The sequence below is a fragment of the Leucopleurus acutus genome, assembly GCF_964270905.1.
Source record: "Leucopleurus acutus genome assembly, chromosome: 16".
Lineage (NCBI taxonomy): Eukaryota > Metazoa > Chordata > Mammalia > Artiodactyla > Delphinidae > Leucopleurus > Leucopleurus acutus.
Window position 1 is genome coordinate 15001053 of NC_139158.1, and position 62409 is coordinate 15063461.

At 42.8% G+C, this 62409-nt stretch overlaps 2 protein-coding genes across 5 annotated transcripts; one reads left to right on the forward strand and one right to left on the reverse strand.

Annotated features, from left to right (window-relative positions):
* The first annotated feature begins 203 nt into the window (after positions 1 to 203).
* On the forward strand, positions 204 to 25535 carry PSPH (phosphoserine phosphatase). Of its 3 annotated transcripts, XM_082857222.1 has the most exons (7): positions 204 to 402; positions 5275 to 5329; positions 19656 to 19814; positions 20692 to 20826; positions 21288 to 21433; positions 22443 to 22591; positions 24728 to 25535. In XM_082857222.1, exons 3-7 carry the CDS (start codon positions 19675 to 19677, stop codon positions 24833 to 24835), a joined length of 678 nt encoding a protein of 225 aa, XP_082713348.1. In that variant the 5' UTR covers positions 204 to 402; positions 5275 to 5329; positions 19656 to 19674; the 3' UTR covers positions 24836 to 25535. The 3 variants fall into 3 exon arrangements, with proteins under 3 accessions (XP_082713348.1, XP_082713347.1, XP_082713349.1); XM_082857221.1 differs by lacking the exons at positions 204 to 402; positions 5275 to 5329 and having other exon boundaries at positions 19324 to 19814; XM_082857223.1 differs by lacking the exons at positions 204 to 402; positions 5275 to 5329; positions 22443 to 22591 and having other exon boundaries at positions 19324 to 19814; positions 24728 to 24827.
* A 6964-nt stretch (positions 25536 to 32499) lies between these two features.
* NIPSNAP2 (nipsnap homolog 2) lies at positions 32500 to 59453 on the reverse strand. 2 transcript variants are annotated; one of them, XM_082856511.1, is made up of 10 exons: positions 59319 to 59453; positions 49340 to 49479; positions 49212 to 49257; positions 46280 to 46374; positions 45874 to 45944; positions 44814 to 44954; positions 43923 to 43954; positions 39029 to 39123; positions 34768 to 34851; positions 32500 to 33649 (listed from the first exon to the last, which is right to left on the reverse strand). In XM_082856511.1, exons 1-10 carry the CDS (start codon positions 59408 to 59410, stop codon positions 33585 to 33587), a joined length of 861 nt encoding a protein of 286 aa, XP_082712637.1. In that variant the 5' UTR covers positions 59411 to 59453; the 3' UTR covers positions 32500 to 33584. The 2 variants fall into 2 exon arrangements, with proteins under 2 accessions (XP_082712637.1, XP_082712638.1); XM_082856512.1 differs by lacking the exons at positions 45874 to 45944; positions 49212 to 49257.
* Between the last annotated feature and the right edge of the window lie 2956 nt (positions 59454 to 62409).

Sequence of the window (62409 nt, forward strand, 5' to 3'; positions counted from 1 at the left end):
CTCCGCAAAGTAGAGGTGGTGTGGCCCGAGGCTTTGCGGGATAGCGTCCCCCGCGGAGTTCAAGTCTAGATCCGCCAGCGCTGAGCCCCCGGAGGGAGGAGGGGGCGGGCTCAGGGAGTCCCTCCTTCGGGGGCGGGGCCAAGGGCTGCCCGGCCCTGCAGAGCGGAGGTCTACGGGCTCCAGTTTAGTAAAGCGCATGCAAACCCGGCCAGAAGCCACCGCACTTATCAGCAGATCTCATGATTGTTTGGTAAAGGCTCTGCGGGTCTACACAGGTCACCTCCCTCGGAACTCCGCGACTCCACGTCGGAGCCAGCCCTCGGTCCCCCGCAGTCGGACGGTTACAGCCGCGGGAGACCTGGAGGCGGTAGCAGCGGCCCAGGAACTAGCAGCAGCGCCCGGGTAAGTCTGGGCATGTGTTTATCTCTCCGTGTGCCCAACTTTCTGATTACCGGTCTGCCTGTCCTACACCCAGGGCCTCTGTGATTCTACATTTATTTTCCTTAATCGGGATAGACAAAATATTTCATGGGATTCCAAGGCTTTTTTTTATCCGTTTACTTTTGAATGGTTTTCACTTGTTTTATCCCACTGCTACCTGTTACCAAACAGCATGAATGAATGATGCAATCCTACATAGGGGAGTCATCAGTACAAGAGTAGGAAAATCTCCAGAATTTAGAGTTGCAGTGTCTGACTTCATCAACTTCTTTACCATTAGAATTAGAATTTTAAATATGTACTTACCAGATACATTGTTGTAAAGGTAGAGCTTCAAGCTGGGAATTAAATAACTAATTCTTCTATTCATTAAACTTATGTACTATGTTTTCTTTATATGTGACTTGCACGTTGTGTTTACTCTTTAAATATTTGACTGACTGGTATTTGAATGAGGATCAGGGAAGAAAAATTAAATCCAGGATTTCTATATGTTATTACAACTGCCTGGTGTGTTTTCAATATAATGATCATAGTCCTGTCACTTTCATGTTGGGAAACAAAGTAGTCAGGACGTTTTAAGTTTTCAGTTTATTTGATACATGCCTAATACCTTTTTAAGGTAACGTTTTATTGATGTATAATTTAATGCAATAATATGTACCCATTTTAGGTGTACATTTTGATGAATTTTGACAATGTTGTACACACTTATAATCACCACCACAATAAAACACTTCCATCACCCTTAAGTTTCCTAGGGCCTCTTTGCAGTCAGACACCCCCACTCCTAGCCCTACTGGCCTGATTTTTGTCATAATAGCATTTGTTTGTATTTTCTAGGGTTTCATATAAACAGAATCATATTGTACGTACTCTTTTGTGTCTGGCTTCTTCTGGTCAATATAATGTTTTCTATATTTATTCATGTTACAGCATCATTAGTAATTCGTATCTTTTTATTGCTGAGTAGTGTTCTATTCTAGGGATGTAACACATTGTGTTTATCCATTTATCTGTTGGTGGTCATTCTAGTTTTGGGCTATCATGAATAAAGCTGCTTTGAATATGTTTTTTGTTTTTTTACATACATCTATTTATTTATTTATTGGCCACACCACATGGCACGTGGTATCTTAGTTCCCCAAACATGGATCACACCCATTCCCCCTGCATTGGAAGTGTGGAATCTTCACCACTGGACCACCAAGGAAGTCCCATCCCTTAGCTGCTTCTTTTTTTAAAATATATATTTTTAATTAATTAATTAATTTTTGCCTATGTTGGGTCTTCCTTGCTGCTCGCGGACTTTCCCTAGTTGCAGCGAGTGGGGGCTACTCTTTGTTGCAGTGTGCAGGCTTCTCATTGAGGTGGCTTCTCTTGTTGAGGAGCACAGGGCTCTAGGCACTCGGGCTTCGGTAGTTGTGGTTCACGGACTTAGTTGCTCCCCGGCATGTGGGATCTTCCCAGACCAGGGCTCGAATCCATGTCCCCTGCATTGGCAGGCGGATTCTTAACCACTGCGCCACCAGGGAAGTCCCTGAATATGTTTTCATTTCACTTGAATAAATCTCCAGGAGTGGGATTGCTGACTCTTACGGTAGGTAAATGTTTAATTTCGTAAGGAACTGCCAAACTGTTTTCCATAGTGGTTGTACCATTTTACATCCCCACCAGCAACGTATAAGAGTTCCAGTTGTTCCATATCCTCACCAATACATGGTATTGTCAGTCTTTTTTATTTTTGTTATTCTTTTGAGTTTATTTGCACATCTTTTTTGAAATATCTATTGTTTATATTTTAATGGGTTGTTTGTTTTATTGAGTTGTAAGTGTTCTTTATTCTAGATACAAGTCCTCTATCAAATATATGTATTGTGAATACTTTCTCCCATTCTGCGACTTGCCTTTTTTTCTCTTTCTCCCCCCCCCCGCCGCCATAATGGTGTCTTTTGAAAAGCAGAAGTTTTTAATTTTGATGAAGGCCAATCTATCACTTTTTTCCTTTTATTATTCATGCTATTTGGGTTTTATTTGAGAAAATTTTGCCTACCTTAAGGTTGTTCTATTAGTATCTATTGCTGCATAATAAATTATCCCAAAACTCAGCAGCTTAAAATGACAAACGTTTATTTTCTCACTTTCTGTGGGTCAGAAATCTGGGAGCAGCTTAGCTGAGTGGTTCTGGTTTAGGGTCTCTTAAGAGGTTGCAGTTGGCCAAGGTCAACCTATCTGAACACTTTATTGGGGGAGGATCTGATTCCTAGAGCACTCACCTGGTTATTGGCAGGATTCAGTTCCCTGAGGGTTGTTAGACTGAGGTCCTTAGTTCCTCACTGGCTGTTTGCTGGACGTCCCCTCAGTTCTGCCACATGGGCCTCTCATTGGGCAGCTACCAACATGGTAGCTGCCTTACCCCAGAGCAAGGAGTGGGGGTGCTGGGGCAAGATGGAAGCCACATTCCTTTTTTTTTCCTTTTTTGAGATTAACTCACTTTTTTATTATTTTATTTTAGTTTTTGGCCTCACTGTGTGGCATGTAGGATCTTAGTTCCCCGACCAGGGATTGAACCCAGGCCCCAGCAGTGAAAGTGCCGAGTCCTAACCACTGGACTGCCAGGGAATTCCCTGAGATTAACTCACTATAAAAAAAACCACTTTTATAATATTTTTAAATTAGAAATAATTATGGATTCACAGAAGGCTGCAAAGAAATATACAGGGAAATCTCGTGCATTCCTCCTTCCTCCATGTGCCTTCCCCCGAAGACAACATCTCAAGGAACTGACATTGGCACAATCCATAGAGCTCGTTCAGACCTCACAGTTATACACACACTCATTTGTGTCAGTCTGATTTTGCAAGTGATATCCTATCACCTCTGCCTCACTGTATTCACTGGAAGAGAGTCACTATACCCAGCTCACTCTCAAGGGTAGGGGGTTACAGATGGGTTGGGATAGCAGGAAGTCGGTTCACTAGGTTTTTTGGAATTTTTGTTTTTTGGTCTCACTGTGTGGCTTGTGGGATCTTAGTTCCCTGACCAGAAATGGAACCCAGGCCCCCCTGCAGTGGAAGCACAGAGTCCTAAACACTGGACCTCCAGGGAATTCCCACTAGGGGCCATTTTAGAGGCTGCCTACCACAGGTGTGCAATTTTCCTCCTGTGTTTTAGAAGTCTTATAGTTTTAGCTTTTGTGTTTAGGTCTTGATTCATTTGGAGTTAATTTTTGGCATTGGACTACAAGTTAGGGAAGAATATACATTAGATTTCTATATTTTATTAAAACTACCAGGTAGGATTCCAATATAATAACGATCAGAGTCTTGTCATTTTCATGCTGGTGAAACAAGGGATGTCTTAAATTTTCACATGATCTAATACATGCCCAATTTAAAAAAAAAAAAAAGGCCAGTAGCAAAGTATGAATTCTAAATTAGAGAAATAGAGCGGGCCTTTATAATTAAACCAATGGATCAAGAATAAACTCTATTAAAGAAGCAAATTGGAAATATTCCTTTTCTTGTCATGCCATTCCGGGCAGTGGGTTCTCCTTAAGAGAGCAGCTTCTGGGGAGGTTTGCTAGGGTGCAGCTCTCGCTGGCCTGCAGGGGAGTGGGATTCAGAACACCTGCAGAAGCCAGTCGTGCTCAGCAGAGTGGGAAAGAAACGCTAGACGTGCATGCTCAGGTACGAGGCTTTGAGTACACTTTGTAACCTTCCTCCTTCACAGGAGTATTATCCTGTGTGACTCCGCTGAGAGAAGGGTACACCGAACCCTTTCTGAGTTCAGTGAGGACCGTATTCGAACCTTCCAAATGATTTATTTCCATTCTGGCTTCCTTCCTTTGTCAACCTCTACTTTGCTTTTTCTTGCCGCTTGTTCTTAACTATTTCTTTTTATCTCTTTTTTTCTTCTGAGATTTAGCACCTTTATCCACTTTTTTTTTTTTTTTTTGCTGCTTTGGGTTTTCGTTGCTGCGTGCAGGCTTTCTCTAGTTGTGGCAAATGGGGGCTGCTCTTCGTTGCGGTGCTCGGGCTTCTCATTGCGGTGGCTTGTTGTGGAGCATGGGCTCTAGGCATGTATGCTTCAGTAGTTGCGGCACCTGGGCTCTAGAGTGCAGGCTCAGTAGTAGTGGCGCATGGCCTTAGTTGCTCTGCGGCATGTGAGGTCTTCCCGGACCAGGGCTCGAACCCATGTCCCCTGCATTGGCAGGTGGATTCTTAACCACTGCGCCACCAGGGAAGTCCCTGTCCACTTCTATTTACAGTTTAAATGATGAGGATTATAATTTGAAGTTGTTGGCTTCGTTCCCTCGTTATTGGGCAGCAGGATTCCCCTCTGACTATTCTTGGAATGTTGTTGACTTTCCTCATTTTGAAGACAGCAGGGACCGTTTTGTAGAGCCTGTAATGGACCTGTGTTGGCTTCTCTGTATTTGTATTATGTTTTCCCAGTAGATCCTCTTTCCCTTTCTCTCTCCTTACCTTGCCTTTGAGCCTTGCTAATCAGGTGTAGGTGATTTCCTATCAGACTCGAAGCTTTTGCAGAATTAAAGCCACAGAAGAGTGTTTCCTCCTCTGCGTGCTTCAAGGAGACAGAAGTGAAGGGCTTCCCAGGGGAAGCAGTCTTAGGAGACTTTGCAGCTGACCCTCCTTTGTACCGGTCCTGCTAGGAGGGACAGTGAAGCTAGACAGTCTCCTCTTTCTTCTCCTGTGTCTGGACCTTGATGTTCATGTCCCTGTTTTTTTCTAGGCTCTTGCTCTTGCAGAACTCACAAGATCTCTCTTAAAGAAATTTGTAGTCAGAACTTCATGCTGTGTTTTTATTCAGGAAAGAAGCAGAAAGAGAAGAGTATTGTCTCCTAGGAATCCAGCCCTGGAGAAACGTGAGTCCAATTTGTCTTCTGTTTTCATTGTCATTGTTGTATATTTATCAGTTAACAGTTTAATATTCACTGAATAAAAAAAATTTTTCTGCTGTAACCTATGTGGCATGCTTAAAAATCTCAGGTTCCCCGAGGAATAGCTGTTCTTTTTTATCATAAAATATACTATAATGCATTGACCAGAAACCATAGTCCTAGTTACAGGAATGCTCTTTGACTCTCCTCTGATTCAGAAACTCTCAGACTCCATTGGGCATTGTTTCACTGCTTGGAGGGCCCCAAACAGACTCACCCCTAAGACCAAAGCCACCCCAGGTGACGCCCATCTAAGCCCAGGAAGCTTTGCTCTGTCGGCTTCCTCAACCTCTGTACCAGCTTATATTTGTTCTTACACAGGTGAAGGTAAGAGGTCAATCCTAGCAAAAGGGGAAGTTGGTGAAGGTGATCTTAGATGCCTCTTGCAAGATACTTAGATGGAGAAGTTGGAAGAGAGTTTGGATGAGCAAGTTTTTCTCCTTTTATCTAAAACCAGACCTCCTAAGTTTGGCCATGAAGGAAAACTTGTTTTTATACTTTTGGAGCTGGGGGTGAGAAGGGGTTGTCAGCTGTGGCTTCTTTACCAGTTGGCCCTCTGCTTCCCCAAGATGGACCTGCTTGAGGTCGGGTGGGCAGGAGTCCTGTCCTGAGACACAGAAGGCAGTGGTCCAGTGGTCGGGACCAGCCCTGGGAGCTGCCATGTCTAAGCACAGACCTTTCCACCAGGATTTCTTCCACCCCCGTCCTGTCCCCCTTCCTTGCAAGGGCCAGATGTGAGGGATCCAGAGTCCATTCTCCAGCAATGATTTTTCTAATGTACACAATTCACTTTGAAGCAACTGAACTTTCAGCAGATTTCCCCTCTGTCCCCTGGAGCTATGAGAATTTTGACTTTGTATGAATCATGAGTCACTCCTGGTGGCGACAATGAAAAAAAGAGGGAACCAAAAGTGAATAAGGAGGCAGAGCATTTTACAGTGCGGGTTGGGAAGCGCTAAAGGAAGCTGAATTTGTTCTGCAGTCTAAGCAGGGGATTGAAACCCATGTAAGCTGAGGGGTGGAGGGCATATCCCCTGGCACGAGCATTTAGTGGGCAAAGTTAAGGTCATATAATCCAGCTCCATCTGCTAGGGAGGGCATGAAGAAAGAATCAGTCTTCCATGTAACTGCAATGTAATGTTTGTGTATGGCTGTTAGCATAACTGGCACCATTATGGACCCTTACAGTTTCTCCTGTCCTTCTGTTGACCCTACCCAGGACTGTACTGTGCAGTGACTCACTTCTCTGTCATCAAGGGCTTTGTAGTTAATAGACATTGTTTAATAATCATTAGGACCAGGTAGCCTCTATGCTCTGTTAGTCCCCAAACAATGATGAAAACCCTCCCCTGCTGTATTCCCGGCACCCACGAGACTACTTACCCATTCATAAATCTTGGCTTGGGAGTGCACGCCCTCTTTCCAAGCACCTACTCCCAAGCACTATAAAATTGTCCCAATGGCCCCTTGGTGGTGGGAAGTGCAGCTGCGAATGCTTCTGGATTGTTATCCACCCAATCCAGATCCCACCCTCTGAGTAAGTTACCTATGATAAACTGATCCATTGATTATGCAGAGCTGCCTGCCTCATTTTTTGGTCTCAAGATGCCTTCTCAGTTTGGTGGGCACTTTTTATTCCCTCTGTCCTCCAATAGTTTGTCTCAAAAATCCTGTCTTTGGAACCAAAATCTGTCTTTGGAACCACAGTGCAACCCAGGATGCAGGTGTCAGCAATTCTGAGTCGTAAATCAGGACTAATGTTCATCTGGGTCTGTGAAAATCAGTCCTCACTTTATTTGAGGAAATGTACATTTCCTTTCATATTTGAGGCTCATGGTCTGGTTGAAGCTATTGCTGATATCAGTGGTTGGAAAGAGGCTAAAGGTGCTGGCTTTTCAAATGTGAGCAATAATGATTTGTCTGATCATCCCAACAAGACTGGGAACCTCTTGAAGATGGTGCGCATTCTGCATAGCCCAGGACTTGTGCTAGGCACAGAGAGGCACTGTAGATTGGCTTCATCTTCTTACATCTTTGAGGCTTCGGGAGCCTGTCAGTCATTCTCAGGAGTCTTGCCCATTCTCTGTTATTTGTGTTGCCTCCTGTACATTCTTTTTTTTTAAATTTTTTAATTTAATTTAATTTATTTTTTTATACAGCAGGTTCTTATTAGTCATCACTTTTTTTTTTTTCTTTTTTTTTTTGCGGTACGCAGGCCTCTCACTGCTGTGGCCTCTCCCGTTGCGGAGCACAGGTTCCGGACACGCAGGCCCAGCGGCCATGGCTCAAGGGCCCAGCCGCTCCGCGGCATGTGGGATCCTCCCAGACCGGGACACGAACCCGTGTCCCCTGCATCGGCAGGCGGACTCTCAACCACTGCACCACCAGGGAAGCCCCAGTCATCAATGTTATACACATCACTGTATACATGTCAATCCCAATCACCCAGTTCATCACACCACCATCCCCATCCTCCCACGCTTTCCCCTCTTGGTGTCCATACGTTTGTTCTCTACATCTGTGTCTCAATTTCTGCCCTGCAAACTGGTTCATCTGTACCATTTTTCTAGGTTCCACATACATGCTTTAATATACGATATTTGTTTTTCTCTTTCTGACTTACTTCACTCTGTATGACAGTCTCTAGATCCATCCACATCTCAACAAATGACCCAATTTCATTCCTTTTTATGGCTGAGTAATATTCCATTGTATATACGTACCACAACTTCTTTATCCATTCATCTGTCGATGGGCATTTAGGTTACTTCCATGACCTGGCTATTGTAAATAGTGCTGCAGTGAATATTGGGGTGCATGTGTCTTTTTGAATTCTGGTTTTCTCTGGGTATATGCCCAGTAGTAGGATTGCTGGATCATATGGTAGTTCTATTTTTAGTTTTTTAAGGAACCTCCATACTGTTCTCCGTAGTGGCTGTATCAATTTACATTCCCACCAACAGTGCAAGAGGGTTCCCTTTTCTCCACACAGTCTCCAGCATTTGTTTTTTGTAGATTTTCTGATGATGCCCATTCTAACTGGTGTGAGGTGATACCACATTGTAGTTTTGATTTACATTTCTCTAATAATTAGTGCTGTTGAGCAGCTTTTCATGTGCTTTTTGGCCATCTGTATGTTTTCTTTGGAGAAATGTCTGTTTAGGTCTTCTGCCCATATTTGGATTGGGTTGTTTGTTTCTTTAATATTGAGCTGCATGAGGTGTTTATATATTTTGGAGATTAATCCTTTGTCCATTGATTTGTTTGCAAATATTTTCTCCCATTCTGAGGGTTGTCTTTTCGTCTTGTTTATGGTTTCCTTTGCTATGCAAAAGCTTTTAAGTTTCATTAGGTCCCATTTGTTTATTTTTGTTTTTATTTCCATTACTCTAAGAGGTGGATCACAAAAGATCTTGCTGTGATTTATGTCAAAGAGTGTCTTTCCTATGTTTTCCTCTAAGAGTTTTATAGTGTCTCGTCTTACATTTAGGTCTCTAATCCATTTTGAGTTTATTTTTGTGTATGGTGTTAGGGAGTGTTCTAATTTCCTTCTTTTACATGTAGCTGTCCAGTTTTCCCAGCACCACTTATTGAAGAGACTGTCTTTTCTCCATTGTATATCCTTGCCTCCTTTGTCATAGATTAGTTGACCATAGGTGTGTGGGTTTATCTCTGGGCTTTCTATCTTGTTCCATTGATCTATGTTTCTGTTTTTATGCCAGTACCATATTGTCTTGATTACTGTAGCTTTGTAGTATAGTCTGAAGTCAGGGAGTCTGATTCCTCCAGCTCCGTTTTTTTCCCTCAAGACTGCTTTGGCTATTTGGGGTCTTTTGTGTTTCCATACAAATTTTAAGATTTTTTGTTCTAGTTCTGTAAAAAATGTCATTGGTAATTTGATAGGGATTGCATTGAATCTGTAGATTGCTTTGGGTAGTATAGTCATTTTCACAATATTGATTCTTCCAATCCAAGAACATGGTATATCTCTCCATCTGTTGGTACCATCTTTAATTTCTTTCATCAGCGTCTTATAGTTTTCTGCATACAGGTCTTTTGTCTTCCTAGGTAGGTTTATTCCTAGGTATTTTATTCTTTTTGTTGCAATGGTAAATGGGAGTATTTCCTTAATTTCTCTTTCAGATTTTTCATCATTAGTGTATAGGAATGCAAGAGATTTCTTGCATTAATTTTGTATCCTGCAACTTTACCAAATTCATTGATTAGCTCTAGTAGTTTTCTGGTGGCATTTTTAGGATTCTCTATGTATAGTATCATGTCATCTGCAAACAGTGACAGTTTTACTTCTTCTTTTCCAATTTGTATTTCTTTTATTTCTTTTTCTTCTCTGATTGCCGTGACTAGGACTTCCAAAACTATGTTGAATAATAGTGGCGAGAGTGGAAATCCTTGACTCGTTCCTGATCTTAGAGGAAATTCTTTCAGTTTTTCACCATTGAGAATGGTGTTTCCTGTCGGTTTGTCGTATATGACCTTTATTATGTTGAGGTAGGTTCCCTCTATGCCCACTTTCTGGAGAGTTTTTATCATAAATGGATGTTGAATTTTGTCAAAGGTTTTTTCTGCATCTATTGAGTTGATCATATGGTTTTTATTCTTCAATTTGTTAATATTGTGTATCACATTGATTGATTTGCGTATATTGAAGAATCCTTGCATTCCTGGGATAAATCCCACTTGATCATGGTGTATGATCTGTTTAACGTGTTGTTGGATTCAGTTTGCTAGTATTTTGTTGAGGATTTTTGCATCTATATTCATCAGTGATACTGGTCTGTAATTTTCTTTCTTTTTTTTTTTTTTCTTTTTGCGGTATGCGGGCCTCTCACTGTTGTGGCCTCTCCCGTTCCGGAGCACAGGCTCCGGACGCGCAGGCTCAGTGGCCATGGCTCACGGGCTCAGCCGCTCTGCGGCATGTGGGATCCTCCCGGACTGGGGCACGAACCCACGTCCCCTGCATCAGCAGGTGAACTCTCAACCACTGTGCCACCAGGGAAGCCCTAATTTTCTTTTTTTGTAGTATCTTTGTCTTGTTTTGGTATCAGGGTGATGGTGGCCTCATAAAATGAGTTTGGGAGTGTTCCTTCCTCTGCAATTTTTTGGAAGAGTTTGAGAAGGATGGGTGTTATGTCTTCTCTAAATGTTTGATAGAATTCACCTGTGAAGCCATCTGGTCCTGCACTTTTGTTTGTTGAAAGATTTTTAATCACAGTTTAGTTTCATTACTTGTGATTGGTCTGTTCATATTTTCTATTTCTTCCTGGTTCAGTCTTGGAAGGTTATACCTTTCTAAGAATTCGTCCATTTCTTCCAGGTTGTCCATTTTAGTGGCATAGAGTTGCTTGTAGTAGTCTCTTAGGATGCTTTGTATTTCTGCAGTGTCTGTTGTAACTTCTCCTTTTTCATTTGTAATTTTATTGATTTGAGTCCTCTCCCTCTTTTTCTTGATGAGTCTGGCTAATGATTTATCAATCTTGTTTATCTTCTCAAAGAACCAGCTTTTAGTTTTATTGATCTTTGCTATTGTTTTCTTTGTTTCTATTTCATTTATTTCTGCTCTGATATTTATGATTTCTTTCGTTCTGCTCACTTTGCATTTTGTTTGTTCTTCTTTCTCTAGTTCCTTTAGGTGTAAGGTTAGATTGTTTATTTGAGATTTTTCTTGTTTCTGGAGGAAGGCTTGTATAGCTATTAACTTCCCTCTTAGAACTGCTTTTGCCACATCCCATATGTTTTGGATCATCATTTTTTCATTGTCATTTGTCTCTAGGTATTTTTTGATTTCCTCTTTGATTTCTTCAGTGATCTCTTGGTTATTTAGTAACGTATTGTTTAGCCTCCATGTGTTTGTGTTTTTTACGTTTTTTTCCCTGTAACTCATTTCTAATCTCATAGCGTTGTGGTCAGAAAAGATGCTTGATATGATTTCAATTTTCTTAAATTTTCTGAGGCTTAATTTTTGACCCAAGATGTGATCTATCCTGGAGAATGTTCCATGTACACTTGAGAAGAAAGTGTAATCTGCTGTTTTTGGATGGAATGTCCTATAAATATCAATTAAATCTATCTGGTCTGTTGTGTCATTTAAAGCTTCTGTTTCCTTATTTATTTTCATTTTGGATGATCTGTCCATTGGTGTAAGTGAGGTGTTAAATTCCCCCACTATTATTGTGTTACTGTTGATTTCCTCTTTTATAGCTGTTAGCAGTTGCCTTATGGATTGAGGTGCTCCTATGTTGGGTGCATATGTATTTATAATTGTTATATCTTCTTCTTGGATTGATCCCTTGATCATTATGTAGTGTCCTTCATTGTCTCTTGTAACATTCTTTATTTTAAAGTCTGTTTTATCTGATATGAGTATTGCTACTCCAGCTTTCTTTTGATTTCCATTTGCATGGAATATCTTTTTCCATCTCCTCAGTTTCAGTCTGTATGTGTCCCTAGGTCTGAAGCGGGTCTCTTGTAGACAGCATATATATGGATCTTGTTTTTGTATCCATTCAGCAAGCCTGTGTCTTTTGGTTGGAACATTTAATCCATTCACGTCTAAGGTAATTATTGATATGTATGTTCCTATGACCATTTTCTTAATTGTTTTGTTTTTGTAGGTCCTTTTCTTCTTTTGTGTTTCCCACTTAGAGAAGTTCCTTTAGCATTTGTTGTAGAGCTGGTTTGGTGGTGCTGAATTCTCTTAGCTTTTGCTTGTCTGTAAAGCTTTTGATTTCTCCATCGAATCCGAATGAGATCCTTGCCAGGTAGAGTGATCTTGGTTGTAGGTTCTTCCCTTTCATCACTTTAAGTGTATCATGCCACTCCCTTCTGGCTTGTAGAGTTTCTGGGGAGAAATCAGCTGTTAACCTTATGGGAGTTCCCTTGTATGTTATTTGTTGTTTTTCCCTTGCTGCTTTCAATAATTTTCCTTTGTCTTTAATTTTTGCCAATTTGATTACTATGTGTCTTGGCGTATTTCTCCTTCAGTTTATACTGTATGGAACTTTCTGCACTTCCTGGACTTGGGTGGCTATTTCCTTTCCCATGTTAGGGAAGTTTTTGACTATAATCTCTTCAATTATTTTCTTGGGTCCTTTCTCTTCTCCTTCTGGGACCCCTATAATGTGAATGTTGTTGTGTTTAATGTTGTCCCAGAGGTCTCTTAGGCTGTCTTCATTTCTTTTCATTCTTTTTTCTTTATTCTGTTCCACAGCAGTGAATTCCACCATTCTGTCTTCCAGGTCACTTATCCGTTCTTCTGCCTCAGTTATTCTGCTATTGATTCCTTCTAGTGTAGTTTTCATTTTACTTATTGTTCATCTCTGTTTGTCTGTTCTTTAATTCTTCTAGGTCTTTGTTAAACATTTCTTGCATCTTCTCGATCTTTGCCTCCATTCTTTTTCCAAGGTCCTGGATCATCTTCACTATCATTATTCTGAATTCTTTTTCTGGAAGGTTTTCTATCTCCACTTCATTTAGTTGTTTTTCTGGGGTTTTATCTTGATCCTTCATCTGGTACATAGCCCTTTGCCTTTTCATCTTGTCTCTCTGTGAATGTCGCCTCCTGTACATTCTTATAAGGTTCTTTAGCCTATTCCATTTGTCTCATTTTAGGTCTTCTAACATCATTTGTTTGTCTTTTGCTGGCTTTCTCTCCATTTACAAATGGTTCATTCTGCATGCTCAGTGGAACTGCGCTGCATTAAGCACTGCTTCTCTGCTGATAGACTTCTGTCTTCTAGGCTTTTATAGTGAGCCTGCTTAGCCATGTAATATTAGGTTAATTCCCTCTGGACCAGAGCCAGATGGGTATTTCTGAGGCACAGAGAGTGGGATATGGAGCTCCTTGGAGTTCACTGGCTTGGTGGGAATTTGACAATTTATGAAACCTGTTTCTATCTGCTGGTCTTCCAAAGAATGGGCAGACTTTCTTCTTTCACTATTTCTCTAATAATTAGTGATGTTGAGAATCTTTTCACATGCCTGTTGGCCATATGTATGTCTTCTTGGGGGACAGTCTGAATTCTTGCTGAAAGTCTTTGACATTTCCTGGGTCCATGTTACTTCCTTCCTTCCTTCCTTCCTTCCTTCCTTCCTTCCTTCCTTCCTTCCTCCCTCCCTCCCTCCCTCCCTCCCTCCCTTTCTTTCACTGTGTTGGGTTTTCATTGATGCGCACGGGGTTTCTCTAGTTGTATAATTGCAGTGTGTGGGCTTCTCATTGTGGTGGCTTCTCTTGTTGTGGAGCATGGGTTCTAGGCACGTGGGCTCAGTAGTTGTGGCACACAGGCTTAGTTGCTTCCGTGGCATGTGGCATCTTCCCGGACCGGGGGTCAAACCCGTGTCCCCTGCATTGGCAGCCAGATTCTTAACCACTGCGCCACCAGGGGAGTCCCCACGTTACGTTCTTAACAATGTCTAACCTTATTTAATTCTGCTTAATTTATCCACCTCTTTTATATTGTCTGTGTGCATTTGAGACCCAAGTTTCAGTTCTTTGGCCATCATTTAGGAGCTGTATGACCTTGGGTAAAGCATTTAACTTCCTTATACCTCTGTTAGTTAATCTGTGAAATGGATGTATTAATATTGTTCCTGCAGAAAGGCATGGGACTAGCCCCAGATAATGGCTTTGAGTTTCCTTCCAACTTCAGAATATATGATATTGATTCTGTTTCTCTGTTATAGTCATCATTGCTTGTTAAGGATTTTAATTTTAGGGTAATAGCACACTAAATTGGAATTGTTTTATTGAGAATAGTAATCTACTCGATTCTCTGTTCTCAGGAACTGCTTAGATTCAACTCTAATTCATGAAACATTTAATTTTAGCACCCACTGTGCTGGAAACAGAAAAATAATTCAGTCGAGGTCCGTACCCTGAAGGAACTCACATTCTAGGAAGGGAATGGGAGTGATTAATTAATTCTCTGAGGGGGTTATGAAGGAGCTAGTACAGGGAAAATAATTTAATCTGAACCTTAAAGAATAAATAGGGATTTTCCCATTAGACATGAGTAATTAGGTGATTTCAGGCGGAGGGAACAGCATCTGCAAAGGTACAGAGAACTAAAAAATCATGACATGTTTAAGGAACAAGAAGTCCTCTGTATTCCTTGAGCATAAGGTGTGGGTGTGTGTATGTGAGTGTATGTGGGGGGAGAAGAGCAATGGGGAATAGATTGGTGAAATAGGATTCAAATCATGAAGGGCATAAATGAATAACAGAGACATTTTGTTAATTTATATGCTAATGATGAGGAATGGATGAACAAGGGCATCAGGAGGTCTGATGTGATTAACCTGATTTGATTCTTCAGTCCTCAGCAGCCAAACCTGAACACAGGCAGGCATAGCAGTATAGTTAAAATTTAAGGGCAAATGACTATGTTAAAAAAGAAGTCTTTACCTTTAAAAAAATACATACTGAAATATTTTTACATACTGAAATGATGTGATTTGCTTTGAGATAAATCAGATTTATCTTGGAAGTGTGTGGGTGTGAGATTGCGATTTGTAATAAACATATATTTGGTCCTGTCCCATTTCTGGCACAGAGCTCCTAAAACCCTTGGAATTTCCTGTGATGAGAGGGATAAAGATGTCTCTTATGTTAATGAGGTGACTTTTGGACCCACCTAAGGATGGGGGCTGTTTGCCATGAGAGCCAACCATGTGATTTGAGGGTTGGAACTTTTGGTCCCACTGCCCTGACCTCTGGGGAGGGAAGAGAGGCTGGAGGCTGAGCTTTGTCACCAATGACCAATGATTTAATCAATTATGCCCTTGTAATGAGTCCTCCATAAAAACCAAAAAGGACGGGGTTCGAAGAACTTCTGGGTTGGTGAACACATGGAAATTTGGGGAGAACAGCATGCCTGGAGAGGGCGTGGAAGCTCCATGCCCCTTTCCACATACCTTGCCCTGTACATTTCTTTCATCTGCTGTTCCTGAGTTATATCCTTTTAGAATAAATCTAGTAAAGTTCTGTGAGTCACTCTAACAAATTAATCAAACCCAAGGAGGGGGTTGTTGGAACCTCCAGTCTATAGCCGGTCAGTCAGAAGCACAGGTGATAATCTGGACTTGTGACTGGCATCTGAAATTGTGTGTGTGTGTGTGTGTGTGTGTGCACGTGTGTGTGTATGTGTGTTGGGGGTGGAGTGGGGTCAGTCTTGTGGGACTGAACCCTTAACCTGTGGAATCTGATGCTTTTCCTATGGGTAGATAGTGTCGGAATTGAGTTGAAATGTAGGATACCCTGCTGGTGTCCGAGAATTGCTTGGTAGTGTGGGAGCCCTACCCCCTCAATGTTGGAATTGGGGTGCAGAACCTTTTATAGTGGGGTGGATGAAGCAAGATTTGCTATGATTGTTGAAGCAGGATGATAAATACATGGAGTTCATGTATTTGTACTTTCTGTTTTTGTATGCATTTGAAATTTGCCACAATAAAAAGTTAAAAAAATGGTTAGTTGTGGGTATGTAATTCAAAATGTTATCATTTATTCATTCATTCAACCTTCAGAATTAATTGAGCATCTACTCAAAAGAGGTTCAAAACAATAGGTGTTTTGGAAAATTTTGGATCTTAGTATAAAGAGCTTGCAATCCAAGAGTGGAGGTGCTATGCACATAACTCAATTTAAGGTAAGTTGGAATATTATGAATTCCATATCTTAAAAAAACAGATCTACATGAAGTACTGTGGAAGTTCTGGGGAGAGATTTTTTTCCAGCTCAGGGGAATCAGGGAAGACTTGATAGTGAAGATGGCATTTGAGCTTTATTCATTCACTTAATTCAACAGATATTACTGAGTCCTACTGTATGCCGAATACTGTTCTCAGTCTTAAGGATCCAGCAGTGAACAAAGCTGATAAAGATCCTACTCTTGTGAAATTTACATCCTAATGGGAACAGATAGACAACACGTAACAAACATAAGTTTTATCGTGTGTTAGAAGATGAGAGATGTTACAGAAAAAAGAAGTAGGGCATCGTGAGGGAGGTTAGTAATGTTGGGGGTAAGGTTAGGGAGGGGGGTTTACAATGGTAAACAGGGTGGTCAGGTTGACATTTGGGCAAACTCTTGCCAAGGGAATTGGCCACGTGGATATTCGTGTGAAGAGCCTTCCCTCCGAGGGCACAGCTGGAGCAAAGGCCCTAAGTGGGGAGTCTGCCTGGTGTATTTGCAGAGCAGCAAGAGGACCAGCGAGGCTGCAGCAGAGTGAACGAGGGGGAGAGGAGTTGAAAATGAGGTCAGAGAAGTAATGGGGAGGGCATGGTGGTGGTGGTACCAGAGTTGGGGGGCAGACCTTCTAGGTAATCATAAGAACTTTGGTTTTTACTTTTAGTAAAATGAGGAGCCAGTGAAGGATTTTGAGCCAGAAGTGTAGCATGATTTGCTTATAGCTTACAGTGATTCTCTGGCTGTTATGTCGAGAGCAAATACTGGAGTGGGGACCTTTTAGGAGGCTTTTGGTATAATCTTGCCAAGAAACATTGGTGACTCAAGCTAGAACGATAGCAGTGGATGTGGTGAGAAGTGGTCATATTTTAGTTAGAGCTTAAAGGCAGAACCAACAGCATTACCTGAAAGATTGGATGTGGGATTTGAGAGAAAGAGAAATGTCAAGGGTGACTAAAGAATGGAGTTGCCCTCAAGGGAGAGAAGGAAGGCTGCAAGAATGACAGTTTTCTGGGGTGAGGGAAGAGCGGCAGTTCAGTTTTGGACGTGTTAAGTTTGGGATGTTTACCAAACATCTGAGTGGAAGTCAAGTAGGTAGTTGGAGTTTAGAGTTTGGGAGAGAAAACTGAGCTGCAGGTGTACATTTGGGAGTTACTGTCATAGAGACAGCATTTAAAGCCATGAGCCTGGATGAATTAATTCATCTAGGGAGTGAGTAGAGGTAGAGAAGACCAGGGACGGACCATGGGCCATTTCAACATTAAGAGAACGGAAGAGAACCAACCAGCAAAGGAGCTTTTAGCCTCAAAGAGCCGATGATCTGTGAACCTGGGAAGTCAGTCCTCTAAGTTGAGGGATGAGCTTGAACAAGAGCGTGATGCTGGGGGAAAAAACAGATTGTTGATAACCAGGAGCAGATGTGTTTAGTATTCATGTTTTTTAAGAATAGTTTTCTGTTGAATGGAGGCTTATTCACATTTAGGTTGATAATGTTAGTGCAGAGTTTAAGATTCCATTATCTAACTGGATTCATTAATTTACCCTCCCTTGCCTATTTTTATTGGGTCTCTAATGAAACTCACATTTCCTGTTTGGAGTACTCTCTTGTAAGGGGTCAAACAAGGATCAACAATTTTTTTTGGTAAAGGGCCAGATAGTAAATATCTCAGGCTTTGCAGGCTGTACAGTCTCTGATGCAGCTACTCAACTTGTCTGTTGTAGTGGGGAAGCTGCTACAGGCACATAAACGATGAACATGGCTGTGTTCCAATAACACTTGATTTCGGACACTGAATTTTGAATTTTATGTAATTTTCATGTTTCACAAAATATTATTCTTCTATTTTTTCCTACTACTTAAAAGGTAAAAAAGTCATTCTTTGTAGGCTGTACAAAGATAAGTGGCAGGCTGGATTTGGCCTAGTGGCTGTAGTTTGCTGACCTCTGGCTTAAAAGATTTTTTTTTCCCAGGTCCACTTTGAACCAGATCATTCTGCCAAATGCATTGTTTTTTTTTTTTTTTTGGATTTATTTATTTATTTATGGCTGTGTTGGGTCTTCGTTGCTGTGCGTGGGCTTTCTCTAGTTGTGGTGAGCAGGGGCTACTCTTTGTTGCAGTGCTTGGGCTTCTCATTGTCGTGGCTTCTCTTGTTGCAGAGCATGGGCTCTAGGAGTGCGGGCTTCAGTAGTTGTGGCACGTGGGCTCAGTAGTTGTGGCTTGCGGGCTCTAGAGCTCAGGCTCAGTAGTTGTGGCACATGGGCTTAGTTGCTCTGCGGCATGTGGGATCTTCCCAGGCCAGGGCTCGAACCCGTGTCCCTTGCATTGACAGGCAGATTCTTAACCACTGCGCCACCAGGGAAGCCCCAAATGCACTGGTTTGAAATCAGTTACAAAGTGGGTTAGCCAGACTCTTTTGAGTCTGTTTTCAGCCACTGTTTATGCTGATTTGCATTGTCCGTGTGGCGTTGTACATGACATATTAGTCTCTTTGATGGGTGAGTGGTCTGGGTGACCTCTAGGATCTAGTTCACGTCCATGATTCTAGTCCAGTGATTTTCTTAAAAAAAAAAAAAAGAGAAAGAAAGAAATACTCAAAATTCTTTTGAAACTATCCTCCATAGCTTCTGCAGCACTGTGGTCTCCCAGAGTTTCTTCCCTTGACCTTTCCCTCTCATTTTCCTTCTCAGGCTCCTGACTTGAATGTCCTGTTCCTGCGCTCTGTCCTCAGGCCTCTTCTTTCTCCCTTTTTCCACTCTCCGTGGTGACTTCCATCAGGCTGTGACTTCAGTTACCACCTCTGCACCAGAGACTAACACGTGTGTATGTAGCTCTGACTTCTGAGGTGGAAAGCAAGGTTTCCCATTAGCTAGAAGTTAAAATCCAAACTCCTGAGCCCAGCCCACACTAACTCTCCGTGCACTGCCTGGCAACTGGACTGGGCTGTTGGGCAGCTTCCAGCACGTCATCCATCCTTCTGCTGCATCGCCTTTGCCCTTGCTCTTCCCTCTGCCAACATTACCCTCTCTCCTTGCTGCCGTCTCCCTCCCTGCTAATTCCCAGCACACCCCAAATTGATACCCTGCCCTTTGAGAACCCACTCAGAGGGCCACTTACTCTGCAAGATTCAGCTTAATGCCTGTACTTCTTGGAAGCCCTGTTTCATAGACAAGGTTCAACGTTTCCTCTGTGTGCTCACGGTATCTTACGCGCATTTCCATTGTAGCCCTTGCCTTTATTGCTCTGTTAGGTCAAAAGTCCTTGAATATTGGTTGAACATCAAATATATTTATAAGTTGGTACAGTCACTAGACAATGCTTGGGAGCAGAGTTTGGGTCCCGCTAATCTTTGTAACCCCAGAGCCTGACATTTAGAAGATACTTAATTTGTGTTTAAAAAAAAAAAAAAAAAGACTGATTCCATGAGGACATGCTTATATGGGCTACACTGACTTTGATACAAATTAAAATATATTGACAGTCGTAGGCAAAATTAGACCTTTTTATGACTATATTTTATGTCTTTAACTATATTTATCTTTTTCTGTTGTAGGAGGAAAATTCTTCCCAGGATGGTCTCCCATTCAGAGTTGAGGAAACTTTTCTGTTCAGCTGATGCAGTGTGCTTTGATGTTGACAGCACAGTCATCAGAGAAGAAGGAATTGATGAGCTGGCCAAATTCTGTGGAGTTGAGGATGCTGTGTCAGAAATGTAGGAACAGTATTTATTCACCTTACGAAATGATAAAGAATCGCAAAGGAAGAGTGACTTTTGGATGACATGCAGGACCAGAGCCCAGAGCCTGATCTTAGTCCCTGCCTATGAAACATGGGCACTAGGCTTTTTCCTCCATCACTGAGAGCTGAATTTGGTAGTGTACATCATCTAACCATCCCTTTATACAAATATTTATGGCAAAAAAATATATGGTTGCCTCTGACAAACAAATATGGATGACATACTCTTAGCTTGGTCAGGGGAATGATGACGATAAGTAACCAAAGAAGATGACCTGGGGGGTCTCCAGGGGTCCAGTGCTGTGTGGCCTTAGTGGTTTGTTAGAAAGCTAGTTACAGTTCAGTTTCTCCATGGATGCCTGGGTGAGAGTCCCTCCCTCCCTCCTGCCCTCCCTGTGTCACCTGCAGTCACTAGGTCATGGACCATTTCATGTTCAGCTTCCTTTGATGCAAGAGGACAGGGCCTTTGGTTTCTTTCTTGGTTTACAAACACTCACAGCTTCCAAGGCAGGTACCTGTGGATAGTATATGTGGTTTTCTTAGCTCACTGGATGGTGTATTTGTGGATCCAAAGGATAAAGGATTCTCTTTACTGATGTCTTTTGTGCCTTGGTCTAATTTGCTCTGCAAAATAGACTTAGGCTATTTTGGCTTCAAAATATTAATGTGATTCTCAAGCAAACCTTCAGTGGTTTATCCCAGGCCTCACTCACTCCCATGGCCATGCACCACGTCTATTGTATGGTGGGGCACCTTCCTCATGCGTGGACCTTGTGAGGAGCAGGGGAGGGTAGGCGTGTAAACTTCGAAGACAGCACTTAGCTGGCCTGATTTTTGGGTCTTCCTCCTAGGACACGGCGAGCCATGGGCGGGGCAGTGCCTTTCAAGGCTGCCCTCACAGAGCGCTTAGCTCTGATCCAGCCCTCCAGGGAACAGGTGCAAAGGCTTATAGCAGAGCACCCACCACACCTGACCCCCGGCATAAGGTAAGGGGCTCCCCGGTCTGGGTACACTGTCTCCCTATCAGCACCTGCATTTGGGGGCATGTCCTCCTGAGGGTATCTTACCATTACTTTAGAGCTCCCTTCTTTGTGGTTCCTTCGGTACTTGTATATGGTCTTGTCTGCTATTTGGTCCTGCCCACGTCTGCCCTCCCTCTCTCCCCACGGAGAGCCTAAGCCTCCTCTTCTTCTTGTGTTTCTGGGTCCATGGGCAGAATAGAGTTGTGGAATGGTTTCCTAAAGCAGTTAAGCCCCACCCACTAATTTCTAAGTGCTTTTAGAAAAACATATATAAAACATTAATTCATTAGGCGGTATACCTTGTCTGATGTACCTTGGGCAAATGCATTTGGAGAAAAAATATATTTGAGTTTCCTTTTCATGTTTTCTCTTTTATATTAATCAGCATTTGGTATTTTATATGTTTTTTGTTTTTATTCTTTCAGGGAGCTAGTAAGTCGCCTACAAGAGCGAAATGTTCAGGTTTTTCTAATATCTGGAGGCTTTAGGAGCATTGTGGAGCATGTTGCTTCAAAGCTCAACATTCCATCAACCAATGTATTTGCCAACAGGCTGAAATTCTACTTTAATGGTAAGTCTTTAATAGTAACATTTTCTCCTTCTTATCAGTTTTAGTATTCAACATCATAGGTAATGTCTGTTGGAATGCAACTCAAGCAAGGTGGAATCAGAGTTAAATGTTGAGGTAAAGGATTCTCTTTACTGATGTCTTTTGCACCTTGGTATCGTTTGCCCTGCAAAATAGACTTAGGTCATCATCTCTCCTACCTTCAGTATCGATATAATCATCTATCTGTATATAAATGTCTGTACTGAGTAAAATGTTAGTTCTTATGTAACCCTCGTGACTTATTTTGTTATGCATCATATTTCAGTTCTATGAAAGCTCTCATGTATCTGAATCAATTTAGACTCAGGAAGGAGGGTTAATTTGTGAGCAAGTCGCTGCACTTTAGCTGCCTTTGGAGGCACCTCCTGGCCCCTCTCTGGACCATCACAGAGCCACAGCTGTAGTTTTCTGTCATCTCAAGATGTCTCCAGTTATGTCAAGGGGTGGCTGACATTCTTAACACCAAATAATATTAATTAAAAATAAATCACATGTGTTAATAGAACACTTTTTAAGGGTCTATAGATAGAAATCATTAAAAAAAAGAAGTAGAGAATAAGTGTGATAATTATTGTAAGAATGGAAATAATCCATCAAATATAAATAGGAATCTCCTCTTAGATGAAATTGTATATCAACAAGTTTTAAATTAATATATTACTATTTCATGGTGTTCTGCCACCTCAACAAGTTTTGAGAATTATGACACTGGAAGCTTAGAGGATAAAATTAATTTACCCCAAGATGTCTATCATCTAAAGGAGTAACCTTGACAAGAGGTGTTTGTAATTTAAAAGCAAAGCTTGTTCATTCTGAGGAATAAGTGTGAAAGTCCAGGCTGTGTCACTTTACTGAAGGCTGTTTTTAGCTTTGTGAGTGACATGAAGGTGAGGCTATCATCTGTGCAAAAGGCTGGCCCTACTGATACAGTCCTGTGGATCTTTAACACTGTTTTAATGGCTCTTTTAAGGTGAATATGCAGGTTTTGATGAGATGCAGCCAACAGCCGAATCTGGTGGGAAAGGAAAAGTTATTAAACTTTTAAAGGAAAAATTTCATTTTAAGAAAGTAGTCATGATTGGAGATGGAGCCACAGACATGGAAGCCTGTCCTCCTGCTGTATGTATTAAGTGTACTAATTGTTTTGCGTTTGTACTTTTACTGTTGACAGCTGACTTAGAACTCAGTACAATTTGTGAGAGTTAAACAAAAACCTGTATCAGCCTGAAATAAAAAACCAAGATAAATAAAACAAATTCAATCTCAATATATTAATTGACTTTTTGCAAACCCAAGGAGGGTTGCAAATAAGGAACTTAAAAACCTTTTAAAACTTTCAAAGACCCCTGTCCCTGCAGGATGGCTGCCACCTCTTAGCCCGAGTATGTGCTCAACAAGGTTTGGCTTCATTTCCACAAATAATGCAGCTCTTATTACTATAACCGAAATTGTAATGTTTTATATTTGATAAACTATTTCCTCATACGTTATCTCATTTAATCCTCGTAACAGCCCTGTGAGGTAAGAGTATTATCTTCTCCTTTTTACTGATCAGAGAACTGAGGCTCAGGGAGGTTTGATACCACGCCCATATTAAGGCATTTTATTCCTCTGAATTAACATTGTTTTCTGAGACTAGCAGGCAACAAATGCTATATAGCCAATATCTTAACTTAAGTTAAGCCAATATCTTAATTTATCACATGTCCCTTTCACGTAGGACTTTGACTATATTGTCTTGTTCTAACTTAAGAAAAACTGAACCAAAAATATAGTGGTGAACGTTTTACTACCTAGTTTCCTGAGATCTAAAAATAGCATCTTTCTCTGTCAATGATTAAGCATTCGTGGTTAAAGAATCTTTTGGGATCCTTCTAACACTACTTGAGTCAGTTCGAGATAACACGTTCTTAGATGATTTATAGCTGATGTTGGGGTCGACTAAGTAGTGAACGCCGGGCTAGTTGAATAGCAAGGCATAAAATGCAGGGTTCTCTCAGGGGGCCCCCGATTCCGGTGTCCAGAAAGAGCAAAATTACAAATTCCAGATGACCTACCAGTCAGAAAATGATATAGCCTGACTGAACCAAGAGAAAGTGGTGTGCATGCAGGTGTGTAGCCCTGGAAGGTGGTCAGAGGAATCTGTGCCCTAAAGGACGGTTAGCAGCCTCCATGTGGAGGCCTGGCAGGACTTGGCGGGGTGTGTGTGTGTGTGTGGAATTTCTAGAGGGAGGGGAAGCAGCAGAGCACAGTAAGGATGTACTAGCATGGTCCTAGGCACGAGTGAGCTTTCTCTTCAGCAAGAGAAGAAGACCCCACATACCAGGCACTCTGGTGTTACCTTTGGGTCCTGGGAAGCCCTGGAAGGCTTCTGGACCGAGAAGGAACAAGTCAGTGTGTTAGGACAGCTGAGCTGGTGCTGGCATGCAGAAAGGGCTGCAGCAGAGGCAGGGAGCTCAGTTAGGAGGAGGCTAAATTTAACTAGAAGGGAAGCGTCTAGTTATTCCCTGCCCCCCCGCCCGCCCTTGTATGGTATGAAAATAAAAATGAAGACAAAGGTCAAGTAAGAGAATTTTGTACTTCTAAATTAGTGTATATTGTGTCTGTAGCCTGGCAGAAAAAGAGAAAATACCATTTAAAAAGATCATTGACTAAAAGAAGGTATCACTGAGCAGAAATTAATGAAACAATGTAACTTTAAATAATTCTACCAGTGAAAAGTAGAGTGCTGCTAACACACTCTGGTGTTGTCATCTCCTTCAGCCCAGAATAACATGCCCTCCTGGGAGGGAGGTCCCTCAGTTTCACCCAGGATGCCAGCCGGGAGATACCTGCTCTGGTCCTGATTCCAGGCCTCGGGCATTTCCACGGCACCACAGGCTTCTCTTTGATCTTCTTTCTCTGAAATTGTCTGGCCTGGACGTGATTGCCACCTAGTTTAGAACTCAGATGTTTACCACCTGGTGTGGTTTTAGTTTTGTAAGCAATTGTCTTGGTTTTAAGAGGGCTTCAGTTCTCCTGAAGCCCACAATGTCCAGCTGAATGCATCTGCAGCAGTGGTGGTCAGACTCATTCATTCTCAGGGCAGGAGGAGGGGAGGCTCCCGGGGAGCTGGGGAGGGAGGTGCCCCAGGTGAGGCTGGGCTCACCTCTCTTTGCACAGAGTTTATTCTTTTAAACAACACTTACTGCCCTAGGCTGCTGCTGTATCTTTGTCTCTCTCTTTTAAACTATTTCCCTTTTGTTCTCTTCTTAGGATGTTTTCATTGGATTTGGAGGAAATGTGATCAGGCAACAAGTAAAGGACAACTCGGAATGGTACATCACTGATTTTGTAGAGCTTTTGGGAGAACTGGAAGAATAAGATCAGTTTTTATACAGTTCATAACAACTTCAGGTTAATTTTTAAAAGTTATACAGTTTGATACTGTTTGCTTCCAATTGCATATTAGGACTTAATATATAAATTTAGTACTGATTATCTGTACTTCCAAGTAAACTATAGTTAGGGCTCGTAGAACATTGTGGTTCTTTTTTTTTTTTTTTTTTTAACTGTAGTTCTAGTATTATTATGACCATTTAATTACCTGGAGAGTTTTATAATTTGAATTCTTTATGTGTTTTCCTAGCTATATTTTATTTGAAGGCTTTTGAAGGTGGATAGTAAATTAAACACCTTCATTATTGGAAATATGGATTAGGCAGCTTTAAGTGAAATTGGTTTTCCCTTTATATATAAATAAAAGTTCATCCACATATCAGAACAGATTTGTAGAATTTTTTTTTTTTTTTCTTTTGAGCCACACCACGCAGCTTGTGGGATCTTAGTTCCCCGACCAGGGATTGAACTCAGGTACTCAGCAGTGAAAGCACTGAGTCCTAACCCACTGGACTGCCAGAAAATTCCCGATTTGTAGAATTTTTAATTCTGCCTATCATGTATTTCAGTATCCAGTAATTCAAGTATTTAAGTGTTTGAGTAGAAACGACCTCCGGGCAAGGAACCAAGGAGTCGAGACCCTCCTGAGCACAGGGCAGAGTGCTTGTCACAGTGAATCCACCACTCAGCCCCCGCCACTGAGGGAAACGCTGGGCCAGAGGGATGGAAGTGCTTTTACTGCCTCTTGGTATTTGTCATATAGGGAACGTTGCAAAGATTTTTTTAGAAAGATAACCATGGCGCCTTAAACAAAAGTACGGACCTTAAAAAATGGATATTTGATAATCACATGAACTAGGAGAACTGAAAACAAGTTTTACTCATCCCAAATGAAGATCAGTGTTTGCCCTTAAATGGATTAAGAAATAACTCCTCAGAACATATATGAACCATTTCTTTCTTACAGAGGGCTTGGGAGGACCTGAAAGCCCAGGTTCATGTTTATTCTGAGTAGCGCCTTGAAAGGGACATTTCACAACATGCTTTGAAAGTAGGAGATTATATTCTCTCCCTGGTGGGAAAGCAGGGGGGAAGACAGAGACACAGGTTTAGGAAGAGGCAGGCCATGAGTGGATACTATTGGATAATTAAGTAGAAAAGGCCGGAAGGGTTTAACATTGGGAGTTATTTGAAAAATTTATAATTTAACCAAATAATCAAATTTGGCCAAACTGTCAGATAATTATTTAGCCAAATAATCAAATCAGATGAATCAAGCTTCCTTCCAGACCAGTTTCTGTAGGAGAGCCGTGAAATGAGTTTGGCAACCTTTAACCGAGGCCCCAGACAGCAAGGCAGTTGTTTCATAATTGTGAGTGCTCGCTGGCAGCTCTCTTCGAAGCTGTTTGCAGTGTTGGCACTCTCAGAGGTGCAAGGGGGCAGGGGCAGGGCCAGGCATGCCAGGCCTGTGAAGGGTGCTTCAGACTGTTTCAGCCTCTGCTACCACCCTGTGCATAAGCTGGAGCAAGCCGGGTGGGCAGGTTAACTTCTATGAGCTTGTTTCCTGTCTGTTAAAAATAGGGCAGTGATATCTGACCTCAGGGCTATGAGAATCACATGAGGACCATGTGAAAACACCTTGGAAAATGTGAAAATAGGCAGTGTGACTTGTGGTCAGATCACTCCCCAAGTTTTCTGAACCTGATCATAAAGATTCTGAGGGTCATAGAGGCAAAAGCCACCATGCCGTGCCCTCCGTTCTAACTGCCAGGCCTTCAGAGCCTGCCCTCCAGTGGGCAGCGGCCTGAACAGGGCGGGTGCGTGCTGAATTTGGCTCAGAGGAGTCTGATCTGCTGAGGTATCATGATACCCGCAGAGAACCTTTTATACCGATTATACAGCCCCTCCTCTGGCCCCCAGGCTGCCCAGCTTCACAAGCTGCACAGAAGCAGCAGGCACAGTCTGTTCTTTGTTGTGTCAGAGGGCGAGTTTGAAATGTCCCAAGAACTGTGCTAACCTCTTGCATGCTTTTCTAATTCTGGGCTCACTGGAAACAGTGACCGAAAGGCTCTCCCAGGAGTTATGTATATGGTGACACCAGGACAGGATTCAGAAACCAGTGGCAGTGTTATGTGGCTTCCTACCCTTGTGACACCCACCATTTTTCATTCTGATTATGAGCATTGGGTTATGTAAAAAGAAAAAAATTGAGAATTGGGTTCTCGCTCTCTCTTCCAGTGGAGACAAGTGTTTCTCCATGACATCTAGGGAGGCCCACCTGGCTGCCATTCCCAAGAGCAGGGGACAGCATTCTAGACCTGGGGCAGGAGTATAGCAAGAGATTCCAGAGATTGAAGTAGTCGGCCTCAGTAAGTGACGGCACGGCATGGTGGCTTTTGCCTCTATGACCCTCAGAATCTTTATGATCAGGTTCAGAAAACTTGGGGAGTGATCTGACCATAAGTCACACTGCTTATTTTCACATTTTCCAACGTGTTTTCACATGGTCCTCATGTGATTCTCATAGCCCTGAGGTCAGATATCACTGCCGTATTTTTAACAGACAAGAAGCAAGCTCAGAGAAGTTAATGACTGCTACAAGGTCACATTCAGAGCTGGAACCCAGGCCAGTGATTTCCACAGCATTCCTGGTCTTATGCATTACTAGAGTGTTAACAATTTACTGGGGCTGAGAGAATCCACCCTGAACTGTGATCACAAGTGTTAACATATATTAATACAGTAGATAAAATTTTACTTCCTGCGATGGAAGACCTGTTTTGCAAAAAATACAAGTGGTTTCATTTTTTTTTAAATTTATTTATCTATTTTCGGCTGCATTGGGTCTTGGTTGCTGTGCACGGGCTTTCTCTAGTTGCGGCGAGTAGGGGCTACTCTTTGTTGCGGTGCATGGGCTTCTCATTGTGGTGGCTTCTCTTGTTGCGGAGCACAGGCTCTAGGCATGCAGGCTTTAGTAGTTGTGGCACGTGGGCTCAGTAGTTGTGGCTCGCGGGCTCTAGAGCACAGGCTCAGTAGTTGTGGTGCACAGGCTTAGTTGCTCCATGGCATGTGGGATCTTCCCTGACGAAGGCTCGAACCTGTGTTCCCTGCACTGGCAGGCAGATTCTCAACCACTGCGCCACCAGGGAAGCCCCAGTGGTTTCATTTTTAACGGTTAACTGAACTCTGGAAAAATTACTAGTTTTAGTACTAGTTAACAGAGGACTCTTCAGTACTTTACTTATCACAGTTTCCAACTCTGAGCATATTTCTGTATATGTTTATTGTCTTCCTTTTAAATTGTTTTTATGGAGCTTATCTAGGCAGAGTGTATTTCTAAGGATTTCTAGAATATGAAAATAGTAGGAATAAAGGCACGGCAGTATCTGCTTTCTGAGAGTCCCATGTATCTTCCAATTAGAACTGACAGTCTCTATAAAGATTTTTTTTTTTTTTCTTTTTTGCCAAACAGCATCTGGGATCTTAGTTTCCCCGACCAGGTATCGAACCTGCGCCCCCTGCAGTGGAAGCTTGGAGTCTTAACCACTGGACCACCAGGGAATTCCCAGAACTGACAGTCTCTATACTTTCCTTTTCCCTTCCTTCCCTTTCTCCCTCTCTTCCTTCTGTCGACTCATCAAGCATATTACTGAACATTTACTATGTCTCAGTCAGAAACTGAGAGTATAAATTTAATAAGAAATTTAAAAGTTTAATGTAGAACTGAAGAAAAGGATATTTCACAGGCAGCTGTGAGAATAAGGGAAAAGAAGCAGATTCTGTCAAGTGCTAGTTGGGAGGAGAGCAAGTGTGGTTCCAAGAGGGCTTTTAAAAAGTAGTAGGGATCGGTTTCCCTAGTGGTGCAGTGGTTGAGAATCCGCCTGCCAATGCAGGGGACACAGGTTCCAGCCCTGGTCCTGGAAGATCCCACATGTCGTGGAGCATCTAAGCCCGTGCGCCACAACTAGTGAGCCTGCGCTCTAGAACCCGTGAGCCACAACTACTGAAGCCTGTGCACCTAGAGCCTGTGCTCCACAACAAGAGAAGCCACCGCAATGAGAAGCCCGCTTACCACAACTAGAGAAAGCCCATGCACAGCAACGAAGACCCAACACAGCCAAATATAAAATAAATAAATTAAAAAAAAAGTAGTAGGGATGATATCACATGAACTATAATTAAAAATTAGTTGGCTTATATAAGTAATAATCACCAGACTTATACCCAATGAATGGAAAGTGAGTTTGGAAGTTTTGAATATTGCCAGGGAAAATTAATAGTTGGACAAATTAATATAATTTGTTCTATTCTGGGGGTTTAATAAAAGAATTTGACAAATTGGGCAGGAATTGCTAAAATAAAGTGTTAATTTGATAAATTAGCTTATTAATAGAATGTTCCTGTCAAAAGTCACCAAGTGACCACTGTGTTGCTAAATTAATGATCCGTTGTCAGCCTTCATCCAACCCAGCCTCGCAGTAGCATTTGACACAAGTGATCTCATCCTTGATGGACTTTCTTCACTTGGCTTTCATGATATCCCACTTCCTTGAGTTTCTTCCTGTTTCCCTGGTGGTGTGTCACTCTCCCTTCCTGGTTCATCCTCACCTTGGTCTCCTCTTCTATGTCTACATTCACTTCCCACTGACTTTATTTTTATTTTTTAAATATTTGTTTGTTTTTATTTTTGGCTGCGTTGGGTCTTTGTTGCTGCACACGGGCTTTTCTCTAGTTGCAGCGAGCGGGGGCTACTCTTCGTTGCGGTGCGCGGGCTTCCCATTGCAGTGGCTTCTCTTGTTGCAGAGCACGGGCTCTAGGCGTGTGGGCTTCAGTGGTTGTGGCTCGCAGGCTCTAGAACGCAGGTTCAGTAGTTGTGGCACACGGGCTTAGTTGCTCCGCGGCATGTGGGATCCTCCCGGACCAGAGCACGAACCTGTGTCTCCTGCATTGGCAGGTGGACTCCCAACCACTGCGCCACTAGGGAGGCCCAGCTCCTTCAATTTTAAATCTCAGCTTTTCAGCAAGGCCAACTCTAATCAAATGTATATAATATTACGTACTGCCCCTCCCAACCCCCCCTCAGATTCCTGATCTCCATTACCCATTCTACCTTCTCCCACTACAGCATTTATCAACTTCTACCATACCATGTAACTTACAGGGTTTTTTATTTTAATTGCCAATCTCCTCTCACTGGACTGTAAGCTTCTCAAGGGCAGGGGTCATGTTTTGTTCATATTATTCCAAGTGCCTGGTGCTTGGCACATAACAGAAGCTCAACGTTTGTTGAGTTGAATGAAGACTAAAGCCCAGTGTGGGGCTTTTTTGCTGCCTTGTGAAACCCAATGACTTAATTAGGACAGAAATTCCTCAGGACTCTAGAGGAGGGTGTATTCTGAAAGAACTATTTTATTTTTTCACTATATGAGCTGATTTTATATTTTATTTTTTAAAATTTATTTATTTTATGTATTTATTTTTGGCTGCATTGGGTCTTTGTTGCTGCGTGCAGGCTTTCTCTAGTTGTGGCGAGTGGGGGCTACTCTTCGTTGCAGTGCACGGGCTTCTCATTGCGGTGGCTTCTGTTGCAGAGCACAGGCTCTAGGCATGCGGGCTTCAGTAGTTGTGGCGCATGGGCTCAATAGTTGTGGTTCACGGACTCTAGAGCGCAGCCTCAGTAGTTGTGGCGCAGCGACTTAGCTGCTCCGAGGCATGTGGGATCCTCCCAGACCAGGGATCGAACCCGTGTCCCCCTCATTGCCAGGCAGATTCTCACCCGCTGCGCCACCAGGGGAGTCCCGAACTCTGTTTTAGAGTCGGTTTATTGCTCTACGCTTTTCTTTTTTTAAAAAAATATTTATTTATTTTTATTATTTTTGGCTGCGTCGGGTCTTAGTTGTGGCACGCGGGCTCTCTAGTTGAGGCACGTGACCTTAGTTGCCCTGCAGCATGTGGGATCTTAGTTCCCTGACCAGGGATCGAACCCCCGTCCCCTGCATCGGAAGGTGGATTCTCTACCACTGGACCACCAGGGAAGTCCCCTCTATGCTTTTCTGAACAGAAAGCAAGACAGAAAGAGAGGAGTGAACTATTTCTAAAAGAAAATATCATCCTTTCATATTCTGTTTGGCACCTGGACACTCTGGTCCTCATCAGATATTGAATGGCCCATGGACAGGGAGTTAGGTGGATGAGGCAGTTTGGGGAAGCTCTTGAGCCCAGTGTGATGGTTAATTTTATGTGTCAACTTGACTGGCCTAAGGGATGCTCAGATGGTAAAACCTTATTTCTGCGTGTGTCTGTGAGGGTTTTCCTGGAAGAGATTAGCATGTGATTCAATAGACTGGGTAAAACGCATTACCCTCCCCAATGTGGGTGGACATCACCCCATCCGTCAGGGACATGAATGGAACAAAAAGGTGAAGGAAGGGCAAATTCACTCTCTTTTTGAGGTAGGATGCCCACCTTTTGCTCTGATACTGGAGCTTCTGGTTCTTGGGCCTTTGACCTCGGGCTGGGAGTTACACCATCAGTTCCCCCTGATTCTCAGGCCTTTGGACTTGGACAGAATCTTACCATTGGGTTTCTTGGTTCTCCAGCTGGCAGACAACAGACTATGGGACTTCTTGGCTTCCAGAATGGCATGAGCCAATTCCTATAATAAATCTCCTCTTAAATATATCTTTAAAAAAAATTTATTGAAGTGTAGTTGATTTACAATGTTGTAATTTCTTCTGTACAGCAGAGTGACTCAGTTATACATATATATATATTTTCATATTCTTTTCATTATGTTTTGTCACAGGATGTTGAATATAGTTCCCTGTGCTACACAATAGGTCCTGGTTGTTTATCCATCCTATATATAATAGTTTGCCTCTGCGAATCCCAAACTCCCAGTCCTTCCTTCCTCACCCCCACAAATATATCTATATCTAGATATCCTATTGGTTCTGTTTCTCTGGACCCGAATACACCAGTGTATGATAGAAGATTCCTGACCTCTGCAGGGCTTGTTTCATTTACAAGTCCACGCAATTTTGTAAGTGAAAATTCCCTGTCCCCAGCAATTTTTTTTCAGTTCTGAATAGCTAGATTACCTTTACTAGTAATAGTAATTCTACCATTTTTCTTTAAGTAGTTTAGAAAGCAGTTTCATATAGTTTTCATTCACATGCTGCAAACATGCTCAGAGCATCTAATCAGTAGAGTAGCTGGTGCTAAACTGCAGGTTTTCTGTGCCAGAGCTTGCTATACCCTCTCTCTCCCACTGCTTCCTGTGCCACCATGAAGAGCCAGTTACAGAAATTCTGAGCTGAAGAGACCTTAAAGGCTATTGGATTCAACCTCCCCATTTTATAGGTTAAGGAACTCAGCACCCAGGAGGGTAAGTACCCCCTCAAGGAGCACAGCCTGTTCTTCCACTGGCAGCCCCAGTCCCCAAACATCAGGCCATCATGCACTGGTACCCAAACACCCATTCCTCATAACACCTACCAAGTGGCCATAAGGAGCGGCCGATGAGCCTATTTAATATTTTACTCTGTAGACGCACATATGCCCATTGAACTGGGACAAGCTACCTTTCAAGAGTGACAGAATCATTCTCAGCACCAGTCATTAAAAAAAGATTGCAACCATGTAATATGTGAAAATTAAGAGGATTTTATTGAATTTTATATGTTCTTGGAGAAAACCATTCGCATGTAAAAGCTTGACGTTTGGTATGAGATTTTTATTCACACTTTAACATAAATTCTTTGATCTGGGGGTCAGACATAATTTTTCATTTCAACAGGACTTTCACATGATTACAGTCACAAAATTGGCACACTATATTAAAAAACTAAATCAGAGCTAGACAAAGTATGCAGCTTTATGCCAATTTAAATCTCAACATGCACCACCCCTCATACATGATCTTGGAAAAATCGTCCGTGAGCTTACTAAAATATTAACCAGAGAATGTCTGAGGTCACAGATGATTGTTTACAAAATAAAACCTCTTTTCCTAGTGCTACTCGTTTTGTTATAGAAAAATATTACAAATAAAAATTAGTGCTATTCAAGGTGTTCATTTCAAAGTCACATATGATACAGAGGTTCAAGCCATTTTTTCCTCTCATATAAAGATATCATGACACACAATGTGGAGACTGAATTACCGATCAACCACTTCCAACTCAGTAATGATACACTGTTTATTATGCTGACATTAAAAATGAGAGTGAAGTAAAACATTTGCAGGTATTGGGTACACTTATAATTTGTTCCTAGTCTGAGACTCAGAAAAATGCTACAGAAACCTGACAAAATTTATATTTCTTCCTGATACAAGAAATTTGTCTAAAAATCTGTAATTATAAAACAGATTTGCTTTTTATAAAGAAATGGCTAACTTTTTTCCATGGTTGGATTCTTATTTGGAGACGATTCCAATTTTAATTTGGGCCCTCTTTTCCTGGAGGGTGGGGAGAGGTGGCCCGGTATTGTAAGGTATATTCGACAAATACAGGGATGTTTCAGAGGACTACAGAGCACTGCTACAATCAGCCAAACTGTAATAGTTCACTTTCTTGTGATTTTGTAAATTTTAAAGAAAAGAGGTCTCTTACAAGCTATATACAGCAGTTTACACTTCAGTGTTTCTTTTTCACTTGATATACAGTTCAAATTAATTTATGACAAGTACTTGTCACATAAATTTATGTAGGCACATCAAAATTCTGTAGCTTTACTGGAGGGGTGAAGTCTTCTGTGGGATCATGATTCTGGATTCCATTTCCTGAATAAGTGGGACTGAAAACAAAGATCAAGATTACTAGGCTCGTTCTTTTCTAAACAGACTGCAGTAAATATACATTAACAAATAGATTGCTAAGCATATTCAGAAGACATGCTGCTTGAAATCAGAATAGAGTACTGGAATATTTAGGATTGATCTCAGGGGAAGAAATACACAAGCTAATGACACATCAGCTGACATCCTATAAGATGATATTAAAACATTCTGTCGGAAATGTGTTTCATTTGTAGGAAATTAGGAAAGTCCATATTGTGAGAAAAATGGTGCTTTCTCAGAAGGTTCTTTCAACTGAATTAAAATTTATATAACATCAAATAATTTGACTGTATCCTGTATAAAGGAACAAATACACTGTACTTGTAGAACTGTCAGTGCTAAGTAAAACATCTTTGGGAACTTATGGAAATGTAAGAATAAACAGCAAAGCCACATACAGTTATATGATTTTTTTGAATTAAAAGACAAGATAATAGTTATTTTCCAGAACAAATTACTCTTTGATCTTCCTGGTAGGATATGGGCTTAAATGTACCTGACATGCAACATAGGTGGTACCATTCAGCCCGGTTGTTTTCGTCTAAAAATCAAGCAACTAGGATTTCATTGTGTGTGTGTGTGTGTAGGTATACATACATGTATAGGTGTACACATATGTACACATGCATACACATGTACATATGGAAAGTCTAAATACCAAATTAATTTTCAAAATTACTTTTTAATTGCTGTATTAAATTGTAATGCTTTGGGGAATGGACAATTTTGATGAGAAAGGAAAAGCTTAGAAAAAAATTTATTTGTATAATAAATTTTCAGAGAATACAGAAATGCACAAAAAGGGTAATGATGTAAAATTTACAACACATGAAGATCTGAGAACTGTACCAGACGACATATATACTTGAAAGAGTGAATATTCTCTATTGAAAAAATGTCCTATAACTGTCGAAGAAAAATATGACTATTTCAACATTCCCTCAACCTTACAATTCACGATCCTAGAGCAACGTACTATTTTTTTTTTTTTAAACACATATTAGCTTCAGGGTGAAAGAACATTAAAACAATGAGATGAGAAGAATGAAATGTTTTATGCCTATTAAGATATTACCTGTATAATATACCAGTTCTTCCCAGCCGTGTTTATGCCATGCTGCATTCCGTATATCTTCCCTGGTCTGAAGATCTTTGTAAGCTTAAAAATAGCCACACAGAAGAATTAAGACTTAAACCAAACATAATTCCACTAGTACAGTGGGAGACTGGTTCCAGGATCCGCTGTGAATACCAAAATCCGCAGGTGCTCAAATCCCGTAGCCGGCCCTCTGTATCCATGGTTCTGTACCCTTGGATTTGACCAACTATAGGTCATATAGTACTGTGTGTACTTACTGAAAAAGATCTGCATATAAGTGGACCCCAGCAGTTCAAACCTGTGTTGTTCAAGGGTCAACTGTGTATCCATTAAGTGTTGATTCTGCTGCACTCCTCATTTTCTCAAAGAGCCTACAGACCTTCCTCAACTTATGATGGGGTTACATCCCAATAAACCCACTGTAAGCCAAAAATATTGTTAAGTCGAAAATGCATTCAATACACCTAACCTACTGGAATAGACGAGCTTAGCCTAGCTTAGCTTAAACGTGCTCAGAACACTCACATTAGCCTACAGTTGGGCAAAATCATCTGACGCAGAGCCTATTTCATAATAAAGTATTGAATATCTCATGTAACTTACTGAATACTGCACTAAAAGTAAGAAACAGAATAGTTTTAAGTGTACTGGTTGTTCACCCTCGTGACTGTGTAGCTGACTGGGAGCTGCGGCTGCCACTGCCCAGCATCACGAGAGAATGTATTGAAAGCCCAGGAAAAGAGCAAAATTCAAAATGTGAAGTAGAGTTTCTACTAAATGTGGATCACTTTTGCACCATCGTAAAGTTGGAAAATTCTAAGTTGAGCCGTCGTAAGTCAGGGACCGCCTATACTTTGGGAACTCAGTACTAAGCTGGAATGACGGGGAGCTGGCTATTTTGAGGGAGAAATTTCATTTTTTTTTTTCATTTCAAATTTCATTATTTTCGTGGGAGACGCAAAACCACCCGCTCTCAAGACTCAGTCTTGCAGATTCAAGACGTGCCTTTACAAACCAAGTGAACTTCCTCAATACACGTTAAATCTGTAACCACACACTGTCAGACTACGGATAAGCAATATTAGATTCCATTTTTCTCAGCATTTATAAAGCACTACAGTGATCTGGGTGAGACTGTATTCAAGGCAGTGGAGAACAAAGAGACCCAACAGGGAGAACACAGCTGACCAGGAGAGCTGCCTGGAAGCTGTGATCTGACCAAGTGGGTCTTCAGGTTGAAAAGGCCATTTTATCATCGACACGCAGGAACGGGAGGGAAAGGCACTCCAGGTGGAGGGAAGAGCACGGGCCAAGGGTCAGAGTCCTTGGGGTACAATTCGGATATCTCACCCAGGTGCCTTGGTCTCTGATTCCCAACCCGGGCAAGATCCTTCCAACCAGTGACCAGGGAAATGCCTCCTAGGCATCTGGACACGGTGTCAGTCGTGACTAAGAGATCACCCAGGGCTCCCTCCTCAGTTCTAGTTTCTGTTTTGGGGCTTCCTTCTCCCTATGAGAAGACCTAACCTTGCAGGCCTGGTCTTAGATGGCCTCTGACCATCTAAAGACAAAAGCTCCCTCCACTAGTAATGGAGTATAAATTTATTACATAAAATATTGAAGATGCTGAAAAATAGAAGGAAAACAAAATCTTTTACCTCTCACCACCGGGAGGAAAACAGTTAACATTCATGTGACAAGCGGCAGTGTCCTCACGGGGGTCGGATGCACACCTAGGGTACCATGTGGTGACCCCTCGCCACCCCCTGCCCCACCCCCCGCAGGGAACACAGTTTGGAGGCCTGTGTTCTTTTACAAATTTTCTTAATTAAAAAAAAATTGGGGGGGGGGATAAAATATACATAACAAAATTTACTATTTTAACTATTTTTAAATGTGTAGTTCAGTGGCATTAAGTACATTCACGTTGTGCCACCATTATCCATTGAACAATATCTTACCATTCCCCTCTTCTCCCAACCCGATACACTTTACTCTACATTCTGCTTCTATGAATTTGAACAAACCACATTTTGTTCACCTGTCAATGCACCTTTGGGTTTGGGGAGGCTTTTAAAGATGGGAGGCACTGAGCCCATGCATATACTAAGGGAAGGAGGCCACAGATGGGGTGGTGGAGGAGCCGTGGCTGCAGCGAGGCCTTGAGGAGGTGGGGGCGGGATGGCATCACGTGCAAGGGTAACAGGAAGGGGGGCTGTGCTGGGGGGAAGACCTGCTTTGAAGCCAGACTTGCCGACGTCTGAGCCTGGTTCAGCTCCTGAACAGCTGTGGGTCCTGGGTGATTTATTCACCACCTATGAGCCACAGGTATCTCATTTGTGGTGTGTGGCTGTAAGGATTAAAGGGAGTGGTGCATAAATAACCAACACACTGGTGGTGCTTGATAAATGTTGGTTCTCTTTCTCTAAAAAAAATGGAAAAGTGAGGCTAAGTTTTGGGGGCAGACAACTGAGAATTCATCTCTGCACATCTCAAGACTTTTTCCTATAAAGTAGGAAGTGGGCAGTGGACATTGGGGACACAGACTCGAGACAAAAAGGAAGGTGGAGAAGGGCAGGGCCTCAGAGTAGACATGTGCCTGACCTCTGCCTGTGCGCCAAAGCACATGGGTCGTGACCCATCCGTCTCCGCACTCGCTCACTACAGAGGCCGCCCTCAGAGGCCCCTCCAGGCTGGGGAAGGGGAGGGGTCTGTCTTTTCAGTTTATATCCTCTGGACAGATCATGCACTAAAAAATAATGATAAAAATGACTTCACTCCCACCTTGAACCCATAAAGGTTAAATTACAGTTAGTATAATCAAAAGGCAGGGACACAGAACACATCTTTTAAAGATCTGTTCGCAAATCTACTCCATTTGAAAACTCTGATCCTTAGGAGGTCAAATCTCAGCTGGCTAGAAAACAGCTCCCAGGAACACCACTGCCCCTGACATTCTGGGAGCTGAGGGTTACTGGTGGCCTCTAATCATTTGGTGCAGGTTTCAATCTTTTAAATGCCGGGGAAGCCCAGTGTGTGTGGCTGAGGTGAGCAGTGGCTGGCGGGGGCTTGGAGTGGGGTCTCCTCCCCAGACACGGAGGGTTTCAGGGAAAGGTTCCAGGGGCACAATGTGAAAATGACTTTTCTTGCCTCAACTCACCCATTTAGACCCGGGTCCCCGGCAGGTATCTTACCGCTTAGCCCGTCGGCACTATCTGTAGTTTCCTGAGCACTTTTTATAATTTCCTGTGTCTCCATGGCTGTTCCAGCCCCTCCTTCCCACCTCTACCTGTCAGTCCCATCTAGATGCTGAAGTCTAGCTCGTATTCCACCTTTCATTGGTTTTCCCCCAATTCATAGCTTTGTATCCCTTTATATCCCGATATACACTCCTAACGCGGAGGGCCCCAACTGGAACTCCCTGCGTCACTCACTGCGCATGGCCTGGTGGCCTGTCCCTCAGGTTTGCTTTCCCACTCAGCAGACCTGTCACCCGTCTCTGAGCCTCCTGCTAACCCAGCAGGCACGTGACTCCGCAGCACTTGGTGGACCAAACAGGGCAAACCAACACCTCAGCAAATTAATAAGGTTTGGAAAAAGTCATGCTTTTCATCTCTTTAATAACCATTTACAAACGTGCCCAGAATGAACCAAGCTACTGCTGAGACCCAGTTCCTGTTCAGCAGGTAGACAGACATAAACAGCCATGACTGTGACCACACACACACAGTATTAGGCTCTGGGGGCTCAGGGGACAGCGAGAGTCCCTTGGGAACAAAGGGGAACATCTGAGTCAGGCCCTGAAAGACACCAAAGATGGTGCCAAACCAAAGTGGGCAGGGATGGAAAAGGCGAGAGAAGGGCTTCTGGGACAGTAGAGTCAGACCCAAGGCAGGGGGTGGGCGCGCGTGTGGGCACCTCCTCTGCATGGAATGCAGGACCGTCCCTGAGGGAGCCGGGGGCAGCTCTATCATCTCCCCTCACCCGGGGCTGCTGCCTCACCTCTCTCGCCCCACTCTCACTTTCACCAGCGCACTGACGTGCCGCACATCTGTGGACCCTGCACTATTGACCTCTTGTTCTGGGTAGCCCAGCACCTACGTTCCATCTGGGACATTTGGCTCAGCTGCAGTGTTTAAGGTTCCTGACTTGAGATACGATTTACTGCCTAGGACAAGTTCGTTAGTAATGAACTCTGAAATCCCAGGAATACAAAAATGAAGGGAAAAAAACATACCCCAAAGATGATGCACCATATATAGCTGCCCAATCTGGGAGAAGAATCCTCCAACTGCTTCATTACTGTCCTGTCTGAAGCGAATTGCACGAGCCCTATAAGAAAAAAAACAACGTTCAGATATTGAATCAGGTATGTTAAAAAGTATCAGTAAGTTCCCTCCATCCTCAGCGCAAGTTGTTCAGAATGCACTCGAAAGTTGTTTTAATGTACATAAGATGTAAATGTACCTTTCTATAGCTACAGCAGTCATTTTTGTGAAAAGTGGACAGTAATTCATAACTATTAAAATAAAAACAACATGGGACTTCCCTGGTGGTCCAGTAGGTAAGACTCCGCGTTCCCAATGCAGGGGGCCCAGGTTCGATCCCTGGTTGGGGAACTAGATCCCGCAAGCATGCTGCAACTAAGAGTCCACATGCCGCAACGAAGACCCGGCACAGCCAAAATAAATAAATAAATAAAAAATAAAAACAACAACGTGAGGACATGTGGTTGCACTGCTGATTCTTAACGTAAAGTCTAGAAAACTGGCAGAGGGTAGGCTAGGACCTGTCAACTTAAAAAAAGCTGCTTTCCAAGAACACACTGTGAGAAAGTGAGGGAATTCTCGATCCGAGAACCCCACGGTGCCACAGGCACTGTACTCCAAGGGAGACAGGGACCCTGCCTCGAGAACAGGGCTTAAAACAGAGAGGAAGTAAGTGCATCGCACCTACAAAGCAGCTGCACACCATGAACTCTGAGAAACCCGCAAGCTCTGTGATCTACAGCCGAGGGCGGGTGTCGAATTCTGCGACCCCTCGGACAGCATATGGAAGAACCATGGACGTAAGCTTCCTGGCAGTTCCAACTGTCAACTGGCAACCGGGGCACGAACCCGCGTCCTCTACATCGGCAGGTGGACTCCCAACCACTGTGCCACCAGGGAAGCCCTAAACTTTGCTTTTTAAGATTCCCTGCTGCAAAAGGTATCAGATTTTTAAACACCTTCTTTTGTGTCTGCACCAGTACTTTATTTTTATATTTAGTGATGCACTTGAAATCCTAAACAAGTTTTTAAAATGTATATGTTTTCTTAAAGCGGTTTTCTAGAACCAAAGTTGAAAATGAAGGAAGCAGTTTCAAGTGATGTAGGAAGGTCACAGGTAGAGTCTCTCAAGAGACTCCACACCCCAGTTACCCAGTCAATTTATATCAACACTGCCCAGGCTTGGCCTGATGTCTCAGTCATATTAGGGTCCCAGAGTGGACAGGACTTGGGAAGATGGATTCATTCTAATTCATTTAAAAGAGCTGGAGGGCTTCCCTGGTGGCGCAGTGGTTGAGAGTCCGCCTGCCGATGCAGGAGACACGGGTTCGTGCCCCGGTCCGGGAGGATCCCACGTGCCGCGGAGCGGCTGGGCCTGCGCGTCCGGAGCCTGTGCTCCGCAACGGGAGAGGCCACAACAGTGAGAGGCCCGCATACCGCAAAAAAAAAAAAAAAAAAAAAAAGAGCTGGAGACTATGAACAAGGATTCAATCCACTAATATCCACAGTGAGAGACAAGATAAGTGAGTCGGCTTGACCAGCGCATTCTCTTCTTAGAGGCAAACTTCATAGTAACTGAATTAGAACATCTCAAAGGGGGGTGTGGAATCAGAGCAAGGGCAGCCTGTGGTGGAAGTGAGGAAGCCAGTCTCCTCAAGGTCACTTTGTACATCTTCGCTCTCATTCACCAAGTGCTCAACTCCACAAAGGTGACCCATGCTTTCAGGTTCTTTAGGGGAAAAGGAGGGATCTCTTGCTATTGCCCCCATGGGCTACCTCCAAGCGATGTTAATTTCTTTAACCTTACATGTAGTGTTAAGTGATCATAATCTTCACAAAAATTACAAATCTGATTTGTAAATTACTGAAATTAAGCAAATCACTTTAATGTGCATTCTAACCCTAAGGGGGAAAACCCTTAGTTTCATTGATAGTGATAAATATTCAGGACAGTTCATTTCATTCTGAATTTTTCTCATTCACTTTCTCAGTAGGCAAAGAAAACATACCTTGCCTTAGCCTGGAAATAATCAGAAGCATGAAGTGAAGAGGAGATCACCACCTTAGTTACCTATGTGCCAAAATACAAATTGAATGCTGAACTGGCTTTATAAATAATTTTTAAAATAACTGAAGAATAACCTCAGTTCCTTCCTTGTGGATTCCACGGTGGGCAAGTCTCAATGAGTAATACAGAAACATAGAACTGGGTGATCCTATTCTGTGGGCAACTAAATTACTACACTTATAGCATCAACCCTACCCCCGAATTCCTTAATAAAATGATGTCTACAATAACAGTATACAATCAAATATGTATTTCTTAGTTTTCAGATGAAAAGGAATTCTAACTTGCATTATTTAGCCTTTGATGACCTAAGAAGAAAAGATTCATTAGAAAAAAAGATCCCAGAACTGTTTTTTGGAGGTAGATCTTAGAAATTATCTAGCCCAAAGCAAGAAATTTTATAACTGAAAAAAAGAGAATATATAAATTGAAAGTAAGTAAAAAGTCATGGTTTTCCTTTTCCAAAGTGGTTGTACCATTTTACACTCACCAGAAATGTGTAAAGGTACCAATTCATTGACAACCTCATCAACACGTTATTCTGCCTTTTTAATTATAGCCATCCTAGTGGGTATGAAGTACTATCTCGCTGTGGTTTTACTTTGCTTTCCATACTGACTAAGGATGTTGAGCAGCTTTTCACGTCCTTTTTAGGCATTCATAGAGCTCCTCTGAAGAAATGTCTATTCAAATTCTTTGCCCATTAAATTTTTTTTCCCAAATTTATCTTATGATTTTATTTTTTATTGTGGTAAAAAGCACCTAACATTAAATTTATCTCAACCATTTTCAACTGTGCAGGCCAGTAGGGCCAAGTCTATTCACACTGTTGTGTAACAGATCGCCAGAACATTTTCATCTTGCAAAATTGAAATTATACCCACTAAACACCAATTCCCCTGCACCCAGCCCCTGGCAACCACCTTTTCATTTTCTGTGTCTATGGTTTTTACTACTTTAGAAACTTTCTATTAGTGGAATCATACAGTATTTGTCCCTTTCTGACTGGCTTATTCTGCTTAGCATAATGTTCTCAAGGTTCACCCTGCATGTGGCAGGACTTCCTTCTTTTTAAAGGCTGCATTAATATTCCATTATATATATATGCCACATTTTTATCCATTCATCTGTTGATGGGTATTTGGGTTGCTTCCACCTCTTACCTACTGTGAATAATGCTGTGATGAACATGGGTGTGCAAACATCTCTTTGAGATGCTGCTTTGAATTCTTTTGAATATATACCCAGAAGTAGGGTTGCTGGGTCAGAGAGCAATGCTATTTTCAATGTTTTGAAGAACTCTGTACTGTTTTCCATGATGACTGCCCCATTTTATATTCCTACCTACAGTACACAAGGCTTCCAATTTCTCTGTATCTTGCCAACACTTATTTTCTGTTCTTTTGATAATGGCCTTCTTAAAGGGAGTGAGATGAATGGAAAATAATTGTGGTTTTGATTTGCATTTATCTTATGATTAGTGATGCTGACCATCTTTTCATATGTTTTTTGGCTATTTGTGTATCTTTGGAGAACTGTCTATTCAAGTCCTCTGCCCATTTTTTAATTGAGTTATTTATCTTCTCGTGATTGAGTTGTATGATTTCTTCATATATTCAGGATACAAGTCCTTTACCAGATATGTGATTTGCAAAATTTTCTCCCAGTCTGTGACCCGTCTTTTAATTTTTAAAACTGTATCCTTTGAATTACAAAAGCTTTTAATTTTGATGAATTATAATTTACCATTTCTTTTCTTTTGTGGATTGTGATTTTGGTGCTTATGTAAGAACTCTTTGCCTAACCCTAGGTCACAAAGATTTTCTCTTATGTCTTCTTCTGAAAGTGTTGTAATTTAGCTCTTACATCTAGGTCTACAAATCATTTTCGGTTAGTTTTTGTATACAGTGTGAGGCAGGGGTCTAAATTCATCTTTTTGCAAGGATACCTAGTTGTCTGAGGACCCTGTGATGAAAAGATTATCTGTCCCCATTGAATTGCTTTGGTACATTTGTCAAAAACCAATTGCTCACGTGCATGAGAATTTATTTCTTGTCTTTCAATTCTATCCCATTGATCTATATGCCTGTCCGTATGCCAGTACCATACTGTCTTGATTATTCTAGCTTTGCAGTCAGTTTTGAAATTGAGGACTGTGAGTCCTGCAACTTTGTTCCTCTTTTTCAAGGTTGTTTTAGCTATTTTGGGTCCCTTGCATTTCTAAAGCCTGCTGGGATTTTGACTGGGATTCTGTTGAATCTATAGATCAGTTTGAAGAAAAATTCATATTTTGCTAAACTAAGAAGAAAAAAAAAAGAAGCAATTGTATCATTGTGGTGCTCTGTTTATGTGACAAAAGCAACATTTCAGAAAAGATAACATCCAAGAAGAATATGAAATAACTTCATGTGACACTTGGGGGGTTTTGTTTTTTTTTTAATAAAAAGTCCTTATCTCTTGGAGATATATACTAAAATATTTATAGATGAAATTTTATGTTGTCTGAGATTTACTTCCAAATACTCTGGGTTGGGGGATTTAGACCTAAGCAAGACTGGCCATGTGTTGATAATTACTGAAGCTAAGTAATGGGTATGGAAGGGAGACCTGTGGTATTTTTCTCTCTAGTTTTGTATATGTTTGAAAAATTTCATAATACAAATATATCAAACAAAACAACAGTCTAGTATCACATCATGGCACTAACCCCAGATTTTATTTCTAGAAGTAGCACAATGGCCTAAAAGAATCTATTTGTAAGACTTAACAACCTCATCATTTGGTAAAATACTCACCAGTAGTTGCCCCATTCAATCATAGTTCCTGGCTGAAAAGAGATTTGGATTCGGTTTGTTAGTTCTTCTGTGAAGAAATATGGAACTAACAGTATAAAAAACATCAAATGACAAGACTAACTTAAAAATTAACTTTTAATAATGTGAAATCTAACAGATAAAAAAAATGTAACAAAATAGTATTATTCACTGTGTTCATACCTATCCCACAGTGGAAGTAATATTCTGTGGCTTCATCTAAGAAGACAACATACACACAAAGTGAGAGTTAATTAAGTCATCCAATTATAGTCATAAAAACCATAGTTAGGCCCACGATGATTAAATTGTTGGTACCTATTCAGACTTTATTGTGAAATTTTTAAATAATTCAATTTAAGTAAACATAACAAGGACATCACTTGTTTTTTTTCCAGTATAATACTGAGCATTAGACCACCAAGATCTACTGATACTTTTTCACTTTAACTATGTTGCCACCTGGGCCTTTCTTTTTAGTGGTCACCTAAGTAGGGAAATACCTAGAAAGTCGTACAAATATTATTCCCCTTTTGTCTTACAGTGCTGTATAATGTCAATAGTCACATGCTTATTAGCTGCTCTAGTTCAATGGCAATAGATGCTATATAATGTAGCTGATCCTGTATGTTACATCTTTTCCCTTATGTGTAAGACTATAAAAAACACATGAGCTTAGCAAAGAGAAAGGAGGAGAAAGAAGGAAGGTTTAAAGAAAGGAAATAAGAGGAGAAGAACTGGACAGGGGAGAAAACGAGCCAAACACACATCACAGAACATTTGCTCAGTGTCTGCTGTTCACTCAGCATCAGGGGTGCGTGTCCTTCTGCACAGAAGAACAAGGGGACAGTTAACTCCTATTTCAGTACTTACTCGGAGCTGGTAAGATCTGAGTTCATATATATTCGGTCCTGACCGTGGGACAGGTTCATTCCAGAAACTGAACTCCAATAGCAGCTGATTCTTCCTCGAGAGAAGCATGTTGCTTCTCGCCTTACGGAATTCTGCAAATTCCTTTGAGTGAACAAAGGTACTCATGAAATCTTCTAATATTTATATCATAAATATTAGAAGATTTATATATAAACCCACTTTAGCAACATTTATGTTCCTCCCACAATAGAATATTATAAATAGGGTCCAGTTGGCCTGAGACAGTCCCAGTTTACATTTTGTTGAACCAGCTTAACGACTATTAGTATTCCCTTTCACTCTCAAAAGTGTCCAAGTTTAGATATCAAACTACATAGTCATCCTAATTATTTAAATGACAAAGTAAACTAATTTAATTTCCTATGATTTTAGGTTCTTCTAACTGTTTGACAGCATATTGAGACAGGTGACATGGACACCTCAAAACATCAGAAAACCAAACAGCCATTTATATTGGGAATTCCCTGGCAGTCCAGTGGTTAGGACTCCGTGCTTTCACTGCTGAGGGCACGGGTTCAATCCCTGATCGGGAACTAAGATCCCACAAGCCTCACAGCAAGGCAAAAAAAAAAAAGTCATTTATATATGGACGGGGAGTCTACACAAAAGGTTTTCTTTCCTAATAATGTATGGCTGGTAGAATATTCTCCATTAACACACACCTCTTCGTGAAGGGAGGGGGAGGATAGCAAAGTCGGCCCAAGATGAAGAATATGTGGTTGTTAGTTCCTGAAGCAGATATGTGTTAGGTAACCCAGACTGACTGACCGGTTTCAAAGTTCCAGCTTATCAAAGTACAATTGACTTTTACAATAAGAACTATCATTTTAATAGTATTACAACTGGTTACTCTATGTTTAAATACAACCTCAAGAGTCCAAATAATAAAATTTTTACTACAGAAAACTAACAGTTTACTAACAAAAACGATGGCAGAAAAGAATCACTTAATTCTGTACTAACATCTACTATATCATTAGTCTTTTTCAAAAATCATTACCTGATTTTCTTTGAGTTTATTCATGACCTCCGTGAGGACTGGATAACCTCCTTCATACCTCCAGAGGTGAACTGAAATATATTTTAAACGATAACATACATTTAGAGTTTCATGATACTCTTACCTTGAAAATATTCTAGATACGCATGGTGTTAACACAGTAGAAAACTGTAATGTGTGTTGGCTCAAGTTACACCATAAAGTTTCAATAATAGATTCAAACATGAAAAACAATCAAAAAGGAGTTTCTGCAGTGATTTACTAGAGAAACTACTTTAACCATAAAACTAGACTGAGACTTGGAAAGCTTTGCTTATAAAAACAAGCATTATGTTAAAAATCATTTAAGTAATGACAGTAAAGGCTTAAGGAACAAGGGTTTATTCCAAAGACTTCTGCTTCCTACCAGCTTGATCCTGCTCGCCATACCACGTGTTCCAAGTCCCCACCAAAGTACAAGGGTAATGTTTATCTTCGTGAATCTTTGGCAACACCTCTTGACTTAAAGAGAAGAAAGAGCAACACTAATTAAACAACCACCGAAATTACACCAGGTGGACAACACATGATCAGTAACAGGAAAAGGTCATCTACTCTGTGTTCTGACAACTGACCTCAGAATATGTTTATGATAAAAAGATGTGCAGAATTAGCCTTTTGGCTGAATTCTGCTGTGCTCTCATGTCCCAATTATCAGAAGCTTAGGTGACTGATACCCCAGCTATCTAGAACAGTGGTAAGTAACTCAAGTATATTGACAAAAATGATAAAGAAGAGCCAAAGGTCCAAAAATTCCAGGAACTATGAGTCTATTATTTGCTGTTTCAGGAAAAAAAAAAAAAAAAAAAGAAGTATATACTTAGGAATGGTGATGTGTATGAAAGCTAACTTTTGCTGGTTCCAAAGATGGGAAGGATGAGAGAAATGTGAATAGTAGAAAAAGAACGCGGGAAAAGAAAGGGAAGAAAGTCATGTGGAGGATGGGGCGGATGACAGGAGCGGCCCAGGAGGCACAGGAAGCAGCAGCAGAGAACGACTGGGCTTTAAGGAAGACGACGGAGCCAGGACACAACACAGTCTGGAAGCAACCCCGACCCCAACAATCCCGAAGGGCGTCAAAGGGGCAGGAGAATCCAAATGAAAGAGACGACATGAGGCATAAATTAGTTTCTACTCAATTCAACCAGCTGAGGGGATTTGAAAGGTATCGCACCTAATCCCACGCCGGACACACCGCCCAGTTTGTCGCTATTGATTGCGCATGGTCCTGGCAGTGTATTAATTTAACAGAGGTGTCAGAGCCTGGTTCCACGGAGACCTTCCCGCATTACAGATTCTAATGGACAGGGAAAGGTAAAGGGAAGAGCCATAACTGCATCATACCAAGAGAAAAGCTAAAATTTGCACACTTTTTGAATAGAAAAGTTACGATGAAAAAGTGCCATATAGATCCAACAATGGATGCAAAAGATATCAAGGGTCAGAAATGGAACCTGTTCTCATTATTTGCTGACGTCAAGTGATATTAAGCTAGTGATCACCACCCGATGTTGAAGCACTAGGACTGGGTGGATATGACTAGTTAAGAGAGAAAAGCTCTGAATGGTCTTATGTCTAACTGAAAACTCAAATGACTTTAAGACCCAGTACAATGACCAAACCACGTAATTTTTTGAAGGGTAGCATTTACTTTTAAAATTAAGATCAGATATTAAATGAATCTGATGTATGACCTGTGAAAGTTCAGAAATCACATGGGATTGATGGAAATTAGGGGTGGAGAAAGACAGATTATGTCAGGGAAATGGAACTGGGTTTTCTTTTTGCCACATGACATGATCAGGAAGTAAACAACTCAGCACTGGAGCTAGTGTGGAAGACGGAAGCCTGCACAGATGACCCAGGTGAATGGAGGCTGTAAGGTAGGTAGTACTTGTACTCAGAACTTGATGAGTTGGGAAGAACCTCATTATCTGGGCCCCTAAAAACCAGGCTGGAAACAGGCAGCTGCTGAAAGTTTCAGAGAAAAGATAAACAAACATGATGAAGGAGAAAACAGAACTCAAGCAGATCAATTTGACAAACTTCTGGGTAATGGACTGCAGGGTGGGGCGAAGGTACAGGTGCAGCTTCAAACCCAGGAAGGCAGTCAGAAAGGGCTACTTGGAAATGGGCCTCAACAGGCCTGCAGAGGGAAACAAGCAAAGAGAAGCAAAATACACGTCAAATGAAGAATACACAGCCCTTAGTGACCAGCTAATCACATAAAACTAAGGCAAGAGTCAAATAAAACCATGGTGAGTGTCACACATGGAGAAACTGGAAGAGCAGCGTAATTCTGCACATTGAGTTTGAAGTGAGAACATGAATAGACAGCCAGGAATCTGAGACAGGAGATGAAGTGAAAAAAAGGACAGGAAAGATAATCCAGGGAAACATCAGCATACAGAAAAATTCCATTTTATGAGAAGAGAATTAGAAAAAAGCATTTGTTTTATTTTTAGAGCACTTCTAAAATAAAGAGAACTGTGCTGAGGTGAGCAAGAAACTCAACGCTAATGTTATATTTCACGAACCACCTCCAAAAATAAAACAACAAAAGATGTTTTGCTTCTGAAAGTTACGCTGATTCTGGTAACAAAATCATTTGCTTTCTCATGAAAGCAGCAGATATGAAAGGTTAAAAAAAAGCTTTTAAATTATATTTGTGGACAACTGACCATTAAAATGCTATTTCTGTTAATAACTAACGCACTTAATTCTCTTTGGTCTTAAAGTTTACAAATTTGATAAGAATATATGGGTTTCATGTCATATGAGAATCTGCTGAAGGGACTTGAATCCTGGCGGATGGAAGACCCGGGAAGAAATGGCAGCTCTGCTGAAATCCATACAGGGCTCTCACGTGGCAATATTACTCAGGAGTAAAACTGGACACAGTGGAGGTCCCAGGGATGTGAATTCTAACTCCTAACACTCAGAGCTGTCCAGAAATGGAGCATATGAAATGTATTTAAGCATAGCGTCAGGAAGGGCTGCAGAAAGGACTCAAGCACTGGATGAGTAGCTGGGCTAGACCGCCTTGCAAGGTCCCTTCCAACCTGAAAGAGTCTAGTAACATTCCCAAGTCTGATAGCCTATGTGAGGAGTTAGCTGAACAAGCGCTTAAAATCAAACCATCCTTGGTAATGCCCAGCAGAGCTCAACTTAAGAGCCTCTCCACGTTCAGCTTTAAGAAGAGGCGTGAAAGATCTCGCTCTGCTATCAAGGGTTAGTGCAACTGACAAATATTAAAATCATTATTTTTCCCCAAGTAAAGGATAGTTTGGTATACACACCAAATTTTGTTGTATGCTTCTAGGCATTCCGGTTTAACATTGTGAACTGAAACAAAAGAAAATTCAACGATAAACTTATGAACAAAGGGAAAAAAGTCAACTATGAAGATAGCAAACCTATGACTCACACTGTAATTTGTACAGACTGCTTGTTTCCCTTTTGGCTAGGAGATTAGAGTGAGCATCTTTCCTTGGATCAACTTTCCGGACAAATAAGGATTTTAACCAGCTGTCCTCTCGAGGTCTGATAATGGAAGACGCCAATTTCCTATGGAATAACAAATGCAAAAATTTGAGTTTAATCAGAGGTACAAAGATCCCAGGGTCTTTAGGTTGTGTCGTGTAGTACATTGTTTTCATAAATTCATCAATCCATTCAGCAAATACGCCTTGAGCACGCCGTCTAGGCACTATTCTAGAACCTGGGATACCGCATGTCCACTTTTCATGCCACCAGCGTGCACTCTGAACGCAGGAGCGGAGTGTGAGAGAAGTAACTTCGGCACTCCTAGGAGAGTTCTCACGTGTATCTCTGTGAGTTCCACCGTGTGTCCTTCCTTCCTCCAAGGAAATTTTCAACACAGAAAAACCATACAAGGAAACCTAGAATAGTCAAATTCACAGAGAAAGAAAGTAGAATGGTGGTTGCCGGGGGCAGAGGGGAGGGGAGAATGGGGAGTTACTACTTAATGGGTACAGAGCTTCAGTTGGGGAAGATGAAAAGGTTCTGGAGAGGGATGGTGGTGACAGTTGTACAACAATGTGAACATACTTAATGCCACTGAACTGTACTTAAAAATGGCAAATTTTATGTTATATGTACTTTACCACAACAAAAGAATGTGAAAAGGAATATACAGAGAAAGTGAATTCTTTCGTTAAAAAAACTACTTTACCCCTAAACTAAACCTTAGAATCAAGATTTTTAACTCACAAAAACCTAAGAATACAGACTTCATTAACATATAAATAATTTGCTTATTTTCATCTTATAACTGAACTCCTACTATCCATGCTGTCAGAAAGTGAGGATAGATTTGACTTAAGTAACAAATTACACTTTACCTGTGAAATTTTAAGTGCATGTTTAATTCCCATATGCTTGCTGGTGGGATCACAAATTTGTGTGACCTCCCTAGAGGGCAGTGTGACATTATCTATAGCAAAATTAAAACTGCGTAGGCCTTTCGGCCTAAGAGTTGCACTTGTGGTATGTCCCACGGGCAGCTATATTTAGACAAGTGCACACAGCTGAATGCGTGCAAGCATTCCTTACTACCTTGTTTCCAGTTTGTTCCTGGTACAGGCAATTTGGAACCCATTAATGGGGACTGGTCAAATAAATCAAGGTAGAGCCAAAATCAGAATAGAATGCAATCAATACAAGGAATGAGGCAGATCTACACGCACTGATATGTTGGTATCGCTGAGATGAGTTACATGGAAAAGCAGGCCCAGAACAGTACCACAAATACACACACAAAGTGAACTGCTAATAGTGAGGACATCTGGGGACTGTGAGTGGGCTTAGGATGGGAGGGGCGAGTTTTCCTTTTCGCTGTATAACCTTCTGGACTCTTTGAGAATTTTCCATATACATATATTATTTTTATACCTAAAATTAGCTAAAATATCTAAAGTGCATGTTTAGAAACTCCTTTATGGGTAAGGTATATAGGTATACATAACCTGAGAACAAGATTTTAAAAATGAAAGCCTGGCTGAGACTCACCCTCTTCCTAACTTCACACAACCATAATCAAATGACAAATCGCGTCCCTTCATCTTCTCCACTTTAATTCATGCACAGTAAAATTACTCTTTTTGGGACATACAGTTCTGTGAGTTTTGATAAATGCATAAAGCCATGTAACCACCACCACAGTAAGATAGGGAACAGTTCCTTCACTCCCTAAAATTCCTCCTTTTGTAATCAACCCTTCTCCCAACTCCTAGCAACCACTGATCTGTTCTATGTCTCTACAGTTTGCCTTTTGCAGAATGTCTCATATATGGAATCATACAGAATGTAGTCGTTTGAGTCTGTGCCCATTCTTTCTGCACGATCGCCTTTATGCGGATGACCATCCTCTCTGGCCAGGGCTATCACGGCGTACTCTTTATTGTTTTGATCTTTAATTCACGTACACATACATGATCTTTTCTGCCCTTTGCTAGATCATGCCAAGGGCAGTAACGTGCTGGGATTCCAAATGACCAATACAAACACTCAGATCTTATCCAGTGCTTCAAAACAAGGTCTGGCTACTCACAGGCCAGTGTGAGCCTTTTCTGGGGGGATCTCTTGGAAACACAAGATGACTTCCTACAGACCATTTTCAATCTGTTTAGCAGACCTGTTTAAGGGCACAGATCCCAAATATAAGAGGTAAAGAGAGAGGTAAAGAGAGAGTAACCCCAGGTGTTAAGGGGAGTTTAAACAAGAGGCAAGAAAAACTTGCATGACGTGCAGATTCCCCAATGCCTCATGAGATGAACAAGTGGATTCCACATTAATACAAATTCCTATTCTTATTCAACTATGGTGCTTTAGAAAAAACAGAACTCTAAATTTCACGGGTTACATTGGCAGCCTTTTTCTTTTTTTGCTTAAAAAAAATTGACTTGCTGCTTTAATGAACAAACATTACAGAACACTTTTCACTCCATATGACTGTTTTAAATTTAAAAACCAATTCATAGGATATTATCACAAATAGCTAGAAACAAGATAAAAAGATTTTTTTTGGACCGATGGAGCTTACAAATATATAAACAAAATATACAAATATAAAATTAACAATAAAATGTTTTCTATAAATACAGTAATGATCAAGAAACAGAAAAGCATTTTTTCAAATCTTTTAAGATTAAAAAGCAGCAAGCTCATATTAAATAAGCAAAATAACAAGTTAATTCCAGTACATGCAATTTTTCTTATTAGTGCATAGACAAAAATATATAGTCCTAAGCGGCATTTGTAAAAAGAAGTTGGAAATTCTTCCATTTTGCTTTTATTATATGTTAAAATGCCTTAGAATCAAGAAAAGTGTTAATGGTGGTATCCCTGAAGGGAGGCTGGAGAGTTAAAATACAGGAGACACACATCTTTCCCCATATAATATCTGTATTGACTATGTTTTTTATTTTACTCTTGTATTTTTTTAAGTACATGTTTAACCCCTAGTAAATACACTTAAAGCACTTAGGACAGCACCTGATTAATGGTGAGATTTTAAAACTGTTTTTAAAACTACTTAAAAAAAACTTTTAAAATTAAAAGAAATTATATATAAAAACTATTAGCTCTTTAGCAGAAACCAAAATCATATGGTATTTGTCTGGTTTCAATTCACTTTTTTTTTTCTTTCCAAATTTATTTTTGGCTGCATTCGGTCTTTGTTTCTGCACGCAGGCCTTCTCCAGTTGTGGTGAGCGGAGGCTACTCTTCGTTGTGGTGCGCAGGCTTCTCATTGCAGCGGCTTCTCTTGTTGCAGAGCACGGGCTCTAGGCACGTGGGCTTCAGAACACAGGCTCAGTAGTTGTGGCGCACGGGCTTATTTGCTCCGCGGCATGTGGGATCTTCCCAGACCAGGCCTCGAACCTGTGTCCCCTGCATTGGCAGGTAGATTCTTAACCACTGCGCCACCAGGGAAGTCCCCACTCTTTGATTATATAAATAAACTAATTCTGAAGAAGGCAATTCTCCAAATGAATCATGGTAAAATTTACTTCAATAAAAATAAAAACATTTTTGTCAATTCGTTTAAAGTATTTCATTTTATTTTTTTTGGCTGTGCCACATGGCTTGTGGGATCTTAGTTCCCTGACCAGGGATTGAACCCCAGGCCCTCGCCAGTGAAAGTACCAAGTCCTAACCATTGGACCACCAGGGAATTCCCGTGTTTAAAGTATTTTAAACACACCATGTTTTGGGATATTTGCTTAAATAATATCATGAAGCGAAAGGGCAAGCATATAAAATTAGTGATATGCAAAGTAGAAAGTTTTAAGATTTTTTTTTTTGCGGTACGCGGGCCTCTCACTGTTGTGGCCTCTCCCATTGCGGAGCACAGGCTCCGGACGTGCAGGCTCAGCGGCCATGGCTCACAGGCCCAGCCGCTCCGCGGCATGTGGGACCTTCCCGGACTGGGGCACGAACCCGCGTCCCCTGCATCGGCAAGCAGACTCTCAACCACTGCGCCACCAGGGAAGCCCAGTTTTAAGATTTTTTTAATGGGACTTTGCATAGTTCGTTTTTTTTTTTTTTTTTTTTAGTAATAACAATTATGAACATTGTACCCCTTATGAAAGGGGTACAATGGAAGTTTCTAAAAATATCAGCACTAAGGAATTTCATTAAGAAATACTCACCAAAGCAACCACTACTAATAGTTCTTAATGAATCCTTCCAGAAGTGCACAGACAAGCGTATACCATGCGCACTCATATTGATATTTAATTCCTATGGCATTTAATACTTTATAATAAAGAATTATTGATGGACTAAATCTGGAAGGGAAAAAAATTCCAAAGTAATTCTTCCCTTCCTCCTTAGAATTTAAGGGGATTACAAGCTAATAAGCACACACTTCCTGCTAGGCACTGGACTAGGCAGTTTATTCCTGTCTTCTCATTTAATCCCCGCAACAATCTAGCAAGGTAGGTATTATTGCATCTTAAGGACTGGCTCACAGAGGTTATTACACAACCTGAGCTAAGAAGCAGCAAGATAAAAATATGAACCCAGATCTAACTGTAAAGTTCAAAATATTTTCACTAATAAGGGATGCCTCCTCCACACAAACCTCCCCAAGTGAGTATTCGTTCCAGATTTTAATACCAAAGGGATTTACTTTAGGATGGGTAAGATGAGGTAAGGGATATGACACCACTTTGTAACCTAAAGATTGACCTAAGAAGTAGTCAACATCACAGGACACACACAAGAGCCTGAGTGCTGCTTACTTGTCAAAGTTGGGTAGCAACTGTCTTGACAAATGAAAAACAGTGTGGCGCAGCATAGCCCCAACTGACTGTTGAACTCCGAAATCTTTCAGCTGGCAGGTGACCAAAACTGCTTCATGTGCCCAGTCCAAGCTGAATCACGGAAAGGGATAGAAGCAGCCATGCTAACAGCTGTCAGGGTGATAAGACCTGGGCTGGGCCAGGGTGCTTTACCAGGAGTGACAAACACTGCAATCAGCTGTCTTTATAACATCATATATGTGTTGGGTGGCACTTTACAGCGGGTGAGGTAGGGGGCAGCACATCCTACAAAACACTAGATTCTAAACAGAAAAAGCATTATGTGCCTGGCTCAATGGATACAAAGATGAACAGATGCCTAGCCTGCCCACTGTCATGGGAGAAACCTATCAGTAAACAGCCAGAGTGGTCACAGACACTGTGGACTCATATGCACTGTGGGAACTGGAGGGAATGAACCACCTTGGCCTTGGCCTGCAAGGAGCGAGAGGGACTCCAGTGGAGACATTGTGGCTCTGTCTTGGAGGACAAGCAAGACAGGGACAAAGCTAGTGATAATCCCAGTCAAAGGGAACAACGTGTCCTGGGGCATGGAGTCGTGAAGCTGTGTGGCATGTTTCTGGAACAGCAAAGCATTCAGGAAGGCAAGAGAACAGGGTGTGGGAGGACAGTGAGAGGAACCACGGGAGGGCAAGCAGGCCAGGGGGGCTGGGCTCCCGTGCACCAAGCCTATCAGCTGGACCTTACCCTGTAGACGGGGCAACGCTAGCAAGTTTTCAGAAAAGATCCAGGCGTAAAAAGCAGCCCGGTGGTGGTGTGGTGGTGGACTAAGCAAGAAAGGCAGGGAGCATGGCTCCTGGGCTCCTGGCGGGCTGCCCAGTCCAGCAGTACCGGCACACCGAAGGCATCTGATACTCACTGGATGGACCAAAGGATGGTCCTGGGTTAAGATGATGGCAGGAGGGATGAAGGGGATGGATTACATTCAAAAGATACTCCTGAGGTGAAGAGGAGAAGACACGGATACTGATTAAGTGTGGAAGATGGTGTTTTGGTTTAGTCGGGGCAAATTACAGAAGGGAAATACATTTAATACAGAGACCACAGGATGAGGCAAGGGGCTTTGGTCGTCTGATCACCAAATATGCATGGACTGCCCTGCATGTGCCAGGCACTGGGCCAGGCTGAGGCTACGAATAGGAATAAGCCTGGCCCTGACTTCACAGACCTTGGTTTGCTGGTGGAAGCAGACGGACAAACGTGATCACAGTCCAGGGGAAGAAGGGCCCCTCCGTGGAGACACAGGTGGTGGGCGTGGCGGGCTGGGGCAGAGGGAGTGGGGTCTAGTCAGCCTGAGGGAGACGTGGACCAGCCCTCTGAAGAGGCACCTGTTGAGCTGAGGGCCTGGAAGATGAGGAACAGTTTGTCAGGTTGCTGCCCACGGGAGGAAGGACTTTCTCCGAAGCAGAACTCTAGCTGCCAAAGCCAGGGGAATGTGAATACAGCAGAGGGGAGAGGGAGGGGCGGAGGCCGAAGGGCCCACGGGAAGAAGAGTCTTGCCTTAAAGCAGGAGCCACGGGACTCCCCTCCCCCGCCCCACCGCCAAGCCCAATAAATCTGTCTTCGCCACTGCTGCTAGAGACAGCCGTTCCCCAACCTTTAATCTTGAAAAACTTCAGACACAGAGATGAAAGAACAGTATAACGAAGACCGCTATGCCCTGTATCTAGATGAAAAATGAACATTTTATAATTTTTACTGTTTATATATATTTTGCTTTTTCATTTTTACCAAACCATATGAAACCAGACTGCAGACATCATGATACACCATCCCTAAATACTTCAGCACACATCTCCTAAGACCAAGGACAAACCATGTCACTAATAATAAATATCACATCTAAGGAAAATAATAATTCTATAATATCTAATATCCACTCCATCGTAAAATGTCCCCAATTGTCCCTAAAATGTTTTTTATAGATTTTTTTCTTGGTGGAGGTGGGGTGGAAAGGAAGAGGGATTAGGATCTAGTCAGGGTTCATGTCAGAGATCTTTCTAGTAGGAAAATGTCCTGCTCATTTGTTCTGGGGAATTCTCCAGCTGTCCCCCTCACCAATGGCTTCAAGTCTACACTCTTGATAGGAATCCAGCCGAGTGGTGATGCAGAGGCACAGTCAAGACATGCTGGAGGCAGAACTAACAGATCTGGCAACTGACTAGATGGGCGGGAGCAGGCAGGGAAGGGCTTGGGGAAGACCTGGTTTCTGGCCTGGACCACTAAATGCAAGATGTTCCACGGCTGGGGAGAGAGAACCCAGGATGAGCAAGCAGGCTTTGCAGGAGGAAGATGAGTTAAATTCTGGGTACATGGTCGTTTCCAGCACCTGGGGGACACTGATGCAGTGCTCAGTAAACAGCTGAGCAGAGGGCCTGGCACTGAGCAGAGCGAAGATGTGCTTGGCAAATCGGCCTCCCGGGAACGCGTCCTCCATCCCTCTGGAACCACTCTCGCAAAGTCACTCACAACCACCCCTGTCGGTAAGTGGTTTTCTTCCGCCATCTTAACCTTCTGGCAGCATCTGGCACAGCTGAACCACTCCCTCTTTGAAATACCGCCCCCAGGCACTGACCAATAATGACCTCACAGCTGCCCCTTCCAGCTCCCTTGCTGCCTCTCCTTCCTATATCCAGCCTGTAAATATCCATACAGCCCAGGGCCTGCTTCTCAGCTCTTTCTCTATCCACACTCCTCAAGCAAATCTCATCCATTCCTATAGTTTAAAAAAGCATTTTATTATGAAAAATTTCAATCAAATACAATATAGTATACTGAAACCCATGGATCTATTAACATTTTGCATTCCTATATGCTGACAATTCTCAAATGCTGTCCAGACATCTCCTTGGAGGAGTCATATAGGTACAATAAGCCAACTGCCTACTGGGTCTTTCTATTCGAGTAGCCCACAGACATCTCCAATTTCACCGGGTTCAAAACTGCCCTGGATCTGCCCCCTCCCCACCCTGCACCTGTTCCTCCTTCTCTGAATGACTAGCAAGCACCCTGCGTGCCTTATTCACTGATGCTTCCCAACAGCACCTGGCACGTGGTGGGCACTCTCACCTTTGGAACAAACGAGTCTCGGTAAATGGCACCAGCATCTGCCTAGTTGGCCATCATCCTGACTGTCCCCTTTTCAAAGTCAGCCTGATCTTTTAAAAACGTAGATCAGATCATCACACTAAAGTGTATACCTTTAAACGTCTTCCATGGCTCTCAGAGTAAAATCCAAGCTCTCTCAATGGCTTGTGCGGCCTGGAATTATCGGGCCCCTGCTGCTCGCCACCTGTTCTCCATCTTCCCTTTACTCCTGCTCTCAGATTTTTCTCGGGTTTCCCAGTATGCCTGACTCCTCCCGTTCACGGCTTTCATGCCCATTGACCCTTCAGGTCTCAGCTTAATGCCACCTTCTCGGAGAGGCCTTCCATGACCTCATGCAGGGAGGTTCCCTGATTCTCCCATGCCAGCTACCTCAATCTGTAAGTCTACGTGGGATTTCACCTCTGCCATGGCTTCCTGGGGAGAGTGACCATGGCTATTATGCTCAGGTTCATAGGGCTTCATCGACATCATATACATTCAATATCTGATAGAATCAATGAGTTAGCTGGGTCCAGACTGAGTCCTAAAGAACACCTACAGTTAAAGCAGACTAGAGCCCGGGAAGGAGTTGAGTAGTCAGAAGGTACAGGGGACCTTGTATAGAGACAAGGACGCCAGTGTCAAGAGCGCTTGGCCCCAGCAGGAAGTGGGGGTACCGGGCACACCCGGGTCCAAATCTCCAGTTTATTAGCTTCAAGTGACCTTGGGCATTTTAGGGGAACACCTTCAGTCTCAGCTGTCTTTTGTGAAAAAAAGGAAATATCAATTTCATGGGCTTTTATCATCTGTGTGAAAAAATAAAGCAACAGTAGATACTTAATAACAGAATAAAAATAAAAGGAGGGTGATTTGTTAACCATCTTGGAAACATAAATATCAAATTTTGAAACACAAGTTGAGCATGAGTCCTAGGAAGGGCACTGGGCCTCAAGCCTCACAAACTTGGGTTCAAATGCCTTTTCCAGCCACGTGTCTCAAGCCCTTTAGGTTCCTTCTCATCTCTAAAATGCACATCCTATTACTTCTTAAGAGTGCTACTAGGATTACATCAAATAAGCCGTATCAGTATAAAGCTGGCCCGTATTAGGAGTTTAACAGGTAGCTCCCTCCCGCTTCCATTTTTAAGTGCCAACTGTATTTTCTATAGGCTCACTATTTAATTAAACACAAACAAAAAGAAAAATTTAAGTTACCCAACGTAAAGAAACCGAAGAAGCAAATCGATGTGTAAGTTAGTATGGGATTTGGTTTTTCGATTTGGAAAATGGGACATGGCTATCTCAGGGATGGATTCTGACCAAATATTTAATCCAATGAGGTTAGAAAAAGAGTTTAAACACGAAGCCAACGTCCCCTTAGTGCTGATAACTGTACATACTTTTTGATTCGCTATCTACTTTTAAATGCAAGTCAACGACTGTTCTTAGGGCTGACACCTCTTCACTACTTCCCCGACCTCCACTTGAGGGCTCACCGGGGACGATGCGACAACATCACAACAACCCAGGAGGTGAGGGTTATCTCTACTGCCATTTGCGGAATCAAGCACTGAGGCTTTGCGCGGGCGAGCAGTGTTCTCAGGCGGCCGCAACTTCGGGGCCTGCGGCCTCAGGCATGCGCCCGCCGCCCTGCCACCGCTCCGGGTCGCGCCGGGTCAGGGTCCCGCAGGCCGGGCAGGCTCGGCGCGCGGACGTGGCTTCGGCGCCGAGCGTCGTTCCCACCGTGACCTTGAGCCCGGCCGGCCCGGCAGGCAGGCACTCCGACCTCGCCGAGACTCCGACTCGCCCAGCCGCGCCGACCGAGGCCTCGGTCCCGCCGCCCCGCAGTCCGGGAGGCCCTGCCCAGTGGGAGCGCGGCCGGGCCGGGTCGTAGACTCGTGCCGGGGACCCGTGCCCTCCGCCCCGCGGCGGCCCCTCCCCGGCCGCTCCCGGAAAGGGCGGCGCTGCTCACCAGAGCCCGGGCTGGAGGCTGCAGGGGCCGGCCCGCCGCAGAAAGCTGCCGGCCGAGGCCGCTCCGCCGGTACACAGTACTCGCGCCGCCATCTTGCTCCGGCGCCTCGGCTCCCACCGCCCGGGCCGCCGCTGACGCCGCCGCCGCCGCCGCCGCCGCCGCCGCCGCCACCGCGACCCCTCCCCCGGCCGGGCCAGTCGAGGCGGGGGCGGGGCGGGGCAGGGCGGGGCGGGCGCGATACCGCTGCAGTGCGGAGCGCGGCCGCCAGGGGGAGCGGGGCCCGCGGCGGTCGCGTCTGCAGTGTGTGGCGGCGCTGAGGTCCTGCAGCTGCGAGCCGCGAGAAAGGGAACCCGGAGAAAAACCTATTTTGAGACTTTAAGCTCCAGCGAAAGGAGCTCGGTGCGTAACACAGGGTACGCCAAAGGAACAAGGGCAAGGCTTGAACCCACGTGGAGAGATCCACAAGGGGAGAGTAACACGGTTCCTAGGGGAATCCAGGAGCTGGGGTGCGAAGCTGGGGGGGGGGCGGGCTTCTCCCCGAATACCCTTTTGGATTTTGCTCCGTGTAAATATATTGCCTATTACGCTGTAATAGAAGCATTCTGGATGGACGCACACTCAGGTTCTCTCGTGGTCTCGACTCTATTGTTCCCGTTGATTTCAGCACCGGTGGGCTGGGCCCCATCCTCGCCCTCGAGCCGTCCCAGTCTGGTGGGGCTGGATGTGAAATGACTGGAGTGTCAAGTGTTGAAATGGAGAGAAGGGAGGGAACACGGACGGGAGAGCATGTAACCGGTGGTGCCTGGGAAGTGGAGGATAGACCCTGGGGAGCTGGCACAATAGCGCAGTCCCAAGGGAAAGAGTTGACTCGTGGAAGGAGGGAGGACAACTCCGCCTGGCCAAGGAAACAGCCTAAAGAAGGGCGTGGGTCAGGATGGCACTGTTGGGGGGAAATGTATCCTGTGGCAAGATAAAAGAGCCACAAATGTTCTCATGAAACCGCAACCAAGACAAGGCCCGCAGAAAGTGAGCTGGACAGTTAGAAAAGGGAGAGAAACAGGGAGGAGCTCCCCAGCCACCAAAGGGAGCTTTTCAAGGCCAGTGCGAATCCTGTGTGGTGCTCCAAGGACAAAGGTGCTTCAAGGGCAAACTACGACCCTGCCTGAAAAAGTGTCAGCGTTACACCCCTTAGCACCCCTTACCGGACTCTTACTCGCCCTCCCCACCATGTTGCGATGGTTACAAAATTTCTGAGCCCACCTGGGCGACGCCCACCTGGGCAACAGGACCTGTCCCAAATAAGGAAAGGCATCTGTCCTGTCCCACTCCCACCCTAGAGAAGGAAGGTATATGTGCCCCGACCAATCGGTAAACGAAATTTTCACCTCGGACCAGTCCTTTTGTTTTTTTGCTATAAAAACTGATCAATAGCACATGTTCCTGCTCGGCTCTCCCAGACTACTAGGAAGTCGGCCCGCTGTTCTGGCAGCAACCCTTCCCTCTAAGAAATTGTCTTCTTTACATTCTGCCTCGTGTCTGGAAATTCTTTTCCAACCCGCGTTCAGACCACGACACTCTGGACTGGGGAGCTGGGAGGTCTCTGCTAGGAGGGCTGTGGGCAGGAACTGGGCTTGCGAACTGAGGGGTTCTCTGAAGCTGGTAATCTTTGGAGGCGAAGGAAGGGGGAGGGGGCTCCAGGGGTGCAGGAGTTTCTCTGACTGGGGCAATGTTTGAACATGTTAATATGGCAAGGAGCCACCAGGGAGAACAGAAGTGGATCCTGTGGATGGAGGAAGGGAAACAAGGATCTGCCCCAGACCAGGGAGAGGCATCTGGTGGAAAGGAGGCCAGGCACACAGGGACAGGAGGCCAGAGGCTGTTGATCAGGCCAGCTCCTGATCTCAACTGGCTTACGCTTCGTGAGGACATAGAGGCTGCAGAGACGCAAAAGGGAGGCTGGAGTTCTCACCAGGGCGGAAAGGACATGTCTGCCATCCTGCACTGTGGGAGGCAGGGCCTCTTCAAGCCAGTGGTGTCGGTGTGACTTTCTTACATATTCCCCAATTTCTCAGCTCTATTTCAGGAGACAAATGCTTTCAAGTCTATTTTCCTGAAATGTTAACTTGGAAGGCATTTCTTTGCTGACCTGGCTTTTGTGTTTAGTATTAGGCCACTCATTCTGCACTTTTTTCTCCACTATCATTTTGCTCTGAAGTTCCATTAACCCAGTGCTTTTTACTGGGGGGAAGGAGATACTCTTATTTCACAGGTGTGTGGCTTAGGTTACAATGTCATAGGATAAACATGGGGCATCTTCCTGGAGGATAATTTTTACACCAAGATTTTCAGGAAAAGTATCTATGTTAAGATAAAAATTATACATTAGAGTATAGGTAAGCCTTTAAAATATTTGAGCTTTTAGAGATAGCTTGGACAGGTGTCCTCTCCCCTCCAGGATAACCAGTACCGCATAGTCACCCCCTTGGCAGACAGTCTAAGATGCCTCCCTTCGGTTCATCCTCCCTGAGAGTTCTACTTCGGAACATCATCTATCTTCTTTTCATCTTCCCTGCCCAACTCAGTTTATGTCTTAGGACCAATCTTTGAACAGGTCACTGTCTCCCTACCTCCAATCCTTCCCATTCCAGTCTATTCCTGACACAGATGCTATTACTTTACAGAAATGTGAATCTAGTTATATCACTCTTTAAAACATTAAACAACCCACCACCACTTACAATTCCTGCCTATTTCTCTCCTTGAGTTCCACTCTTGTTCAATGTCCCAGCAGTGCTCACCGCTTCCAAAACCCCTTGGTTACAGTCCTTTCTCTCATCCTTCGAGGACTTTACACCCCCTTCCTCTGCCTGGAATGCCCTTTCCAAATGCCTCATGCACTAACCTGGAGACTCTTCCTTTAAGATTCAGTTCTAGCATTCTCTCATTTTTTTCTGGAAAGTTACCCAAATTTCTCCCCCACCCATGTGTTTCTGTGTTTGTCATGAAGATACTTGTGCATACCTGCCCAGGAGATTATAAGCCCTGAGGAGGGGTCAGTGCCTGTGGTTATTACTCAACTACTGACATATTT

Coding starts and splice junctions, on each gene's coding strand:
- NIPSNAP2 (XM_082856511.1), bottom strand. CDS start 59,410: ATGGCGGCGCGAGTACTGTGTACCGGCGGAGCGGCCTCGGCCGGCAGC. Junction 49,480..59,318: donor AGCCTCCAGCCCGGGCTCTG/GTGAGCAGCGCC, acceptor GTTATTCCATAG/GAAATTGGCGTCTTCCATTA. Junction 49,258..49,339: donor CAGTCTGTACAAATTACAGT/GTGAGTCATAGG, acceptor CTTTTGTTTCAG/TTCACAATGTTAAACCGGAA.
- PSPH (XM_082857221.1), top strand. CDS start 19,621: ATGTCTTTAACTATATTTATCTTTTTCTGTTGTAGGAGGAAAATTCTT. Junction 19,815..20,691: donor GAGGATGCTGTGTCAGAAAT/GTAGGAACAGTA, acceptor TCTTCCTCCTAG/GACACGGCGAGCCATGGGCG. Junction 21,434..22,442: donor GCTGAAATTCTACTTTAATG/GTAAGTCTTTAA, acceptor GGCTCTTTTAAG/GTGAATATGCAGGTTTTGAT.